The sequence below is a fragment of the Solanum dulcamara genome, chromosome 3 (genome assembly GCF_947179165.1).
Source record: "Solanum dulcamara chromosome 3, daSolDulc1.2, whole genome shotgun sequence".
Taxonomy (NCBI): domain Eukaryota; kingdom Viridiplantae; phylum Streptophyta; class Magnoliopsida; order Solanales; family Solanaceae; genus Solanum; species Solanum dulcamara.
The window spans coordinates 9,377,916-9,450,004 of NC_077239.1; the positions used below are offsets into that span (position 1 = coordinate 9,377,916).

General features: G+C 33.6%; 4 protein-coding genes across 8 annotated transcripts; 2 read left to right on the plus strand and 2 right to left on the minus strand.

The window, feature by feature from the left end:
- Window positions 1-7,725: 7,725 nt before the first annotated feature.
- LOC129882379 (protein yippee-like) lies at window positions 7,726-14,373 on the minus strand. Its single transcript, XM_055956646.1, has 7 exons — window positions 14,356-14,373; window positions 13,018-13,064; window positions 12,745-12,866; window positions 9,078-9,121; window positions 8,625-8,733; window positions 8,459-8,514; window positions 7,726-8,181 (listed from the first exon to the last, which is right to left on the minus strand). The coding sequence occupies exons 3-7, from the start codon at window positions 12,838-12,840 to the stop codon at window positions 8,097-8,099; spliced, it is 390 nt and encodes a 129-aa protein (XP_055812621.1). The 5' UTR covers window positions 12,841-12,866; window positions 13,018-13,064; window positions 14,356-14,373; the 3' UTR covers window positions 7,726-8,096.
- Window positions 14,374-14,443: 70 nt separating this feature from the next.
- LOC129882378 (uncharacterized) lies at window positions 14,444-20,049 on the minus strand. 5 transcript variants are annotated; one of them, XM_055956643.1, is made up of 6 exons: window positions 19,940-20,045; window positions 18,690-18,791; window positions 17,121-17,315; window positions 16,961-17,033; window positions 15,401-15,563; window positions 14,444-14,772 (listed from the first exon to the last, which is right to left on the minus strand). In XM_055956643.1, exons 3-6 carry the CDS (start codon window positions 17,284-17,286, stop codon window positions 14,668-14,670), a joined length of 507 nt encoding a protein of 168 aa, XP_055812618.1. In that variant the 5' UTR covers window positions 17,287-17,315; window positions 18,690-18,791; window positions 19,940-20,045; the 3' UTR covers window positions 14,444-14,667. The 5 variants fall into 5 exon arrangements, with proteins under 5 accessions (XP_055812618.1, XP_055812620.1, XP_055812615.1 ...); XM_055956645.1 differs by lacking the exon at window positions 18,690-18,791 and adding an exon at window positions 18,013-18,196 and having other exon boundaries at window positions 19,940-20,043; XM_055956640.1 differs by lacking the exon at window positions 19,940-20,045 and adding an exon at window positions 18,013-18,196 and having other exon boundaries at window positions 18,690-19,859.
- A 13,547-nt stretch (window positions 20,050-33,596) lies between these two features.
- Window positions 33,597-37,417, plus strand: LOC129882380 (40S ribosomal protein S9-2-like). Its single transcript, XM_055956647.1, has 3 exons — window positions 33,597-33,705; window positions 35,119-35,500; window positions 36,997-37,417. The coding sequence occupies exons 1-3, from the start codon at window positions 33,678-33,680 to the stop codon at window positions 37,178-37,180; spliced, it is 594 nt and encodes a 197-aa protein (XP_055812622.1). The 5' UTR covers window positions 33,597-33,677; the 3' UTR covers window positions 37,181-37,417.
- A 6,151-nt stretch (window positions 37,418-43,568) lies between these two features.
- Window positions 43,569-46,013, plus strand: LOC129882381 (chlorophyll a-b binding protein CP29.1, chloroplastic). The gene is made up of 2 exons (XM_055956648.1): window positions 43,569-44,144; window positions 45,514-46,013. The coding sequence occupies exons 1-2, from the start codon at window positions 43,653-43,655 to the stop codon at window positions 45,877-45,879; spliced, it is 858 nt and encodes a 285-aa protein (XP_055812623.1). The 5' UTR covers window positions 43,569-43,652; the 3' UTR covers window positions 45,880-46,013.
- The last annotated feature ends 26,076 nt before the right edge of the window (window positions 46,014-72,089 follow it).

Consider the following 72,089-nt stretch of genomic DNA (forward strand, 5'->3'; position numbering starts at 1 on the left):
AAGGGCCATTTCATTATATTACATTGCCAAGAGAGCCGTGCATCATTCAAATCATCCAAGAGGATGACATTGCATATTCATTGCCGAGAAGGCCATTTGATTTTCATTGCATTACCAAAAGGGCCATGCATCATTCAAATCATCCAAGAGGATGACATTTGCATATTTATTTGTCGAGAGGGTCATTTCATTATATTACATTACCAAGAGGGTCGTGCATCATTCAAATCATCCAAGAGGATGACATTTGCATATTTATTTGTCGATAGGGTTATTTCATTATATTGCATTGCCAAGAGGGTCGTGCATCATTCAAATCAACCAAGAGAATGACATTTGCATATTTATTTACCGAAAAGGCCATTTCATTACATTGCATTGTGAAGAGGGTCGTGCATCATTCAAATAATCCAAGAGGATAATATTTGCATATTTATTTGTCGAGAGGTCCATTGTATGTTGATCTAGTTGAAGCAAAACATTAACATTTTCTAGCGTTATAAACGTTGAAGGGCATATGTAAGACACATCAAATAACAGAGAAGTTTGAAATGCAACTTGCCAATGGATCATTATCCTATTGATTAAGCAATATATATCCTACCAATGGATCATCATCCTATCGATGGAGAAGTATATATCCTACCAATGGATCACCATCTTACCGATGGAGAAGTATTATCCTTCCGATAGAACATCATTTTTATTCGTCCTACCGATGAACATGCATTTATTTTGCTAAGTATCCTATCAATAGATCATCATCCTACCAATGGAGCAGCATATATCCTACCAATGAATCACCATCCTACCGATGGAGTAGTATTATCCTTCTGATAGAACATCATTTTAATTTGTCCTACCAATGGACATGCATTTATTTTGAAAAGTATCCTATTAATGGATCATCCTCCTACCGATGGAGCAACATTATCCTACAGATGGAGTATCTTTATTCGTCCTACCGATGGATATGCATTTATTATGTCAAGTATCCTATCAATGGATCATCATCCTACCGATAGAGAAGCATTATTCTATCAATGGATCAATGGAGATTTTCAATATGCAAAGAGGATGAAAGAAAGTGCGGACATCAAAGAGGATGCAGCACAACGTGGAACCTTTTCTTAGCAGCGAACTGGGACACAATCTGAAGAGGAATATCAAACTCATAGGACACGAGTTGAGAAACGACTTCCACCACAATAAACCACATTCCTATCAGAATGCGTGTGGGTATTTCGGAGTCCAGCCATAATTCAAAAATCCGTACCAACTCATTTTCAAAAAGATAAAGATGGAGTCTGTCAACATTGAATTTGTCAATTTTATTTTTCCAGAATCTCTTTTATCAATCCTATTCAAAGAGAGGGACATTTGTTGAGACCTAATTTTGACCCTTCACAACTCAAATTAACTATCGAGTTTCTTTAAATTTTGAATATTTTTTAAATAATTAAATTTTATAAAAATTAAATAGTTTCATTATATTCCTAACTATTTTTGTCTTTTTATATAATTTTAGGATAATATACATATTTTATATAACTATATCTTTAATTACTACTTATTGGATTATTCGAAAATCATCTCAAAAAAAATATTTTTAACTAAATGTTATGTTAATTAGGTTAGTTTAGTTATAGTTTGTATTTTCAAATTAATTGGTTTATGACTAAACAAAATAAAAAATGCACTTCTCCCACATCGAAAATCCATAAAAGATTTGGGGGTTTAGGAGTCTATATAAAGGCTCATATTCTCATTAAAAAGAGGGGTAGAGGTAGGGGTGGGCATAAAATACCGAAAACTGAATTACCGAACTGAACCGACTATTTTGGTATTTCGATATTTGGTATTTGATACTTCGGTTCGGTATTCGGTACTGAAATTTTAAATTTTGGTATTTCAGTTTTGGTATTCGATATTTATAAATATACCGTTCAGTATTCGGTAAATACCGAATACCGAAATTAATCTGTTAGGCCACCTAAAACTAAAAGACTCTTTTTAAACCTATAGGCCCATTGCTATAATAAAAGTCCAACCCAATTGTGTTTTAACTTATCTAACCCTAGTTAAGAGTTAAGACCTCATCACCTATTCACCTCAATACTTCAGTTCTGAGTAGTGAGTTCTGACTTCTGAGTTTATCGCTTCACGCCGCCTTCAGCCCTTCACCTTCACCGCTTCACGCCGCCATCACCTTCACCGCTTCACGCCGCCTTCACCTTCACCGCTTCACTTGAAGGTAAGTTCTCTTTGCTTCTTCTCTTCCTCTTCCTCTTCCAGTCTTCCTTCACTTGAGTGTTGTTGTTTGTTGTTTGTATTGTTTGTTGCAGGTGTCAATTGTTGCTGCTGTAGTGTAGCTGCTGCAGCTTATGTTGTTGACTGCTGTTAACTGTGAAAAAAATCTTCTAAGTTACCTATTTTTTTTCCTACCCACAACCCCTCTTTACTACTTTGTGTTTTTGTTGTTGAGGATTTGTTATGGAAACTTCTCCTAGGGAGGATTGTTGTGTTAAAGTGGCAGTTCATATAAGGCCACTCATTGGAGATGAGAAGCTTCAAGATTGTAAAGATTGTGTTTATGTGGTCCATGGAAAGCCACAGGTACTGTAATGTGATTATGGGATTCACCATTTTTGGACTCTTTAGTGTTCTGGGTCTTATTAGGCACCTTTGTTTTTTAGCTTATTATTTCGGAATTGGCTATTTTTTTTGTGGAGATCTGGATTATATCGTGTGATACTAAAGCTCTCAAAGCTTTAAATTAATGGCTGCTGCATGTGGGTGTGATCAGAGTTTTTACTCTGATTTTATTGATAGCCCAATGGTGAAGAATCCAATTGTTAATCAGCCTCATTGCTGAAAGCTAATCCATTTTCATTAGATTTATTTTATTGTGTTTGGTTTTGGGGAAGAAGAATTTTTGTTTGAGAATTAAAATTATTATTGGTGGTAGTGTTGTTGAGTGTTGTTGTTATGTGTTGCAGGTGTTTTTGCTGTTTCTTTTATTAGCAATTGGGCGGGTTATCATCGCTATGTTGAATTGAGTGGCCTGAACTGATAACGAAAATTATCTTCATTTAGCTCTGTGTTTAATTTCTTGTCTCTATGTTTATGTACTATCTTTTCTACTTCGGTAATGTACTATCTTTGTTATTAAAAATCTTTTCATCTTTTATTGTTGCTATTGTGAATATGATGTACTAACATATTCCGTGTGGACTTGAGTCTTGACTTCAATATGGTATTACCGAATACCGTACCGAAATGAATATTGATTTACCGATTACCAAATTACCAAATCGAAGTTTGAAAGTTCGATATTTGGTATATACTTTGAATTACCGATTATCGAATTACGAATCCAAATTTTGAAAATACCGAACCGAATATCGAACACCCAGCCCTAGGTAGAGGTGAGAGTTTTTTTAGCCACCCAAAGTTAGAAATTTTTCTTACTTGGCCAGGATTTTGGACTCTTGTCCCCAACCTAAAAGTTATGAAAATTTCTAGCCTTCAATCTATATAATTTTCTTCGAGGAAAATAGGAGATTGAAGTCCAAATTTAGGCTAAGAACAGAGTTCTTATAACGTTGAACCCACGAAGGTTCGAGTCTAATTTTTTTTAAAAAAAACTATGGATTGGAATTCTGTCAAGCTCTTGGGTGGTGTTGAAGTCGTCTTTCGCTCATCGTTTTCATTTTCGCTGCTCGGAAAGAGGTAAAATCTTTTCTCAGCTTTATTTTATTTAATTATTTTATGTTTTATATTTAGTTGATTCCTAATCTTTTTTTTTAGTTTAGCATGTATTAAGAATAATTAGATTAATGATAGAAATTTTTTATAGTTAGCATATGTTAGGATTAGGATTCCCCAGACCTCACGTTATGGGATTTCACTGGGTTATTGTTGTTGCTGTAGCATATGTTAGGATTAATTAGCTAGCATGTGTTAGGATTATTTCATGAAAGCTTTTAGTTTTGTTCCTTATTTTTTCAAATAGTTGTTTTTGACAATATAGATTTTCATGTTTTCAATTTCTTCTTTTAACACGATTTAGATAACAAAAATATGCTTAAGTTATTATTTAGTTACAACTTTCATGGCCTAATTGAGTTAATTCTTTCTTTAAAATTTGAGTTAGTATAGCGTATATATTAATTCTGTGTCCTTTAGTTACTTGAATATATTTCTTCTTTCCTTTTCATCTGTATACATATATACATGTTGTTAGTCACCTCTAGGATGCCCATCAATTTGATACCTTAAAATATCATGATATATTCCTTGGTTTAGCTTAAAATGAGTAGATGTTTATGTAATTTTATTTTGGCGCATGTGATATCAATTCGAATCCATCTTTGGACTTCATCCTTGCATATCGTTTAGTTATGAGTCTCCCATCATTTTGCTCAAATTGTTGAAAAGTCGATACATGGGAAAGAAGTTAATATTTATAGTTTGAATATCGATATTAGGCTGTATACATGGAATGTAGGTGGAAAACAGTGTTGTATACACTGATATACATTATATATACAAACCGATATGCAAGAAAATAATATTATATATACTGTATATCAGTGTATATACAATCTGATATACAGCAGATATAGGAAAAAAACAGGTGGTATACAGTGTGTATATAGTTTGATATACAGAAATAATGTTGTATATACTATATATAGTATATATACAGTCCAATATACAATGTATATATAGTTGTGATATACAGTGGAATTGGGCTTAAGGCCCAAAATGCAGATGGCCCAACAGCTTAGTCCAAGCGTACAGAAACTTAGTGTCGGGCTATATTTTCATGTGTTATTTATTGTTTATTTATATTGATTCAAGTTGTAATAATTTATTTACTTATGTTATTTATGCTTGCTTATATATTAATTTTAATTTATTTTAATTTAATTAGATTCTCCTAAAGATAAATCAATTCATGTTAATTTACTCTTCAAATGATTAGGACTGAGGTCTATTGCATGCCAACAAGTACTGCAAGAAGCTGAGTGATGGTCTCTAAAGTCCCAATGCATCTTCAGGCCTGGGTAGTGGCTGGGTTGGTCCCAGCACCATCGACTGGACAGGAATAGGTGCCTATTGTGGCTCAATAATTCGATTAGGTCACATATTTATCTCAATCTTGAGCTGGTACTGCAGCTCATGGTCGACCTCTAGTTGTACCCTTAGTTGGGGCCCTACCTACCGGCTCAAAAGCTTCTTCCCCGGTTGTGGCACCTCTCGTGTGCACCATTTGCGAAAGAGTGAAACAAATGAGAATTCTAGAATCCAATAGGACTAAGAACACACGATATGGAATCAAAAGAAGAAATCTTCCTAAAGATGTCTTATAGCCTCCTAAAGATAGGATACAGACGTCTCCTCACCGATCTGCAAGAATCTACTAGACATTAGCTTTGCACCAACCGCATCGCTGAACCTGTGGCTCTAATATCACTATGTCAAGATTCAAAAACTTGGGTCGTGATAGCACCTAAATCCCACCAGGGTAAGTCAACTCTCAGTCTGGTGTCATGATCTAAGTCGACACCCTAATTAAGACACGGTACTTGGAACCACGAATGATCTCAAGCTAACCCTTGGCATAGCATATCTAAGCATATCATGTGAAAACTAAAGTGGAAGATGAAACTCAATTAACTAAACATACTCAATATAAGTCTTGAGTAAAATAACCAAAAGATCCATGAGACTGAAAAACTAATGTCTGAATAAATCCTCTACTATCTGAATGAAAGAAATAAGTGTGTAGGGACATGGCCCCCAACTAACTTAAAATAAATAATAGAATTAAAGACAAGTCTAACTACTAATTAATCCATAAGGTCCCAAAAAGAGGAGGACTCAACAACTGCTGATTGAAATTGAAATTCTGCAACCTGACTAGCCATGAGACTGAGGATCGGCGCCTGAATCTACATCATAAAAGAATGCAGCGCAGAGAAAAGTATGCATTCAGAATGTGGAATGTACTGAGTATGTAAGATGATACTAAGCATAATCATAACTGGTGACAACATATAATGAGAATAAAAGAGGTTTCAATAATCATGCATGATCATAGTGAAATAACTAAAAAGACATCCTGAAATCATTATATTAATATCATTTGAGAATCTGCTTTAAAATACATAAAGATCAGTCTATTTGGTAGTCATGCATTAAACATATGTATACAATGTCATATCTGAAAAATTTAGAATGATAAGTTAAAAGTGTAACATAAAAGTACTTTTACAGGGGAGTTTCTTACAATGGACATACACCATGTGAGTTCATGATGTCCAACTTATAATTCCAGTTGGAAGGACTACTCTATATCTTGCGAGGATATAGAACCTATCTATATATGTGCATCCATTATCTGGGCCTCAAAGGGCTAAAGGAGTTGACCGACAAAGCGGTATACTCAAAACCTACAGTGGCACGTAGTTATGGAAATTGGATTTTCTAAACCCACGTCTTCTCGGTGCTAAATAATTCTCTCAAAATAATATACATATATCGATGCTCATAAATAGATAAACTATCTATCTATGCGAAATCAAATGTGAGACTAAGCTCAAAATCATGTTCAAATCAATGGGTACATAAGTTGAAGTTCATAACATGCTAAAATTCATACTTAAAACCATAAGAGTAAATGAAAAACCATAGAATTTATGTTAAGTCGATTTAATGGGATTCATAAACTGAAGGGAAACAGACTAGTGCATAATCTTATATGAAAAATCGTGAATTTTGTAAAAACCTTAACTTTGTTTCAAGACAAAACTTGTAGAATCTTGAAGGAAAACACAGTTTAGGCATGAGGGTGAAAGAATACCCTCATTGAAACCTTACATACCTGAGGAAATGATAGTTCAAAAGAGAACTTGATTTGGTAGCCTTGAAAACCTTAGTTCTTAGCCTTGCTTGCGGTTGTTTCTGAGTTTGGGGAGTTGAGAGCTTCGAAAAGAAAGAATATAATGTTGAATGTGATATAAGGGCTAGTGTTCCATCAACATTGGCTGATAAGACTATTGAACAACATTGCAACACAACCCCAGTAACCTATCTGCACTGATGAATCTGAATATGCTTATCAACTTCCTCAGCAGATCGTCACGTGTCCAATGGCTCAAGGAAGTAGTGTTATGGTCAATGAAGGAAATATTAATGCTGAATTATTTGTGCTATTGTGAAGAGCAAGTGAACCAAATGCATAATGTTGAAAAGGCAGCACCTATTAGTTTTACTGGTATGTTACAATCATCAAAAGATGGATTAGTTGATTTTATATCAGTAAACATGGGTTGGGCATCTGAGTTGTTGTATGACTAGGAAGCAGTAGCGGTCTGTTGTTAATACACTGTCGTCATCTTCTGGTCAAAATATATGGGTAGTTTGATTGTAAACAGATTGGATGAAGGGTGAAACTTTTTCATATAATCAAGTCAATAAATATGCTTTTATTTATTACTCTGATTGCTAGTACTGTTCAGTTGCGTGTTCTCCTTTTAAGTTTCATATTGTGAGACTTTTTACTTAGCATGGGGTTTTGCTTTACAATATTAGCTCTTTCATTAGTGGCATTGTTCCTCATTTCTTGTTTGCAATCTTATAATAACATAATATAGATACAGAAGATATAAAGAGAGAAATTATATACAAAACACAGAAGTCCTATACTACTGCCTCTAACCATGAATGTGATTGACCAAGTTGGACAAACTTCTTTTCTTTGGAAAAAAGATAAAAGGTTAACAGCTGAAAACTGAAAATCTTTATAGTCACTGAAGCCAATCCATTGCTGAATATCAGATTTCTATATCAATGGAAGTCAAAGCCTACTAGAGAAAGGAATATACAGACACTGATGGAAAACCCCCAGAGACTAAAAGTATAGTATTGACCATTCTAATAATAATCCTGCAAAACTTGTCTATATAAGCTAATTGCATCTGTACTAAAAGCAATTTGATTGCTTGTATCGACGAAGTTGAGAGGATGTACAATTGTAATAGATCTTTGATTAACAAATGATAATGAATGGTGAGGCAGAAGGTTACTCAAGGTTCATCTGTATCACCTCCTCCAAGCTGAGCATCTTGAATTATTGAATAACTGCTTCCATCTGGACCCAAGATCTTAAACCTACTTAGCAGGAAGAACATAACTTAGCAGGCGTTTGGGCAATATTTGGTTGAAGCTGAAAATAAAAGTACTAGAAATTGAAGTTGGAAGTTGTAAAGAAGTATTTGGATGATCAAATTGTTTTCAAAAAGTTGGAAGTTTTGTGAGTGAATAATTTATTTGCAAAATTGATGGTCAACCCATTATTTGGGTATAATGAAGTGAAATATTGTGTATGTCCAAATAGCTTGATACATGATTAGACACCAAATGAAAGGTGAAAGAAACACTACAATACCTCTCAAGGATGAACCTCCCTTCCTTGTACTTTTGGCTTTTCTCCTGCGCAGCTTCCTGAAATTATTCCATCGATATTGGTAAAACATAACATATGGTAACTCGAGCAGAGACATAAAAAGTCTAGAACTATTGCAGAGTCATGAAAAAGTGAATAAGCGACTCACATATTTCCACCCCACAATTGAGCCACATCCCACACAGAATATGTCAACAACAGTGTGCATTCCAGTCAGCATCATCCGCTCTTCTTTCTCTCCAAGAGTAACATTCACACTGCAATGCAAATAAAGGAGCAGAACATAACATACAGTTGCAAGCGGAAAGAAATGCTATAGGATACCATGACTAGGCACATTTTCTGTGATTCCGTAATATAGAATTCAAGGAATGAGTTTGGCTTTCTATTTGAGACAGGAAAAGACATTCTAGTATTTCAAACACTTGGAGCAAAATATCAGCAGAAAGAAGTAATAATTAAAGTAATGGGGGAAATATTTAAACTAATTTATAGGAATTCAGTTTCCCAAATTTAATCTCAACCTTCAAGGGGCCCCTGCATTAGCATTAATAGAGTTAAGAAAATCCATCAGAAATAGCAGGTTATATTGAACACTTACACTTGATCAAAGAGGTAAGCCTTCCCATGCCTGCATTGAAATGTCTGGAGAAAAGGGTGAAAGCCGAGTTAGGATACATGCCTGAGGTCGTATACAGCTAATCCACACCAGAAAATAATAGCAGTAAAATCCAGCCAGTTTCCAAATTGTAGCATGATGACAACATATACCAGAATCCAGCAATAGTACCACTCACAACATTAATAGAACGTAAACCAGAATCCAGTAACAGTACCACTCAAGAATAATTCACTAGGTAACCTAAATTGAAACAACAAGAAGCAATTAACCAACCTTGGCTCACAGCACATATAGCCAACTCCACTGAGGCTAAGTGGTAATGCTTTTACATGAAATAGCAGATTGTTCTACTATAATACAAAGAAAAAGAAAAAGATGTTGGTATGTCTAATGAAGGATATTCAGTCTCACTGGACACATATATTGAAAGCAAGGTCGAATTTCATTCATCATGTACAATGTATTATAGAATTAACTTTTAACAATAGATTTACAGATTGTTCCTTTATTTAGTTGTTACATCTTGTACACATCAGTCAGAAATTTGCATGGGTCTGTCTACTATGGTACATATGATGAAGTTAGAATAATAGAAAGAATACAACAACAACATACCCAGTGAAATCCCACAAGTGGGATCTGGGTAGAGTAGAGTGTATGCAGACCTTACCACTATCTCGTGGGGGTAGAGAGATTGTTTTTGAAAGATCCTCGACTCAAGTGCAACAAATCAAAGTAAAAAGAATAAAAAAAACAGTGAAAACCACATAGCAACTAACAAGGAAAGCAGTGCAGGGACAACAAGAAGGGAACAATAACAACAAAATAGTGTGATAACCAAAACACAATAAACCACAGATGATGATAAATATCAAAAGCAACTACAAGAATAAGGCTAGTACTACACCAACAAGCCTAAATCCTCGAAAAGCAAGACAACACTCCACTATCTCCTAACCTTCTACCCTAATGCTCGACCTCCACACCCTCCTATCTAAAGGTCATGTCCTTGGTAATCTGAAGTTGCATCATAATCTTAGATATGTTGGACATAATAGTTACAACAGTAAGCACCCAACATCCAATTCAGACTGAAATTTTCTTTTAAAGGATACAAAACAAGGAAAGAATCATATAGTGCTACTGTAAAAAAATATTCTCTAACAATCAGAACCCCCATGAAGCAAGCTATGGCATATTAGTGTGCAAACACTCATGATTCTGGACAAAAAACACAGCAAAACAATAACTGTCAATTTATAGTCTGACTGAAAAATTAGTCATTTATAAGAAGCAACAATCTGCAGCGAACTTACGCCAGACAACCTAGACTAGGAAATGACGAATTCTATGCAGGCCTGATTATGATCAAGTCCATTTCGGACATTATCAAGCCCGACATATCCCAACAGACTATCCAAACTCCAGAGAAATACATTAAACAAGATATCAGTCCAAATTTGACACCACAACACAGACTTCATATAGGCCGCCCAGCTTCCTCTTACATAGTTTTCATCTTCCATAATGCTAGTTCTACACAAAAGGAATCCAGCTGAATATCATTTATTTCCATCTATCCATTCAGAGTGAAAGAAAAGTATAAAAATAGTGTGCGTATTAGAAGTTTTGGAATTAAAAAGTAAATAATCCCTACAATCCATCTAATGTAGATGTACAGTACTTGACTGGGTATAGAATTTACTTTGTCAATTGGACTTCACATTGCATAAATAGTAGAGAAAGATATCAGCTTGGCAGAGAAAACATCACTCAACTTTAACATTAGTAGGTAAATGAATTGGAATTATGAAAATTGTGAAAGTTGTAACCTTATCAACAACAATTGCACAGTTCTGTAGAAAAATATTATTAGATGGTGTCAAACAATTTGGACATACCAAAAGAAGTGCCATGTAAATTTGGACAGGAGGGATAACCTACTGGGATAATTAAGACAATTAAGGTCCACACCAAGCTGAGATCTAGGTACACAAACGATAGTACCATAAAGGATTTGGTAAAAACACACAATAAAAGAAAAGGAGGCATGAAGTAGAGAATTTCAAACACCAAACAGATGATAAAGAAACCAGAAAGATGGATGATCATTTCTCCATGGAGCTGACACCCATGCCATACGAGAAAAGTCAGGACCCTTGTATATGTACTAGTAGAGTAACTTGACAAGTCATACAACAGATATTTGCCACGTGCGAGCAAATTGAAAGAACAGCTTTATGAACCACCTGTAAAGGTTTGATTACTCAGCAACCTGAATCACATATTTAGATGGAAGACATCCTTCCAAAACTAGACTGAAGGATATCTCAGTAGACATGGAATAAAAGAGTTAATGGAACTGCAGGCAAGAAACATAACTGCTTAATTAAGAACATAAGGCATTCCTTTGGCTAGAAAGCAATAAAACTTTACCAGATGGAACATAACCTTGAGAAGGGATTTAGTCCAATCTTGCACCATCCTCAACCAGCTAGTGATCTAATATTCTTAATCTATACTAAAAATGAAAGTAAAATAAAAGGAGTAGCTTAGAACGCCTCTAAAGCTCAAGGGACTAGGAAGCAAGTGAACTAAAGAAAGCACTCCAGAAAAACTGAATGCTACTAAGAGGACAGGGATGAGTGTAGCAATTATAACTGCTCCCCGCACTCTAGACACCTAAAGATCTCAGAAGCTCATGAACTGACTAAGTCCTTGATGACTGTTGTTTCACACCCTCTGCCTCCATCTAAGCAACAGCTTAAACGAATGAGCAAGTCCGTGAGCTCCTGCTACCCTTCAATCGTAACCATGTTTAGCCACCATTTTTCCCCAGTCCAACCCTGTGCCCTGTTTAGATACTGAGAGTCCCAAGGGAGGAAGTAAGTTAGAGAATTAACTTCTTTCTACATTTGCAACCATGTACCAAGTTTCATACAGCTACATTAGGCCTTGTACAACGTATAGTTAGTCCAAAACTCGGATAAAGAGGAAAATTCCTTCTAGCAAAAAAGTAACAATTCGACTGTTGCACATAAACCAACCAAATGTTGCGAAAATGAAAACTCTGCCTATGTACAAAGTATAGTAATATATTTAATTTCAAAACCAGATAAAAGAGGAAGACTACAGTAAGTTGATGGTTGGGTAAAATCAAATAACAATGAAGCTGATAATCAACTGAAAATTATATGATTGAAATAGTCTGATCCCAACTAATTTCATACTTAGACCTAACCAAAAAAAAAAGACAGGACACTAATGTTATGATCATTTTCCTTCTAGCAAATGTCAATGTATAAAACCATAAAAAGAAAAGTAACAATTTCAAAACACGATAAAAAAAAATCAAATGAACTCCTCACAAAAATACTACAGAATCACAAGCCCGTGTAAAGTACTACAACACATACACAAGCCTATCATGCCATATATAGATAAACAACATACCCTGTGAAATTACACATGTGGGGTTCTTGATAGAGTAGTGGCAGAGCGAAACCATGTATAAACAGTATAATTTTCTATGTAAGACGGTTTAGATGAAACTTAAGCCCTTACTAAACCCGGAGGCTGTTTCCTAATAAACCACCGCACGTTATATATATAAACAGAAGATGAATGAAAAAGATAAAAGGGAGACCTTAGAAATAATGTGTTCAGCAAGACCAAAATGAGTGTGACAGTGCTTGCATCTATAGATGTTTCCTTCAAGAGTGATTACAAAAAGCCTACCCATCGTCTTCTTCGATCAAACCAAAACCCCTTCAAAATACACATTAAAAAAAAATCAAAAAAGCTGTCAGCAAAATCCAGATTGAAGAAAAAAAAAACACACAAAATCGATAAACAATCATCAAAACAAGAGTGACCCAATGCAGAAAAACACAAAAGAGAGCAACCCAATTGATATTACCTTTTCCACCAGAGTAGTTGAGCCAAGTGTTATGCAGCTATTTATACCTGCGAAAAAAACTTTCAATAGGAATTAAACTCTTTTTTTCTTTGCAATTTGTTATTTGCATGATCATATTTACACTTCCGCCCCTCGTCGTTTCCTATTACAACTCTTCTTCTTTTTATATTCCTCCTATAACTTAAACACGAATTTTTAAAAATAAAATTGAAGATATGTGAACATATAACAAAAATTCAAAAAAATTAGGAGTAAACAAAATAAATAGATTTGTTTTATATTGATAAGAAGAGTATTTGATAAATTATATTAAGCCAAGTGATAAGCTAATAAAAATTAATATTAACAACATAATAATTTTAAATTGTGAACAATGTAACGAAGGAAAATATGAAATATAAATGTTATTTGATAACTATATAATTTGTTTTCTATATTTATATTCATATAAATTTGGTTATGGGGATTGGGAGGAGGGTGCAGGGTTGGGGTACATTTTATTGAGGAACAATATGATTGTGTGACTTTTTTCTAAGCTAATATCATTTAACATGCTCAAACAAGACGTTCCAATCTAAAATACTCAGAAATAATATTTTAATATTATCTACGCATCGCACGAATACGTATACTAATTATGAGTATAATTATGTCTCTTATTAATTATATTAATAATATCATGAATATAATGATTATATATCGATAATATCATGAGTATGATAATTATATCGATAATTATCATGAGTATAATAATTATACCGATAATATCATGAGTATAATAATATTTATTACTAATTATACCGATAATATTATGACTAATAATTATACCAATAATATTGTGAGTATAATTATATATATTAAAAAATACATACAGTAACAAGATATATATGAATTTAACTTTTGCCATTAACAAATAAAAACAAACTTGTGTGGAAGATAATAACTCTTACCTAAAAAATAGGAACAAAAACACACGAAATTTTAGGTTGCTTTGATACCATCCATGTTTAACTCACAAGCTGTATATAAAACTGCTATAACAGTAAATATTATGTATGTCGTAATAGTTATTAATTAATACTGCCATGTATATGTAATATTTTTTATAAAATTGCTTATTTATGTTTTTCCCCATTAGGCAGTTTTTGTTGGTTTCAATTTAAGTATCAAAAAAAAAACAAAAAAAACAGCAGCTTTTCATCACTTTTGCTCTGTTTACTTATTAGATTTTCTTTTCTTATTCAACAATATATCAATACAGAGTCAGTGAAATTTAATTGGGCATGGCAAATTATTATTCTATTTTCCACCATATTCAAAGAAAGAAAAAAGGATTACCTTCGGATGGTTCTGAAAACAATTCTCAGTAAAAATTAATTCCAATTCCTCTTCATCAATTGATAGCACTACAATTAGATAAATCAAATAGTTTCACTAAAAAGAAACTTTTTGATAGTTTTTATTCTCAAAAATCCAAAGAAAGATTTGATCAAAAGTGACTAGAAAAGTACTAGGCTGTTCCAGGTTTCTGGTAGTTATGAAATTGATAGCTCAAATTTCATAAATGCCTTATAATGATTCTGTGATATAAAGAACAATGATACAATGGAAATATAACAAATTGAAATTTATGATATACTCAAAATACAATTAGAAAGGTGTTAGGCTCTTTGGTATCATTCTTTCAACTTTACCAACCCGGTGAGGAGGCCACACAACATGGGTAACCCTTCCGCGAACCAAACCAAGAGGGATCTGAAGAACAAAAAAGTTTTTACAAGTCAATCAAACTAATCAACTGAGCTAGATGAAAGCTCATTGCAAACACGGATAAGACACACTAACATTCTCATTCTCAAAACTACACTCGTTCTCTCCTTTCTTTCGCACCACAAAAGATCTAGCAATGACAAGGTATAATCTATGTTTTCCTTGAGGATTTGTAATAAGCAAGTAACTTTTGGACAACGATCAACTTATTCATATGTAAAAATAGCCATTATAAGTTTTCATCCAAGAAGCAGTATTTTCGCTGAACACATAATCTAAAGACACGCTTACTAAGTGATTCATCAAAAGTAGAATGAATATAAGTATAAATCACCAACTCCTCACACGAACGGGAAAAGTTTAACCTTCATACTAGGGTGTTGGAAAAGTTAAACCCACCCCTTCACCACAAGTAAGAGGCAGGATATAAAAGAGTGCATGCATTTAGCAATTTATGCCAATATGATTGCCAATTCTACCGATCTTGTATGTCACCTACATTAGCTAAAGTTTTCTAATGTAACCTTGTACTAGCTTTACAAAGTGTATTGTATTCATACTATGTTAAATTCCTCTTCATTAGTAGAGAGATATGGAGTAACATGTAACGTACAGGGCCAAAGGATCTTGAGTCCAAGCTCCAAGCCCGATTGTCGCCTTCAACCCAACAATGTCCTTCAGGGATCACTACTGCATCATAATGAGGGGTACTGACCAAGTCACCTGGTAAGGCTGTTATTCTCTTTATATTTTTCTCTTTATGATTAGTTGGGGAGCTGAAATGAAGGCCAACCACAAATTAGACAATTGGTGCAAAACATTGTTGAAGAAGATTAGAATATATTTAATTTCCAACAAACAAAAAAACATTAACTTATTATACACTGGCATCTGCTCTAACCCGGAAACAAGATAAGGAGGTTCCACTTGGACCATAATATTGAATTTTGCTGGTAGAATATATCACTGACAACTTGAATTATAGCAGATAAAATCTTAGAAGTATAATATCTGATGACCTGATACTAAGAATTTACCACTGGTTGAAAAACAAATATCTCACATGTCACTGCTTAGAATGGATTTTGAGAAGGCTGTATAAGGATGGGAAGAGCCAAAATGCTGAACAAGAGCTTATCACTGACAAAAAGATTGTTCTCCAGATCAAACAAGGTCTGATATCCATCACAGGTTACCAGTGCTCATCAACTGAAGTGAAGCAGGACATCTTGACTGATATATTAATATAAAATTAACTGTTCTAAAGGCACCGAGAACATAACATTAAAAGAAGAGCAATGTGCATTAGAGGCCCTTAAAGTACTACAAAGTAGGGCTTCTAATGCACTTTACTCTTTCAAGAATGAAGAATGAGTATTCCACCAAAAACCGTATATAAAACAACAGAGATTCTGATCTTTCTTTGGATTTTCTCTTCAAGAGAAATTCTCCGTAAATCAATATATATGTATGTATTTTTTTCCACTAATAACTTTTTCGAACCATGGACTTGCATTAATTGCTCTTGCTATGGATGCAAGAGCATAAACTCAATTGCTAGGAGCTTTTTAATAGCAGGAGATGTCATTGGAAATATATGAGCGAGATGTCATTGAAAATAGATGAGCGAGTCACAGGAGCTATGTCAGGAGAGTCAAACATAAAATATAGAACTCTATTCTCTATCAAAATGGGACTTCTCATTAAAACTAAGATATCTAATTAGCAAATGCGATATCAAAAGTTGAGTACTTCAATGTTCAACATCCAACCAAGAATATTTATTCCATGGTCAGATACAGTATCAAACCTTCCAAATGAGAAGTATAGACTCAGTCCATTTCTCATTCCAAACAGTAAAACATACTTGTAAGGTCCGAAAGTCTAACAATCAAACTTGAATAACCCATAATGATAACATCCAGATAAGTAACTTGAGTCATACTCTCATTAGGTTAGTGAATGATATGTGCAGACTCTCCAAAACAGTTGCCGCACCCGTGTCGGATCCTCCAAAAAAATGCACTACTTTTGGAGATTCCGACACGCATTCATCAAATTTTTCAGAGATCCCAGCAACATAGAGTGAACAAACAAAATCTTTAAATACAATGTAGTCCGGTTACTTGAGTCAACAAAAAAAACAAGCTTGAGGCATCTTGTCAAGAGTTACCTGAAGACAACCACATCGCCAAGGGAGAACTTGTACTTTTCTAGGCAAAGCTTCTCCACTATAACAAAGTCACCTGCACCATAATGACTAGCTGATAGTTTCATCCATGTCCGCAGCAGGAAACTTTAAGAACTTAAAAGAGAGGAAAAAGAGTCATTACGAGTCAAGGATCTCATGGAACTGTCATCATGTGGATTAAATGTTGGAGACATTGAAATGCCACCAACAGGAACAATACTAGCATAACGATCAGAGACAGTAAGGCCTATGAGCCCAAAAGTGAAATAATTCTTAGTTAAATTCCAGATGAAGTTCACAGTTCCCATATTTACGCCACCTAAATCATCTGCACACACTGTTCAAACCCAAGAAGAAATTTTAAAAAAAATCAACAAATATGTCTTTCCAAAGTAAGCATGTTATCAATCCTATTTCAAAATATGCAGTTCTTTAACATAGTGAAAGACTTCAATCAACTCCTCATCAATCCCAAACTAGTCATGATGAACCCCCTTATATCCATTCCACTCTGTTTAGGCCCATGTCATCCCACCCCACATTGTCAGAGAATTATATCTTTAAAATAATTGCAACAGCAATGTAATTTTGGCCCAACAAAAAGGAGTGTGTAGTATCTGCAGTGTAATTTTGGTCCAACAAAAAGGAGCCTATATTATCAGGCACTATCTGCCATGTAGCTAAGCATGAATTCAGCAGTAGCAGATACAATTAATCACTAAGAATTGAGTAAACTCATCAATATTTTTTTCTAGAAAAAGATAAATTCGCAGCTATTAACACAAGCTAGATTTTTCTTGTATTTATTATTTCTTTCTGCAAGGTAACAACTTTAACAGCTAGTTCCTATCCAATCCTCTAACAGATGTTTGTTGAACAGAAAATTCAATCAAATTAATGGAGAACTAGGTAATAACTCATCTGTATGCACCCTGCTCTATTTAAGTTAGTCTTTCGAGAACTAATATTGCAAATATCTCATAATAACTTCACTGTTACATGAATCAACTAAATAGAGGAGAAGTGAGACTTACAGATGATATAGAGCCACTTGGGAAGAGAGAGAGAGAGGAAGAAAATCAAAGGGAATCTCTGGCAGCCGATGATGGTAGGAGGATAGAACGATCTGGGCTTGTTGTGGACTCTAAATGGGTACGCCAAAGCCAGCGGATTGGTTTGCTGGGCTTGTGGCAACAAGCATATCAACTAACACAATCTCTACATTAAAGTAAAAAGAGAAAAAATAAAGTTAAAAGACAAATAATTCTAGCAGTTACTATGTAGTATATTTATTTCTAGCCTAAGATACCATTCGGGAAAATAATTTTTCATAACGAATATTAGTCCAGGCATGTAACTCTTATATTTAATCAACCTTTTTATAGTAATATAGTTATACTAGATGCGACTGGGCCCAACAACTTGAAGTGGAGATGGATCAGCCAAATCAAATTCCATAATAGTCCTTACAATTTGGACAGTCTCACACCTTTGGCAAAGAACCAGCAGAAATCATGAAAAAATCTATACATATATTGGACAAAGAAAGCTCATTCAATCAGGATAAAAGCTTAATCTATAAGATATTAATGAAAGAATATACATCACATTTTAAGAACTTCCTGGAATAGCAAGAAATAAACATAAGATAAAGCTCTCCACCAGTAAGAAGGTAAAACATAAATGTCATATTGACAAATAAGCTCATCACCTTTTCCCCTCTATTCCATGAGTAATTAGTTCGACTTATGAACAACTGTCAGACCATTGTATGTAGTGTCTTGGCAAGCCATCTTTCAAAGAGATTGTGCACCTAGAAATAATAGCTACCAGTATCTTAAGCCAACAGGACATGAACCTTTCTATCTGTTAGAGCGTTCATAAGAAGAGGGAAGTTTGAAGAGACAAAATAATTTAAATATACTCAAAATGGAAGTCTAAACTAGCAAATTGCTTCAACCAAACCAACTAAATTTAATAAGCTTCTCAAATTCAAACTTTTGTTTTGCCCTGCAATTCCTTACTTCCGTCAAAATTTGAGTTACTAGTTCCACCAAGACAAAAACAGAAAACTGACATCATTTTTAAGGAAAGTGAAAATGCAGATATATGTGAAAGCAAATGCATAAATAACATCACATGTTCATTGTATAGTACTTCGTGGCTCGTGGGGCCATAATACCAAGCACAGTAATGTTATCCCACCACAACAATGAGTTGTGAGGAAGTATTCAAAGATTTCTCCCTGAATCATTTTCCCCAAAAAATATTTCTTTAAATACATTCTCCGATTTAAATAAGAAAGTTGTAATCGAAGATCATTACATCAGAAAAAATTGCTCAAAAAGCTATGAGTCAAGAAACTACTTTATTAATTACCACGCCTTTTCTATGTCTACCATCCCGTTGTACCTCTTGTTATGATGACTACTCTGCTACTCATGGCATTGGTACTACTACTACTCAGTCTCAGATCACACATTTCATATTATTTAAACTTTCTTTCACTTTATGTCCAGATATTGCAACCACCATCAGTACACAATACTACCCTATTTGAATGTTGCAATACCCTTCCTAGTCTTGTGAAGTTAGTAGGGAACTGAATCCAGGATTATTGATCTGCTTCATTTATTTTTACTGCAACTATTATCAACAAATAGTTTGCATTAGTTGAGAATGACTGAATGATAGTACATGGAGAACATGGATATTCCCTATGAATTTGAAGAATTTATATATGAAATAATTTTCATTAACTGAAAATGCTAATAGATTTTTATCATCTTAACAATTCACTCATCATACTACAAACAAAAATGACTAGCAAAGAAAAGGAAGCAGAAAAACTCCAAAAATCAATAACAATAGCTAGCAAAAGTCAATCACCACCGAAATTTGAAGACAAAAAGCAGAAAAAAAGAGAGTAAAGATTCATAGAAGAAACGTAGAAAAGCTTACCGCAGAGAGAAAATACGCGTGCAGAGATGGAAGAAAGGTTGAGATGACAAGAAGGGAAGGAACGAACGGAGGAGAAAGAACAGTCGTGTAGGGCTTTTTCTAATTGAGGTTAATGTTTGAAATTAGCCGTGTTAAAATCAAACCCAACTCATCTAATTACAATTCATCAATTCCATTAAGTTTGGGCACGTTTTTTATTAGCTTAACCCATTTTAATTTATTAAAAATTAGAGTGATATATAATCCAAATTGATTTTTTAAAAAAATTGTTAAAATATTTTAAAAAAATATATCTTTAAGTTGATATATTATATATAGTTATAATAAAGAAAAATAATTTTATTAGGTATTAAAATATTATAAAAGAAAAATTAAAATAAGTAAAAGAGTTAGTAAAAATCGAGTTAGGTTGGGTTTTGACCTGTTCAATAACTCATTACCAAATCCGTTTTGACTCAACCCATTTTGACTCAAACAAATTTGAGTTGGATTAGGTCTTAACCCATTATTATTGGTAAAAATGCGGACTAACACAAAAATATATATGGTCTAAATAATAAAATAAAATAGAAAAATAATGACACCAAGAATTTTACGTGGAAACCCTTTTAAATAAGAGAAAAACCACGGGCCAAGAGGAGCAACTGATATCACTATATTAAAAAACTTTACACTGGGTAGTACCAAGTACAATACTCAAAAATGACTACCACACACTCAAAAGGAATAACACTCTTTTGATCTCTCACCTTACTAAAAATATCACTCACACTCTATTTTTCTTCACAGACTATTTTCTTATAATCTATGAAATACCTTACTTTACTCTCTAATATTTTTTCTCTCTTATCTTGGTGTGTCCTAAATGAGGAGCTGAAGAGCTCTTTTTATAAGTGAAATTTGCATTTCACTGTTCACAATTTGTCAAACAAATTGTGTTAATTTTCCACCGAAAGGTTGCAGCTGCACTTTGTTGACAACAATTGCAGCAGCAATTGTTGACTAACAAAGTCATGGGATGGACCCCATAAATCTCCCCCTCTAGTCTCATGCACCAGAGGAGGTATCTTCATCTTCTCTGAGAAAGCTTATGCTAACAAGTTATTTGCACAATTTGAAGTTATCCCTTGTTACCACTTTAGTTAGCATATCTGCAGGATTCTCATTTGTAGAAATCTTTTCAACCTACATAAATTCGTCTTCTATCTTTTCTCGAATCCAGTGATATCTCACGTCTATGTGTTTCGTCCTTGCATGGTACATAGAGTTCTTGATCAAGTCTATTGCACTTTGACTGTCACAATAGACAACATACTCCTTCTGATGCAAGTCAAGCCCTTAAAGAAATTGTTTGAGTCATATCATCTCCTTGCTAGCTTCCGTAACTGCAGTATACTCAGCTTCAGTTGTAGACAGTGCAACACACTTCTGCAACTTCGACTTTCATGATATAGCTCTCCTTGAAAAATAAACAAATATTCAGTAGTGGATTTTCTGTTATCAAGGTCACCTTTCATATCAGTATCTGTATATCCCTTCAAGATTAGATTGATCCTCCAAAACACAAATATTTATCTGATCTTCCTCTCAGATACTTGAGTATCCACTTTATAGCTTTCCAATGTTGTTTTTCTGGATTATCGAGAAACCTATTGATAACACCAACTGTGTGAGCAATATCAGGTCTAGTGCATACCATTGCATACATTAAACTTTCGACGATGGAGGAATAAGAAACTTTAGCCATGCTCTATTTTTCCTCCCTAGCTGTAGGACACATTTTCTTGCTCAACTTCATATGACCAGTAAGAGGTGTGCTAACAGACTTAGCATTCTTCATGTTAAAACGCTTCAGTACACGTTCAATGTACTTCTCTTGTGACAGATAAATCTTCCTTTCATCCTTGAGACGAGTAATTTTCACGCCCTAAATTTGCTTGGCATGACCCAAGTCTTTCATAGCAAAAGACTTGCACAACTCTTTAACTCGTCAATTTTGGTAGTATTCTAGCCTACAATCAACATATCATCCACATATAAAAAGAGGATGATAAAATCATTGTAAGAAATTTTTTGTACAAATACACAGTGATCTAAGGAAGTCTTCTTGTAGCCTTGCTCTCCCATAACAGATTCAAACTTCTTGTACAACTGTCTAGGAGCTTGCTTTAGCCCGTAGAGATTCTTTTTGAGTTTGCACACAAAATTTTCTTTACCATTTACTTTGAAGTCCTCAGGTTGTTCCATATAAATCTCCTCTTCTAGGTCACCATGAAGAAAAGTCGTCTTCACATTCATCTGTTCAATCTCTAAATTAAGACTAGTAGCCAAATCAAGAACTGTATGAATAAAGGACATTTTCACGACAAGAGAAAATATTTCGTCAAAGTCAATACCCTTTCTTTGACCAAATCCTTTAACAACCAATCTAGCTTTGTATCTGGGCTTCAAGCTATGTTCTTCAACTTTAACTTTGAACACCCACTTGTTCTTCAAAGCTCTCATGCCCTTAGGCAATTTTACCTACTCATAAGTGTGGTTCTCATGCAAAGATTTCATGTCATCTTGCATGGCTTCAATCTATTGATCCTTATGCTCATCTTTCATCACTCTGTTCACCCTCGTCTGTGAGTATTATATACTCATTAGGTGAATAACGAGAGGAAGAAATATGTTGTCTTGTGGACCTCCTAAGAGGAATATTTGATTCGCCCACAACTTTATGAGCAGTAGCATCATCAATAACAACATCATTGTTATTATCAACGTGAACATGTTGATCTAAAACTTGATTCTGAACATCACCGTGATCATCAAACCCACCAACCTCATACACACTTGTATGAGGAACTTGATCAAGATGGACTACTCCATCTGAACTTGAAGATTCCAGCTTCTCCGCTTTGTCAATATTTTCAATGGTTTGATTTTTCAAGAAGATGATATCGCGACTTCTCGCAAGCTTCTTCTCATTTGAATCATATAGCCTATAACCAAATTCATCAAGGCCACATCCAACAAAAATGCACTGCCTTATCTTGACATCTAGACCTGTCATCAAGACCTGTCATCTTTCAACACACGTACCAAAGCTTTGCAACCAAATACCCTCAAATGGTCATAAGAAACATCTTTGACATACCAAACTTTATTTGGAACATCACTTTGCAAAGCAAAAATAGGACATAAGTTAATAACATGTGCAGCGGTCAATAAGGCTCTACCCTAAAAGGAGTTAGGCAACTTTGCTTCAGAAAGTAAACATCTAACTCTTTCCATCAAAGTCTTGTTCATCCTCTCAGCTAACCCATTAAGCTGAGGAGTCTTAGGAGGAGTCTTCTGGTATCTAATACCTTGATGCTTGCAATATTCATCAAATGGTCCACAATATTCACCACCATTATCAGTACGAATACATTTCAGTTTCTTTCTAGTTTCTCTTTCAACTGAAGCTTGAAACTGCTTAAAGACACCTAACACTTGATCTTTGGTATTCAAGACATAGACCCAAAGCTTTTTTGAGCAGTCATCAATGAAAATAACAAAGTAGAGTGCACCACTTAGAGTCTTTATCTTCATTGAACCACAGAAATCAAAGTGCACCAACTCAAGCAACTCTATCTTTCTTGAAGGAGGATTAGAGTTAAAGAAAATTCTATTTTGTTTTTTAGCCAAACGGTTCTCACACTTTTCTAATTTAGCACTTTGAAAATCTGACAATAATTTCTTCTTGGCTAGAACATTTAGTCCTTTCTCATTGATGTAGTTAAGCCTCTTATGCCATAATGTTGATGAGTTATCGCTCTCAATTTCATTCACCATATTGGCACAAATAGAAGTTATAGTCCAGTATATACCACGACGTTTGTTATCAAGAGCCACAATCAAGGAACCCTTAATGAGTTTTCACTTTCCACCGCCATTGGTACTAACATATCCTTCATCATCTAGAATACCAACAGAAATTAGGTGCAGATGAACATCAGGTTCATGTTTTACATTGTTCAAAACCAATTTAGTTCCAACACTAGTTTCCAAATAAATTGTACCAACACCAACCACCCTAGATACAATCTCATTATCCATACTCAAGGTTCCAAAGTCACCAGGAGTATAGAAAGAGAAAAAAATCTTCTTTGATGTCACATGAGAAGCGACATAAGATCCAACCTACTATGAGGATCCCGTATCCAGCAATCCGAATTCAATATTTCCATATCCCTCCGAGTAGGAAATTGAGCGGTCCACGGAACTGCATTCCTACTCACTTGATCTATTCAAATAACATTGAATTAAACCACTATATTTTCGAAGCTCATTTTCTGACAGAAAGAGAAAACTGCAGCCCCGGACCGAAAGGTGTCAAAACTTCATTTGGGTTCAAATCCTACTGAGAGGTCCACTTGAGACCCGCTGCATACGGCTTATGCGTGTTCTCCTCACCGGTTATTAATGTCTCTAGATCAGCTACAACAAAAATCGAGAAAATTTTCACAGGGATGGGTGCTTCGTTGAATAGAGTTCAACTCATTCGACTGAAGTCTCAACGCTTGCGTAGAACATCAGAGGATTCGCAAAAATTAGCTTTCTATAAGGAAGCTCATTCGTCTCTTCTTCGTCACCTAATCTATAATAGGTTCCATTCTTCTACTCTTTTCCGTGACTCATCACAAACAATATTTATCAGATCTGCATCAAGGACTATAACAAGATCTTCGGTGGAGATGGTGGCTAGACAATTTTCATTACCATCTTCTTTATTATCCTCTCTGTCTTTGTTTTCCCTTTTTAATTTTGGCAGAACTTCTTTGTGTGTCCTTTCATGCCACAATGATAACACTCAATATCCTTAAGTTTGCCTCTGGATTTGCTTTTACTATGTTCTCTATTCTGAGAACCACGATTTTTATTTCTCCCCCTAGAGCCAGTTACCAGGACATCCGATGAAGAAGAATAACCTTGAGATTTTCTTCTCATTTCTTCATTCAAGACACTACTCTTGACGGAATCCATAGAGATCACACCATTCAGAGCAGAATTTGACAATAAAGTTCTAAATATTTCTCAAGAGTCTGGTAGGGAACCAAGTATAAGCAAGCCCTGAATTTTTTCATCAAATTTAACGTCCATAGCAGATAAATCGTTCATGATTCTCTGAAAATTCTTCAGGTGATCTGTCATCGGAGAACCATTATGATATTTTAAACTTAACAACTATTTTATTAAGAATATTTTATTGTTTTTAGTCTTCCAAGCATACAAGCTTTCAAGATGCTTCCATAGGGTACGAGCATGTGTCTCTCCAGAAATATAGTTCAACATATTATCGTCAATTCATTACCTAATAAATCCACAAATCTGTATATGCAACATATTTCACTCTTCATTTATTTTATTATCAGGCTTTACAGTGGTAAAAACTGATTGATAAAAATTCTTAACATAAATCAGATCTTTCATATTTTGCTTCCAAATGACATAATTAACACCATTCAAAGTAACCATTCTACTAGTGTTGACTTCCATCGTTTTCTCCCCAAAATATATGATTATTGCAAATTTAAGTAAATCTTTTCTGATGTGAAAGTTAAAACTATGTTGCAACCATAAAGCATACTCAGATAAAACCTTGCTCTGATATCAATTTGTTGGAAAAAAATATAGACTAATAGAAAAATATATATGGTCCAAATAACGAAATAAAATGGGAAAATAATGACACTAAGAATTTTATGTAGAAATCCTTTTAAATAAGAGAAAAACCACGGACTAAGAGAAGCAACTGATATCACTATATTAAAGAACTTTACACTGGGTAGTACCAAATATAATACTCAAAAATGACTACCACACACTGAAAAGAAATAACATTCTTTTGATCTCACACCTTACTAAAAATATCACTCATTCTCTATTTTTCTTCACAGACTATTTTCTTATAGTCTATGGAATATCTTACTTTGCTCTCTAATATTTTTTCTCTCTTATCTTGGTGTGTCCTAAATGAAGAGCTGAATAGCTCCTTTTATAGGCGAAATTTGTATTTCACCGTTCACAATTTGTCAAATAAATTGTGCTACTTTTTCACCGAAAGGCTGCAGCTGTACTTTGTTGACAACAATTGCAGCAACAATTGTTGACTAACAAAGTGCAGCAATTGTTGACTAATGAAGTCATGGAATGGGCCCCACAAATATGACCCGTCCAAATTGGACCAAACCTGCCCAATTTTCACCCATAATTGAAATTATGAAATTTTTTAATGAATATAGGCGTAAAATCCAGAGATGTCAAAACTGGTTAGCCCAACTTAAGTCTCACATGCAAAAAAATTTAATGGGATACGACAGACCAATCCGTCATCTTAAAGGACCCTAAAATATCTTGTTCAGTCCACCTCTAAAAAGGTTGCTAGCTAGCCCTTCATTTTTTTTATTTTTTTAATTCAAAAAATCTTAGTAATTTATATTTGAACTTATACATATGATAATTTGTTAATATTTTTGAGATACGATTATATGAACTTACACAATTCTACGATAATTTATAACATATTCAGTACAAATATATTGTGAAGCGTGTTTGAATTCCTTCGTAAAGTTGTCTTAATTAATATCATTTTCGTCTATATTCATATGTAAATTTAATTAGATAAATATTAGGATTGTCAAATAACTACACATCAAAAATTAATAATATTAAAATTCACTAAAAATAGTATCGTTTTGAATTTGGGTAAAGTAATGCAATCGATTTTGAAGTAGCAACAAATATCTGTATATATTTTTATGATTAATGCAATTTTTGAACTTGGTGAATAAAAATTTAGTATCAATGATTTAGTAGTAAAAATTGTGCAAGATACTAAAACTTATTCGGTAATTACTATTTATTATTATTATTTACAAATTTTAAGTTTAAATTAAATAGCAATCAGGAATACAACTTTTATACTTAATGATTAGAATTTTACGCTAAATAAGTAAAGTTTTGTGTAAGATATTAAAACTTATTCAGTATTACTATTCTTAGTTTTTACATCTTGTTTCACAATTTTCTTTTAAAGTTTTAATTAAAGTAAATAGTATTTTGCCCATGAATCGATCCGACTCAGCCTCATTCAAGCTTCAAGTGCCAACCTGCTAACATGGATTGGGCTTATAAGTCTTAGTTCTCAACCTATTCTAATAGATGGTTGGGCTAGGGCCTTAAGGACCAAATCTATTTTAACAATTTTATCAAAATTATTACTTAACGCTAAATAAAGTTGGGGTTGCCTAGTCTAAGGCTTTTGGATTGTTTTAAGCACTTTTAAATTTATTTTAGGGTAAACAATACAAATTCCACAAGTGTAGGGCTAATTACCTGTTTTTTCGTGAGTTTTCGATATTATCATTTTCATCATATTTTTAATCCCAGATACATGTATCGGATACGTCCAAACACATGCATCTCGCATACATGCTAAGAAGATACATCTAATAATGTGTGCCTAAATATGAAATGTAACTGAAACACGTCAATTTAGGACCAAATCACAGGTTCTTTCCTTAATTTCTTCTCCAATTATTCCCTAGATTTCTTCTCCAACAAACATGTATCTGAAACTTATATAATGCATTTGAATGTTACTGAGTGTTTACTCATCATTAGAAAAATGTATATGGATTAGACTTTAAAAAATTCAAATTACTAGATCTGTGATTCACGATGACTTTTGCAGTAAAACCTCTCTAAATTGATTCCCGATAAATTAATAAATTCTCTAAGATAATATTTTCTCCGATCCCCACTTGCTTCAATGAAAAAAATAATTGATTTCGATATGATGATAAGATAATATATTTTCAGAAAACCCCTATATAAACATATGGTCCCTTGATATTATAATTTAATAATTCTTTAAAGTTACAATAATATCTAAGAAAATTTAGTTAAATATGATTCTAGTGTTTATTTTTATTTTTTGTTAAAATTTAAATCTAGTTGAAGCTTATTTCTAACTTTTCTTATTGTATTCAAAAGTTCTGGTGTTGTCTTTTGGAACTGCACCAAAAAATGTGAAGAATTCTAGACTCGATAAGTGTTTTCTTACATATAATTAGTTCCAAATGTATTGTATCGTTTGCAACTTTATCATCAACATTATTTTCTCCGATGGTATACATAATTTTTTCTAAGCTTTGTACCGCTTGATATGTATCATTTTCACTTGAATAATCCAGTAGACTATTGACATTTATTTTATTGCAGTAAGCGAGATCATTAATCATGACCTCAAGTTTATGAATGTCATTTTCATAAGTGAGTTGAATCTCAAAAACACTCTTTAAATTAATAAAAGTTAATTTATTAAATGATACTTCTATAAAATAATAATATTTCATGATCGTATAATATTAATTTAGAGATATTTTACTATATTGTGTTTGCACGATGTATTTATATTGCCCAAATTTTATGTATCTGTTTGAATATAGTGTAGCTATATCCGGTATTAATTTTATCTCTTGTATCTGGTATTAATTTCATCTCAGGTATCGAATATCAATTTTATTGGGTGTATCCAATATAAAATTGATGTATCCGGTATTAATATCATACCATATATTCGAATACATGTAACTAATATCATATATGCACTGATACATTCATCAAATAAGTCAGTATCATATGTGTTTGTGAATTGTGCATATATACATTTTTATTATTAGAATAATAAGAAGAAAAGATTAATTTTTTTAAATAAATACGCATATACCTAAAATCGTCTTTAGCCATTCATGAATTCAAAAATATTGCAAAATACATTTAAAATAATAATAATAAAAGATACCATAAATCAAATCAATTCATAGTGAGAAAGTGGAAACAAGCAAGCGATCATCACCAATTTCCTCTTCTTACTTTGGTGTCGTGTGTGATTCAACACTAAACAAGACAAAAATCCATTGAATCTACGACTTCAACTTCGGGAGATAAGCCATTTGATAAAAACAAATCATCACGAAATTGGAATTTTTATTTTATTCCGCCCAATAGTGATTGTGTGTTGTACCTCTATTAACAATACTCTTGGTTTTGAAAGAGACAGAGACAGAGAGGTGATTTGTAGTGAAGGAGTAAATTAAAGAGTTAATTAAATGGTTAAGATTCTATTTTAGGCTCACCACAACTTCGAAGAAGACGCAATTTCAAATGATCGGGGTCAATGGGGTCTACTAGCATCAATATTTGCATAAAAAATACAACAAGAGTAGTATGAGTACAAAAAATACAGAGTTTGCTAGTACCATGACTCTCCTTCATCCGCACCACCCGACTTGGGACCTTATTCCTGACTAGGGGTGACAATTGGGAGGGTTGGATCAAGTTTGGGCTGATCATAATAGGTTAAGACAACAATTGGGTCAAGACTCAACCTAATCCAAATTTATTTGAGTCAAAATGAGTTAGGTAATGTGTTATATAACGGGTCAAGACCTAACCCCTCCCAATTTTTACTAAGCTTAATTATTTTATTTATTCTTTTAAACTATTTTAGTACCTAATAAAATTATTATTTTTCTTTATTATGACTATACATAACATATCAAATTGAAAAATAAAAGTTTTTAAAAATATTTTAACAAGGTTTCTCATTAACCAATTCGAATTACATATCAATTTAATTTTTAATAGGTTGAAATGTGTTGGGTTGAAATTGATTGAGCTAATGAATGGTCGAGTCAATAACCAATCCAAAATTAAATGGGTTGGGTTTAATTTTTCCACCCCTACTCCTAATCCCAAATGGAAACCAATTTCATTCCCAATTCAAAACTCGATTTCCAATCGCGATCGCGACTTGGAACCCAACCCTAAGCTTGATCCCTAGTTGAGATCAGATTCCTATTCCTAATAAGAGACTCGACTCTTAATCTTGACTTTGACTCATGATTTGTCACGATCCAACCCACAGGGCCGTGCGGGTACCCATTCTACAACCTAAGTAGGAGAATTCTTAACCCTTATATGGAAGAACATTGCGGAATTTATAGCAACTTAAGTAATTTAAGCCTGAATTGTTCATTTAAGTTTGTATCAAACTAGTTCATACACATAATACATAATCCCAAGGATACTAGTCTAAAACAGGTACAAGAGCTTTTAAGAGTACAAGGTATAGATAAAATAAATGACACAACTCCCACTAGTAAGGAAGAAGTAGCATAAGCTGTTGGATAGTTGTCTTCACCTACACCTAAAAGACATCACTGATGCTACAATCAGACTATGCCAAGTGGAATCATCGATCAATCTGATACCACTGCATAGTATATGAATAGAAAAATAAGAAAGATCATAACAATTAAATTTTATAATCATGTCCACCCAAACCTATTAGGAAACTCCTTCACTCACTCTTATAGTCTTCACCACTCTATTGACCAGGGTTTCACTACCCATTCTGGTTACAAACTTGAGACTTGTGGGTTATGGGCCACCATACTACTGCTCACTCCACTCTAATAGTTACCACCCAACAACTTTAGCCACTCAATGGTTCCACTCAACTATTATTGGTCTTAATCCAATTTTCTTACAACATAGGGATCTCTAGCCATTCCATAACCATACCTCATAACTAACTACACGTTCTAAGTAACCACTACTATCCCACTATCTTAAATTTACAAATCAAATAGAACAACTCCTTGCCAACAAGCAACCCCCACTCCTAAACCTATGAATATAGAATATCCCATATATCACATTGAGGCCTAATCTGATCCATCATCTTACTCACAATTCTTTATAACTAACATACCATATTTCAATGGGTTCCTTTATAAGTTCTCTTTCCCTAACTCATTTGCAACTAACCTCATTATTACACAAAATACAAACATCATCGGGTCCTCTCATGGAAACCCTCCCCCCACAGAGTTAGCCCTCTCAAGGGACCCAATTCAGTCATATATATGTCAAAACGTGACATCCGATTCAATAACGTATCAGAACGTGACACCCGATCCAAATATGTGTCAGAACGTGATAATCGATCCAGTTATGTAGATCAACTATAATTTACCAATAATAATCCACATTATATCACCAAGAACCGAATCATCACCACACAGGCCAATAAATGGTCATTTCACCTATTAAATAATGTTCTTCCCTAGTCATGTCCACACATGCATACCATGAAATAATTTAACAAGTACATGAAACATATACGGAAAACAAAACATCACTACGTTATTAACCCCTAAGGTTTATCACCAATATCCACATAATTTATATCAATGTACATACAACTATGACCTTTACAACTTCACCTGTATGAATACCATGACATCACAACCAACTTCTCCCAAAATCATTACATAACTTTCTTACCCAGGTTACTTCAAGTTAGACCACTAATGTCACCCAAATTTATGCCCATGATCCATGATTCATAGTTTAGTTATATGATTTCTCATTAAATTCCCTTCTATACTACACAATGTGTATAGATTTAACTACTCAGATAAAAGAAACCTAGCCTACCTGGATGCCAAGCAACTATGAAGAGATAATATGGTTGAAATCCTTAGTTCCAAATATCCTATGGGCAAGACATGACTGAATTCCACCCATTGAAAACCTTCCAATGCTAAGATTCTTTCCCCTCTTCTTCCCCAGTCAGGAGCAGCCTTTGGAGGGTTTTTGCAGTAACCCTCGCCTCTAACCTACCCTTGGAATAAGTAGGGAAAATAAAAAAATCGTGATTTAAGTTCTATCCCACGTTCTCCCGCTCTAGCGACCACATTCCCGCTCTGGCGGCCTCGCTATGGCGGAACCATCCCGCTTTGGCGGGATGATGGGACTCAATTGAGTAAATTTTCTTGCAATTTCTTCTAATCTTAATTAACGACGATTCGCATTGTTACATGACCGGACCCGACTTGAGAATATCATTATTTAGAATAAATTATGATTCTCCTATATCCTTGATTGAAACAATTAAAGAATTTTATTTAATTTGAAAATCTCATAAGATATAATTTACCTTTTTAATGAGTCCTCATTTTGCTTGGTAACAACATTCATGAAGAAGTTAGTAGTTAACAAATTTTGGCTCTAGTTTGTCAAGGAATCAACAAGATCAAATAATTATTATGCAGTTTTTGTTTAGAAAAGTTGCATATTAGGCTTACAATAAAAAATAATTTAATTCACTATCTAAATATATAAAATACATATTTATCAACTATTACTTTTGATGGGCGGCTACATAATGTAAAAATCACACTTTATTTTGCTATAAAGTTTGTGGTAAATTTTGAGGGCATGAGTTAAAGTTTAAATTGAAAGAGTAGTTGGAAGTAGGGGTGTTCATGGTCCAGTTTGGGTCGGTTATTGATTAAAACCATAATCAAATTAATTTAATCGATTTTTAAATGTCTAAAATCATAACCAAACCAAGTAAAATAATAACCACCGGTTTGGTTATTGTCGGTTTGGTTCGATTTTTCAGTTTATGACTAGCCGGGATAATTCAAATATTCTCTCTCTACATTCTTCAAATTTCTTATGATGCTCTTTTTTCCTCACGGCCCATAAGGGAGAACTTTGCTGCATATTGAGGAAAAGACATGCTGATGGCAAATCAGGTGGACCAAACTTGCAACACAGTTTAAATTTAAAAGAATAAGTCAAATAGATGTTTCAAAATACAAACAACTTTGTCCATTAAAATGAAAAAATTACATATTTAAACTAAACTAACCAGAGAATCCATAATATAATTAAAAGTACTTCGACCATCTTAAATTAATAATTAAAAGGTATAAAATATCTTTAATTATTTATGAAAAGCTAATATTATACATATAAATAATTATAAATTTTATGTATATAATTATCGATTTGGTTTGGTTATTTATTTGATTATTTTTTATTATAACCATAACCAAACCAAATATTATCGGTTTTTCAAATTTAAAACCAAATCAAATCAAACCATACCAAATGTCGTTTTTTATTCGATTTGATTAAATTTTCGGTTTGGTTTTGATTTTAACCAAAACTGTGAACAACCCTAGTTGGAAGGGAGACATACAGTAGAAATAACACCCATCGACCATTTTTGACCCTATTTTTGAAATATAGTCGCTGTTTTGGTGTTTTAAATTTTGCTTGTGAAATTATAAGGTAATCTCCAAATTATTATTCTGGAGTTTTTCTTATTGGTTTTGAAACTCCACGATAGTGAATGACTGAAAAATGGCTATTCATGTTTTTTTTCTAGAAATATAAGATGAGTGGTCGGGTGATTTACAAGAATGACCTGAAAAATGAATGATCTTAAATTTTTAGTTCTATTTGTCCTATGAGTTCAATATTTTTTGTCCCATGTGCAATATTTTTTATTTTTGACCTTGAACATTTTTTCATTGACAAGCGGGAGTCAAAAGTTCAAAATCGTTGATTTGTTTCAAGTTCATTGGGTGTAATTTCAACGTCAAAGTTCTACTCACTTGGGTCATTGTACACCCAAATTATTGGGCTTCGCTGTAATCAGAACTCAGTTGGGCTTAATGTTTAACCCGTTTCAGTTTTGAGACACAATCGTGGCCCGTTAGGGTTTTGTCAAGAGGAAACAATATAAGAAAATTTGTACACTTCAAAACCCTCGTTTTTTTCACCTTCTACATTCCTGTTCTCTTCAGCAGATCGTCGACGGCAGTGTCGGTGACCGGAAAATATGGTGCATGTCTCCTTTTACCGCAACTGTAAGTATTCAGCTTTGTTCAAATTCCTTCTCTTTCTTGTTCCTACGCAATGTGTATGCTAAATATCATTTTTCTAAGAATTTGTCCGACTAAATACACATTGAATGAGTTTTGGTTTTGTATAATAGAGAACCTGATCCTTGATTTTAGTTCGGTAATGTTTGAATTTAGAATAAACATATAATTTTTTTTAAAAAATTGACAGCTTAATGCATATAGGTCAGCTGAATTGTAGATACAGTTGATCCCCCAATATAATGGGCGTTATAGCTATTTCACAACCTATTTTGCATCCCTGAAAATTGACAATCTGTTGTACAGAATTTCATTAAGCAATTTGATTCGACAAGTTTAAGTCATAACTGTAACTCTGTGCTCTGGGAGTATCACATTGTTCCATGGCAAAACTGACTTTTGATAACCCAGCCCCGTGCAAGTTTCTAAGTCGGTTGCTTTTATCCTGTTGCTTTAGAAACTACCTTTTTGACTTTGTCACATGAGGTGAATGGTTTGGTTAGGTAAGATAATGGAAATGTATATGACAGAAAATCTGGAATGATAATTCGACCTCATGATCGGCCTTGAGGAGTGGTGAGCAAATTATTTGGAATAATGTACAGCGTCTTTGATATGTGAATGGTTTGGTTAGGTAACATAATGGAAATGTATATGACAGAAAATCTGGAATGATAATTCGACCTCATGATCGGCCTTGAGGAGTGGTGAGCAAATTATTTGGAATAATGTACAGCGTCTTTGATATGTTTTGATCAATTCCACTCATTTAAAATAATTGGATGCTTGGTCATTGTCCAATTCATCTATGTTCTGTTGGCGGTCAGATGCACTGTATTTGTATACATATTTGAAGGTTGTGATGTATTATCGTTTGTCAAGATATAAAATTGAAAAGGTTGAACTTTTATTATGATTCAATTACTCAGTGATATTGTATTGGACTACCATCTCTAAATGATTAGCTGATAACTTGTCTTAGATCACTTCTTGATAATCTGCTAGCCTTCGGAGATTAATTTAATAGAAACAGTATTTGGGATTAATGTTCAATTCTGTTGGTGCACTTACTGTTACAGTAATTATTTAGGAGTTCCTTTGGATTGTTTAGTGTTTTGTACGTTGACGTTGTTACAATTATGAGGTCTGAAGATCCTCTAGTGGTGGAGAACCTGTAACTAGCCTTGAGGGAAGCAAAATTTAGTGTTGGAATAGAACAGTACAAAAGAGAGTGAATGGATAAGCAATTTAACCCAAATAGTCCGGGATTGAGATGTTGTAGCAGCAGCATTTGTTGTACTAGTCTCTGGAGATATGAATCATTGTCTCTATCTTCTATTTTGCTAATATATCAAGATGTTGCTTTATTCATGTTCTTAACGTTTGATGTGTAACTAGATGGGAAGACCTTTAAGAAGCCTCGACGCCCATATGAGAAGGAGCGATTGGATGCAGAGTTAAAGCTTGTCGGAGAATATGGATTGAGGTGCAAGAGGGAGCTTTGGAGAGTTCAGTATGCTTTGAGCCGTATCAGAAATGCTGCAAGAATGCTTCTGACCTTGGATGAGAAAGACCCACGTCGTATTTTTGAAGGTGAAGCACTCTTGAGAAGGATGAACAGATATGGGTTATTGGATGAGAGCCAGAACAAGCTTGATTATGTCTTAGCCCTCACTGTCGAGAACTTTCTTGAGCGTCGTCTCCAAACCCTCGTCTTCAAGACTGGCATGGCCAAATCAATCCACCATGCTAGAGTGCTCATTCGACAAAGGCATATCAGGTAATAACATATTATAGTTTTAGTGACACAGTTCAAATAAATTAATCAGTCTATTTTTTTCTTTTTGGTAGTAAATGTTTGGCAGCAGGACTTCTGAAGTGAAACAAAGAAATTGCTATAATGATAAGACATCATGTGACATATTTAAATGTTATTAGGCAAACGATAAACTACTATATAGGAATGCTATAGGATTCTTTTATATTAATGAGCTTTAAGATAAATATTATGTTTGAGTTAACATAATAATTTTTTTGGAGTTTGAAAAATTACTAAAATGAACTTATGATATAAAGGAGGATGGTTGCCATATGGCGAGGGCTAGCAAAATGTAGTCAAATAATCAAATCATCATGAATCCTCATGTTCGTTGATGATTAATGTGCTTTTCCATGGAAAAAGTTATCATATTTGGGTTCTCCATCTTTTTGAAAGGCCTTCCTGAGTTCTTTGCTTTCCTTTTGAAAACCTCTTCTCAACACATCTATTTATCCAAGATGTGCTTCTATACCAAAAAGTTTCATGACATATCTGAAGGCCCAACAAGATGCCTCACCTTGAAACAATAATTCATAGTCTGATGTTGTGAAGATTGTTTGTTGGTCTCTATTAGCTGAGAGGTTAAACTTGTCTTGATTTTGGAAGGTATTAACCAATTCAATAATCTGTGATTTCCTTTTGTGCAAATTGTTATGGAATCAAGCTGTATATTATAGTGTAGTTGTGATATCTTGCATTACTGAAGAAATACATAGCAGCATGTAAAACTGTTTTACTTAAACTTCCACATGCAATTTTATTTTAATAAAGGAAATGAAGAAAGGAATGTGTGTCAATTATTTGTTCTTTATTTAGTACTTTTGTTACTTCCTCCGTCACTTTACTTGTCCAATATTCCAAAAATAGATTTTCAATTTTATTTGTCACTTTTAACATATTAAGATAGACAATTATTTTTTCTATGTTTTACCCTTCGCATTAATTACTTATTCTCCAAATCATTTATCAAAACCTAATACTCTCTTCTTTCAAAAAGAATGACCTAGTTTGACTTGACACAGAGTTTAAGAAAATAAAAAAGATTTTTCAATCTTGTGGTTTTAAATTAAAGTTATGTCAAATGTATCAAACTGTCTTTTAATTTTGTGGCCTTAAACATCGTGGAAAGCCAAAATTAAAGTGTTGTCAAAAAAGGAAAGATGTCATTCTTTTTGAAACAGACTAAACATGAATGTAAGTCATTCTTTTTGAAACGGAAGGAGTACTAAACTTCAATTAATAAGGGTATTTGTAGTAAAATGTTCATATCAATCATTATTTGTTAAAGAGCATGCAAAGTCAAAGTGGACTAACTAAAAAGTGAACAGTGGTAGTAACATAAACACTTTTGCTTGCCCTGCCCATTTCGGGTCTTCTGGGATCTTTCACATTGGGCTATTATCAGTTTATCAGTAATGTAGAGTATGTTTTAACGATTTAATGATGTTGTCATACAGAGTTGGTAGGCAGGTGGTGAACGTTGCTTCTTTTATGGTGAGAGTGGACTCCCAGAAGCACATTGACTTCTCTCTCACCAGTCCATTCGGTGGTGGGCGCCCTGGAAGAGTGAAGAGAAAGAACCAAAAGGCTGCTGCAAAGAAGGCAGCTGGTGGTGATGGAGACGAGGAAGATGACGAATGAGCTCTTATCTTATTTTACCTTTGGATTTTGTACTTTTGCCTATGTTGTACTTCCTTTCTTGTTTTATGTTTCTGCATTTTTATGCACCTTTCATATGTTAGCAATGTTTTTAACAAAGGTCGTGGAAAATTTAAGAGTTGGATTTCGTACTTGTCAAGTACTCGTTAGGCTTTGGTCTAAATTTATTATTGGACCAATATACCTGGTAGTATTTAACTGCCAGTTTAATTGGATTAAGTTCTTGATATGGATTAGGTTTTCTCAATATTAAGTTTTTCTTTACTGTTTTCCCTTCTCGCTAGTGTTAAAATGGATGCATAAATTTATTCTTCAATCCCTCTCTTTGGTCCCTGTCCTCCCCTCTGCGTTTATGATCAAAATAGTCATGAGTATGTATGTTTACAGCATGATGGCTTATGATTGAATTTTAACTTCCTCCTTGTGTGCGTAGTGTTAGTCAAGAATTGAAATGCTGATTTTCCAGATTAAGTATTTATTAATCTGATGTCCAAAGTTTGCCAATGATGTTGTTGTTGGGTAATGCAAACACTCTGTTTATGGCAAGGCCCTCAAGGGGCTAGGGTAGTGCGGGTTGTAGTCATGATTGAATGTGTTGATTTTAACAGATGTCCAATTTATTTGTTTTTGACCTTAACAATTCTCTGTTTATTTACCAGCAATCCGTGGTAGGTTAACTCCTTTGTTCTCCTTAAAAATAATGTCACATATTTAATTTTTTTGTTATGTCACATTAAAATCTGTCAAAAGGAGGGACAATTTTGAACTTAAGTTTAATTTTAAGGGCATTTTTCATTCAAATAAGTGGATTGAAGGGAATTTCTTAGTCATTTCTAACATGTTGAATGCATTTTTTATCATTTTCTGTAGCAATTATCATCAAAACTTGTGAAAAGTAAAAAATGGCTCAATATTTTTGCATGACAATTTTACTAACTAAAGTTGCACATCGTATAAACAAAAAATTTCACATATCTTTTTTCTTTCTTTTTTAATCTAGTGTCTATTATTTTATGGGAAATCTTTTTTTCTTAGATATCAAAATTACGAATATAGCTTGTTGCCAGCACAATTGTAATTATAATGTAGTAAATTTTGTGTAACTTATGTTTTCATGTTTTTCTAATGTTTCTTTTTTTCATTGTATGATTATTAAAAGTTTCATTCGTAATTATTACAAATAAAATAAAATGACAAATGTAAAATAGCTTATCTGTAACTAGTTATATTGTCAAAAAAACTAACAGTGGTAAGGATTTTCAATATAATAATTGTATTGACAATTAATAACAACAACATCAAAGTGGCGCAGTGGAAGCGTGGTGCGTTATTAAGTTATTAGTAATAATTTATATGATTATGCAATTGCCCCTAAAGTGAAAGTATTAAGTGTGAAATTGAATTTTATTCGTTTTGTTGGATGTTAGTAATGTGCGTCAAATTCCTGATCATCAGGATTGTTGATTTATTTCTTTTTTACTTTTGGTCGAATTAGAGACACCCCATTTGCAATTTCCTCCGTAAAACTTTAATCTTGGAGTGAATTTTCTATTTTTAAATTTATTTTCTATTAGTGTTGCTTCCTTTGTTCTTTCTAAATGTTTTGTTAAAATTAGTTTTGTTTAAATTACAATCCTTTCTTTTCTTCAAAATAAGTGTTGATTTTTTTCTTTTCGAGAGTTAATTAGATAAATTTTTGAAGCTAAATTAGATAGTTTTTTTTTTTAATATTCTGTTCAAATTAGTTTTACTTTAATTTTTGTTTATCAATAAGGATTGTGATGAAATGGTAAATAAAGAAACGAGAGCAGAAGAGGAAAATAATGATTGTTGTTATTGATTGTATTGGTTGTATTTAGGGGCAGCTTAACAAGACTAAAAAAACGATAATAGCCTTAGACCTCCTTATTTGAGGGGCCTCATTTTTATCTAGAGAAATAATAGTTTATAGATACTTATAAAAATAGATATTAGGTATTATTTGTAAAAAATATAAATTTTTTAATTATATAAGAGGAAAGAATTATTAAGGGTCTGTTTGGAAAGCCATTTAGTAATTGGAATTGGTGTAATTATTAGCTTAGTAATTACACAGTCTAGTAATTACAATGACCTGTTTGTTTGCCACAATGTAATTCCAATGTAATTACAATTGTTCTGTTTGGTTGCACAAGTGTAATTATAAGGTTATATTAAATTTTAAAAATAAAAGTTAATTTTCTAAATTTAAAATTTATATTAGACAAATAAGGATCTTTATAAATGATATTAAATTAAATATTAATTAATAAACATATGTTCTTAACTAATATTATAAAAAATAATTTATTTATATTTTTTAAATTAGTATATTTAAATAATTTAATCAAATAAACTAAAAATATAAGATTTTTATGAACATCATGAAATGTGTGTTTGACAAAAATGTTAATATTATAAATATAATGTCATAAAATTATTAAAACATTTGACAAAAAAATAATCTATCAAGTTTAACTAAAATATAAATGTTTTGCAATGTGATATATCAAGTCAATAGTACTAAAACAAATGATATTGAAAATATGGCATAAATCCTAAATTCAAAACAAAAAATTTAACATAATGCTCTTATATCAAATTTTAACACAACATACATAAAGACGATTTTAAAAATTAGAATACTAACAAAATTATTTTAAAAAAGAAATAGAATAATAAATAAATAATATGAAAAATTACATGGAATGAAAAAGTAAAGACTGAGAATGAGAATGAAATAAAATATAAATAAAAAAATAAAAAATATATATTTAGAAAATATTACAACAACAACAACAACAACCCAGTAAAATTCCACAATGTGGTGTCTGGGGAGGGTGGAGTGTACGCAGACCTTACTCCTACTAAGGTAGGACGGCTGTTTCCAAAAGACCCCCGGCTCAATGAAAGCATAAAAATAGGTCAGATACGGCTAAAAAGTGCAAAGCGATATGAAAAAGCATATAGCGAAAGCCACACAAATAAAATAGAGTAATCAAAGCGCAGAAAGTAATAGATAATAACAAAAATCAGAGCACAAAAATAAAATAAAATTATAGTGCTCTAATGCACCTACTAATAAGGAAGAATAACGAGACTATGTACTAGCCTTCTACCCTAATTTGGGCCCTCTACCCCCTTCTATCTAAGGTCATGTCCTCGGTAAGCTGTAACTGCGCCATATCCTGTCTAATCACCTTTCCCTAATATTTCTTCGGCCTACCCCTACCTCTTCTGAAACCATCCATGGCCAACCTCTCACACCTCTGCACTGGGGTATCTGTGTCTCTCCTCTTCACATGCCCAAACTATCTCAGCCGCATGTCAAAGAGTGTAATTACATCAAATCTCAATTACATTGTAGCTTTTCAAACATGTTCTAAAAATTTGACAAATCTAAAATACCATGTATTAAGAAAGATTAAATGAATTGACAAAGAAAACTTCATTAAAGAAAAAAAATAAAACTTAAGGCCTTCATTTAGATTTGACTATAGGCCGTTGATATGTTTGAGCTAGTAGATCGAACGGGTGTTTGCCTACTCCTCTGCTACACTCTCGCGACGGATGAACCATGTGAGAGTGCCACCATGATAAAAGCTCCTACCAGCTCCTTCATGAGCATACTTCATCTTCTCCAGCATGGTAGCTCCACATATAATCCTGATCCATATAAATCAATTATCCAACGATTTTTGTGACTTTATGAGCTATCTTTCAAGTGTGCGCCTATTATCATTTAATGATATGTAGTCAAAAGTTAGAAAATTCATTTCTAATCAATAATTCAATTAACGCAATCAATTGGATTAGATAGATATCCCTTTAATATAGGTCAAAGATCTCGGAGACCCACCAAAGTATGAAGTCAGAATTTTTCAGAAAACGAATTCTTATTCAAAGACTCGATAACTGCATGGATAAGCTCACACTAATCTATCAACTTGGGATTCAAATTAAATATTTTTCTTGGAAGATATCGGAAAGGATTTGGAATGAATATCGATTCATACAGAAAAAAATGATTCCTAACAATGGATTCATCTCTTTCACTCTGCATTAGATATGGTTATTTGCTTTATTAATAAAAAAAGGGAAAAAAACTTAAATATGCCATCAAACTTTGAGAAAAGGCTTATTTATGCCATCTGTTAAAAGTTTTGGCTCATCTATGCCATTGCTGTTTGAGAAAGTCTCATTTATGCCATTATTTTTTAACTACGATTTTGCAAAACCACCTAAACAACTTTTAACACTTTTTTATTAGAATTTTTGAATCAGATGTACTTTTTTTGCTCCTTCTTCTTCAAGAACACCAAGAACACACGAAGAACACCAAAAATTCAAATTTCCAACTTCTGTAATTTTTCACAAAATCACCTCAAATTTCAATAGTAGCATCCCTCCGAGCTAAATATCAAAACTCAATATCTTTTAAGCTCGAATTCAACGTAATCCAACAAGACACTTAAAATTTCTTCAACGTTTTAAAACTTTAACCTCTTTTAATGGTAATTTTTTTTCTGCAACTCCAAATCACTTGAAATTTTGAACATAGACATAGTGAACTTTAAAATAGTATTTATGGATCTATGTTCAAAATTTCAAGTGATTTGGAGTTGCAGAGAAAATTTATCATTAAAAGAGGTTAAAGTTTGAAACTTTGAAGAAATTTTAAGTGTGTATTGTTGGATTAGGTTGAATTCGAGTTTAAAAGATATTGAGTTTTGATATCTAACTCGGAGGGATGCTACTATTGAAATTTGAGGTGATTTTGTGAAAAATTGAAGAAGTTGGAAATTTAAATTTTTGGTGTTCTTGAAGAAGAATAGCAAAAAAGTACATCTGATTCAAAAACTCCAATAGAAAATTGTTAAAAGTTGTTTAGGTGGTTTTGCAAAATCGGAGTTAAAAAATAATGGCATAGATGAGCCAAACTTTTATCGAATGACATTAATGAGTCTTTTCTAAAAGTTCGATGACATATTTGAATATTTTCCTTAAAAAAATAATGAATAAAGAAGGATAATGGTTTGGATTGTGTATCTCCGTCCAATCTACGATAATAGAGAAGTTGAACAACTATTTATTTCAATTCAAGGCTCCTCATTTTTTTTAAAGAAAAGAATATCCTCCTTGGAACTGGTTAATACTAATAAACTTACCTTATTTATAAATGAAAATTTGCGCAAAGCTAAATGCTGTCTATAAAGGTATTAGGGAAGTAAATAAACAACAATCCAATAATTTGAACAGCCAAAATGATTATATTATGCTATAGTTAACGATCATAGTACTTAGTAGGTTACTAACTATATGACAAGATTTTTTTTTTCTTTTCCATATATGTGACAATTCATCAATTCAGAGACGGAATCAAAAAAATAAAATTTATGAATTTTGCATTTGTCATCAAATTCATTGTCATGAATTACTCGATCCACAAATAAAAGATTTATACATATTTAATTTTTATTATAATATAAATATAAAATCTAAATAAAAATTAGAGAAACTATTTAATTACACAAACATTTCAATCATATTTATTAATTCTCCCTATTGTTTGAAATAATTATATTTTATATCACTAATTAATAATTTCATATCAAATTTCAAGTCAGATACATCTAGATACATGTTTTTTGCTACCATGAAATAGGGAGAGAGGTGAGCGAGAATAGGAGGAGGGAGAGCGAGATTGATTTATGTATTCTATACACATGCGACTCACACTAGATACACATTAGATACATATATCTGGTGTGATTCGAAAATATCCGATATCAGAAACCAGAAACACGAGTGAGATGAGAGGGAGGAGAGAGAGATTTCTCTATATATGCCAGATACATGCGAATCCACTTGAATATAATGTATTTACAACAAATTATACCTAATTTTGATCCATGCATCCGAAAATACATGTATCTAAACGTATTTGGATACACCAAAATTTGATAAAATTTATAATTTTTTACAAATTAATATGTATCTAAATAATTAGCTCTTAAACTAATGAAGTTTTGAGTTAGTCTTGAATCCATAACTAATACTCTACCATCAATCTTACTAGGATGAAAATCAAAAGCCCACCAATCCTATCACTCTTCTTTCATTACATGGTCCCAAGAAATAGAAGATATTCACTCAACTCTAATCTCCAATGTTACATGTCAACCACAAGACTTCAAATCCGACGTGTCCTTCAACCACATCCCTGAAAATCAGCCACGATAAGAATTAGATAAGGCCTTATTCATTTTCAACCGTCCGATCAATCCATTCTCTCATCCAACGGTCAAAATCTCCGCCTCCATATATCAAAACTCAGTACCTTATGTGAATATAATCACAAGTATAGAGCTCCACATTTCCACCACATCCCCAATTTCCCGATCGAGTTTCCATAACCCTAAGCTCTAGCTCCTCCATGGCCACCGCTGCAGCTACATCCTCATTTATCGGAACACGGCTGCCGGAAATTCACTCCGGCGCCGGTAGAGTCCAAGCTCGATTCGGATTCGGAAAGAAAAAAGCCGCACCGAAAAAGGCTGCGAAAAAGCAAATCCCGGATAGACCGTTGTGGTACCCAGGAGCTAAGGCACCGGAGTATCTAGACGGGAGCCTTGTCGGTGACTACGGATTCGATCCGTTCGGTTTGGGGAAGCCAGCTGAGTATTTGCAATACGATTTGGATTCGTTGGATCAGAATTTGGCGAAGAATTTGGCGGGTGACATTATTGGAACGAGGACTGAAGTTGCTGATGTGAAATCGACTCCGTTTCAGCCTTACAGTGAGGTGTTTGGGCTACAGAGGTTCAGAGAATGTGAATTGATCCATGGTAGATGGGCTATGTTGGCTACTCTTGGTGCAGTCACTGTTGAGTGGCTCACTGGTATTACATGGCAAGACGCTGGAAAGGTACTCCCCTCCCTTCAATTTACTTAAGCTTATTCCTTGTTAATGCATACTTCATATCTTATTGAGCAGGTTCAAAAAATAAAAATGTAGTTCAAAATTTTTGAATCCCTAAAATACTAAGCTAACTTTGTGATTTGATTCGAGTGAACACCCTAGTGCTCCTCTAGATCCGCCTCGGGGCCAGTGGTACTGCATTCGTCTGAATTATACTATATCCTTTATAATGTAATGGAAATGTTTTACGTACTAATTAAGTATATTTTATATGAAATTTGTGTAGATCGTCACTGAACGAATAATAGATGTAGTGGTAAATGCATTTGAACTTTAATTTCCACAAGTTTTCAGTGCATTTATGAATTATGCATGCTTCATATTTTGTCGTTTCCTCACGTCAATTTTGTTGTTTTTATTCTCTCGATTTCTTTTTTTTATTTGTTTTGTATACTAAAAAATATAAAATTATTATCCTCAATTTTAACAAATTAAATTAGATTTGTTATTTTCTTTATCATTAAGTAAATACATAACGTAGTAATAGCAGTCAAACTTCGAGTTTCAAATTATAATTAGTAAGATTAATTTAATAAATTAGATCCCTAATAAATAATTTTAGGAGAGCTTTAAGTCAATAGAATCCAAGTAAAAAGTGACGGAGGTTGAATGATTTAGCCAATAAGCTCTTCTTCATCGGAGTCAGATTGACAATTATTGTAACTCGTTTTGGTTGCTTTTTACTCCATCTATTTCAAAAAATAAGACCTAATTTCCTTTTTAATCTTTTAAAAAAAAATGACTATTTTTTCTTACAATACTTTAATTTTATCTTTCTATGTTTAAGACCATAAGATTAAAACGTATTTTTGAACATTTGACATAAGTTTAATTTAGGATTACAAGATTCAAAAATTTTATTTATTTTCTTAAATTCTGTGCCAAATCAAATTAGGCCATTCTCTGAAAGAGTAATATTTATTGCTTCCTTTCAACGAATATTTTAAAGGAAAAAGGGTACTATAATTCGGATATAACGTAATTTAGATCATATTTGATGCCTGAAGAGGTAAGGTAATTGCTGCGCATATATATTGGTTGTGATTAGTCTTTCCTCATTGTCCATGATTGCCTAGCTAGTTTTCAGGATTGTAACTTTATTACTATGTTGCTATTTGGAAAACATAATATAAACATTGTTAATTTAGTACAAGCTTTTGTGAATGAAAAGAAAGAAAAGCTATTTAAGTGATAGAAATTTATGTGCAAGCATATATATTGCTAATCAAAATTGATTTGATATAAACATTGAGTACAAAAAGTTTCTCCCGAGAGAAACATCTAATTTGTGAAACTCTTTATTGGATTTGCATAGGTTGAGTTGATTGAGGGATCATCCTACTTAGGGCAACCACTCCCATTCTCCATTACAACATTGATCTGGATTGAGGTTCTTGTCATTGGATACATCGAATTCCAAAGGAACGCCGAGCTTGACCCAGAAAAAAGGCTTTACCCTGGTGGATCATTCTTCGACCCATTGGGCCTTGCTGCTGACCCGGAGAAAAAGGCCACCCTTCAACTCGCTGAGATCAAGCATGCTCGCCTCGCTATGGTTGCCTTCTTGGGCTTTGCTGTCCAAGCTGCTGCTACTGGAAAAGGCCCACTTAACAACTGGGCTACCCACTTGAGTGACCCGCTTCACACTACCATTTTCGACACCTTCGGCTTCTTCTCTTAAAGTTGAGGACGGTTTTTACGTATATTAATTATTATATTCGTCTTCATCTTGTAAAAATTGTAACTTTTGACACTTCAAGGAGAAGCCTATATCAGACTTATGGTTTAATCTAAGTTTGATTTTATCATTCAGTATCTTTAGCTCGAATATTTCATTATTTATTGTTTTTCTTTAGGCTGCATTAAAATTGATACTGAGATATGGGGAATTGGCAGAAACACTTTGAAGGTGCACAGTTAGAGATTCAACGATATGAAACGAAATATGTTTTATGCAAAGCATATACTAGAGAGTTATGATATGATAACAAGTTGATCAATTGAATCTGCATAAAAAAGAATGAAATGTAATTTTTTATATGACTAGTTTCCTTGATAACTTAGAATTTGTGGTGGAAGTGATCAAGTTGATATGGTACTTTGTTGTAAATCGATCAAAATTTAAAACTGACTTATTGAATGTTCGCGATGAGCATATAGTTATGTTTAACATTGAGTCAATAATAATGACCTTATAATTGGAATTAGACAACAATAGCTTCAAAAAGGCTTGATTAGCAAAATCAAAATAAAAGATGATGAAATATAAAGGCAAAATAGATCGGAAACCCCTAAATTTTATATTGGTCTAATTAGCCTCTTGAACTTGATAATTTGATAGTTTCGACCTGTCTAGATGTTGACATGGCAAGGAGCGTGAATGCATTCCCTTTTAGACGTGAGTGAGGGAAAAAAATCGAAAACATTACATTCTAAGTGAGTATTTTCAACTATTAATGATCACATAATCGATATAATGATTTATTTGTTATAAAGTAATTAAGTTAAAAGAGTAAGGAAAAGGCTAGAAGCAAATTAATAATAAGAAGAGAGGAGGAAGACGAATTTAGAACTGTATTTGCATTGATATTTTCTGCACACTCTTTCATTCTCTGCATTGCCTTATTTATAAGCAAATTGAGGGATGATAAGAGGGGACAATTAATAGTGGTAGAATTTGGTAATGAACAATTACAAGTGGTGGACATCCACCATTATTTATTTCATAATATTCCCCCTTGGATGTCAACGTATAATGTGCCTCATTAAAATTTTTACAAGAAACAATATACATAGTTATCCAGAACACCCATAGATGTTGTGCCTCGTTAAAACCTTACTAGAAAAACCTAGTAGGAAAAAACCTAGTGAAAAAAAAAGAGTACACACATCTGGTAATACGCTTTGAGTGTTGCCTCATTAAAAATCTTACCAAAAAAATCCAGTGGGACAAAATCTTGGTTAAGGGAAAAAGAGTACAATGCGTATTTTACTCCCCCTGATGAAAACTTCATTTGATATTTTGGAGACGACGCATTCCAATCTTATATCTTAACTTTTCAAAAGTTGATGTTGGTAATGCCTTTGTGAATAAATCTGCAAGATTATCATTTGAACGAACTTATTGTACATCAATATCACCATTCTTCTGGAGATTATATGAGAAGAATAATTTTGGTGAAATATGTTTTGTTCTGTCTTCTTTTATAAAGCCACCTATCAATTGAGCTATGCACGCAATATTGTCTTCTAATATAACTGGGGGTACTTTGACATCATTTTCCAGGCTGCATCTTTCTTTGATGAAGTATATCATTGATCTCAACCACACACATTCTCTACTTACTTCATGAATTGCTATTATTTCAGCATGATTGAATAAGTAGCAACAATAGACTGCTTTGTAGATCACCATGATATAGCAGTTCCTCCGTATGTAAATAGATAGCCTGTTTAAGATCGAACTTTATGTGGGTCCGATAAATAATATGCCTCTGCATAACCAATAAGGTTTGCACAACCTTTGTTAGTATAAAATAAATCTATATCAATGATATCCTTTAGGTATCGCAAAATATGCTTGATATCATTCCAGTGTCTTCGTGTTGGGGATGAACTATACCTTGCTAGTAAATTAACATAAAATGCTATATCAGGCCTAGTTGCGTTAGCAAGATACATAAGTGCACCACTAGCACTGAGATATGGTACTTCAGGATCAAGAAGTTTTTCATTCTCTTCTAGAGGTCGAAATGGATCTTTATCCACTTCAAGTGATCGAACAACCATTGGAGTACTTAATGAATGTGCTTTGTCATGTAAAATCATTTTAAGATTTTCTCAGTGTAGGCAGATTGGTGGACAAAGACCCCGTCTGCTAAATGTTCAATTTGAAAACACACACAAAGTTTTGTCTTTTCGAGATCTTTCATCTCAAATTTTTTCTTTAGCTATTCAACCGCCTTTTGGACCTCTTCAGGGGTTCCAATGAGATTTATGTCATCAACATAAATGGTGAGTATAATAAACTCTGATTTCATTTCTTAATAAATACACATGGATAAATGACATCGTTTATATAACCTTTATTTATCAAGTACTCACTAAAGCGATTATACCATATACGCCCTGATTGTTTCAGACCATATAACGATCTTTGCAATTTGATTGAGTATATCTCCCGATACTTAGTACATGCTTCAAGCAATTTTAATCCTTTTGAAATTTTTATGTAAATTTCATTATCAAGTAAATATAAAGGTAAGTTGTAACTACATCCATTAGATGTATTTCAAGATTTTTATGTACAACTAAACTAATGAGATATCAAAAAATTATTCCATCCATAACAGGTGATTATGTTTCTTCATAATTAACCCCGAGTCTTTGAGAGAATCTTTGTGCAGCAAAGCGTGCCTTGCATCTTACAATTTTATTTCTCTCATTTCGTTTCCGTATAAAAACCCATTTATAGCCAATTGGTTTTACACCTTCAGGGGTTTGGACTACAGGTCCAAAAACCTCACTTTTAGGAAGTGAGTCTAATTCTGATTGAGTTGCCGTTTGCCATTCTGACCAATCACATCTATGTTGACATTCTTCGTCAGATTTAAGCTTAAGACTTTCACTATATTGCATGAGGTTAAGTGCAACATTATACGTAAAAATATTATCCATCGTAATTTTTGATCGATCTAAATTTATCTCATCACCGGTAGACTTATTAAAATTTCTTTATTCACTTGAGTCTCGGGTTCACTGATTTTTTTTAGGAATATCAGGATTACTCAAATCTTGACCTTCTTTCGGAGGTTCTTTTGTAGTATCATCTTTATTATTTCTCACTCTTCTCTTTCTATGATTTTTATTCTTTGAACCCGATGGTTTACCATGCTTCAGGCGTGTTTGAGATTCAGAAGCTATGATACTAGTAGATGATCCTTTTGGAACATCAATCTGGATAAACACATTCACTGCAGGGATATGTGACTTAATTATCCGTTTCAAATTAGTAAATGCATCTGGCATTTGATTTGCTATTTTCTGTAAGTGGATGATCTTCTAGACCTCTTGCTCACATGTGCGGGTACGTGTATCAAAATGAGATAGTGATGAAACTCTTCATGAAATTTCATCAAAATGAGATAGTGATGAAACTCTCCACGCAATTTCTCTTCCCCTAATTGCGAAAAAATTATTTCATCAAGCCGATAATCTGCAAATCCACCAGTAAATAAGACTCCTATCAACGGTTCAAGATAGTGAATTATGGAGGGTGAGTCAAACCCAACATATATGCCAACCTTCATTGAGAGTCCATCTTTGTATGTTGTTGTGGTACTACAGACACATATACTGCACAATCAAAATTCGTAGATGGACTATATTTGGTTCATGACCAAATAATAATTGTGACGAAGAGTATTTATTATAATTTATCGGTCTGAGACGTACAAGTGTTGCTGCATGTAAGATAGCATGACCCAAATAGTAACCGATAATTTTATTTTCATAAGTAGAGGTCTTGCTATCAATTGTAGATGCTAAATAAATGACACTTCAAGGACATTTTGAGTATGAACATGAACAACATAATGTTCAATTTTTATCCCAATTAATAATAAATAATCATCAAAAGCTTGGAATGTAAATTTTTCAGCATTATCAAGGCGAATAGCTTTAATTGAATAATTTGGAAATTGTGCCCTTAATCTTATTATTTGTGCTAAAAACTTCTCAAATGCTAGGTTGCGAGATAATAAGAGACACTCATGAGACCATCTTGATGATGTATCTATTAGGACTATAAAATATCTAAACAATCTACTAGGTGGATGAATAGGTCCATATATATCCCCATGTATATGCTCTTAAAATCTAGGAGATTCGATACCAACCTTCAGGGTTGATGGTCTGGCAATTAATTTGCTTTGATAACAAGCAGCATATGAAAATTCATCATTCGTAAGAATCATCAGGTTCTTTAATAGATGTCCACTTGAATTTTTAAGAATTTGTCTCATCATTATTGATCCAGGATGATCTATTCGATCATGCCATAGCACAAATGCATTTAGATCAGTAAACTTCTGGTTTATGATCAAATGTGATTCAATTGCACTAATTTCTGCATAATATAGGCCAAACGACAAAGTTGATAGTTTTTCTAAAATATATTTCTGACCTTAGACACTTTTAGTTATATCAAGATATTCAATATTCATTTCATTTAGTGTCTCTACATGGTATCTATTTCTGCGATAAGTGTGATAAAGATGAGACCGTATAAAATGAATATTCATCAAATTTACTATTTTCCGATTTGTTCTTTCGTCGATGGGGCCTTAAAACAAAATAAAAAATAGGAAAAATGATTCAGATATCTTTAAAACTTACCAAGTTTCTTGGGGATTTAGAAGAGAACAGTGCATCTTCTATAACAATCTTTGTTCCCTTAGGCAGAAATATAGTATATCTTCCGGAGCCTTCAATCCTTTTCAAATTAGCAGAAATTTTAGTAACATTTTTTTCTTCTAAGCAAGTAGGAAAAATATTTCTCGTCTTTAAAAATGACATGAGTCATTCCATTATCAATTACATAAATATCCTCATGATTGATTATTGATCCTAACAAAATTTGAGGCATATTCATAATTTTTCTTCAAAAAAAAATAAAGTAAACATTATATTTAAAACACGGCTCATTATACAAATTTTATTTATTTACATGGATTAAAAAATTATAAACATATTATTTAGTACAGAAAAATGAAAAAAAAATTATTTAAATATTATCAAACTTATCAATATTCATATTTCCTTCTGAGAAATTGAAGAAATCAGTTGCATCCAGATGCATAGGTTCAATATTGTATTCAAAGATAGAGTTTGTCTTTGGATTTTTTTTTGTTCTTTTCAAGGATGCCTGATATAGCTGAACCAGACGTTTTGTTGATCGAAAGTTCCGTGACCAGTGCCCCATACCTCCATATCTATGATATATACTTTCTGAATTTTTTTTGGTATAGCTTCTTGCTTTTCAATCTTCTTTTTGTATTGTTGATCATTTTTCGATGCCAGACGAGTATCATGATTATAATTTTTCTTTGACTTTGACAACGACCACAACTGGGGCCATGACCTTTTTTTCGTTGGTTATAATTTGCCTAATTCATTTCAGGAAGTGGTAAAGAAACAATAGAAAAATTATCATAATTTTTTATTAACAGTTTATTATGTTGTTCAGCAATGAGAAGGTGAGAAAGTAATATAGAATATTTTTTAAGACCCTTTTTATGATATTATTGCTGTAGGAGCATATTCGCAGGTGGAAATATAGAGTATGTTTTTTTTTAAGTTTGTCTTGCTCAGTGATTTCTTCTCCGCATAAATTTAACTGTGCTATAATTCTAAACAAGGTAAAATTATATTCAGTTATATTTTTAAAATCCATTAATCTCAAATTAAGCCAATTATAATGTGCATGTGGAAGGATGACTAACTTCAGGTGATCATATGTTTCTTTTAGATTCTTTCACAGTTTAAGATGGTCTTTTAATGTGAGGTACTATAATTTTAATCCATCATCAAGATGGTGGTGGAGAAATATCATGGCTTTGCCCCGATCTTGACTAGATGCCTTATTGTCGTCTTTGATGGTGTTTGCCAGACCCATCAATTCTAGGTGTATTTCGGCATCTAGTGCCCATAATAAGTAATCTTTTCTGGATATATCAAGAACAACAAATTTAAGTTTAGAGATATTACATTTTAAGAAAATAAAATTCTTACCATTTTGTTATCTGTTTAAAATAGCTCAAAATGATGGAGTCTCGTGCTGATAATGTGTTATGAAGTAATTAAATTAAAAGAGTTAGCAAAAGGCAGAAAGCAAATTAATAATAAGAAGAGAGGATGAAGACGAATTTAGAACTGTATTTGCATTGATATTTTCTGTACACTCTTTCATTCTCTGCATTGCCTTATTTATAGACAATTTGAGGGATGATATGAGGGGACAATTAATGGTGGTAGAATTTGGTAATGAGCAATTACAAGTGATGGACATCCACCATTATTTATTGCATAACATTATTTGTTTTAATTGTATTTTTTAATTTTTTTTAATATACGTTGCATATTTTATTCTGAATATGTTTTTTAATTTTTTTTAAATGCAATGATTATTTGTTTCAACTGTATATTTCTTTCCTTTTTCTAGATCCAAATTAAACATAGTTGGAACTTTATTTATTAGTCAAATTAAGAAAAATCTTAGCCAAAATAATGAAGTTCAAACATGTATTTTCTACGAAAAGAAAAAAAATTGTGTATTTTTCATGCAAAGACTATTTATTTTAATTGTGCATTACTCTTTTTTTCGGGTCAAATAAGTAGAATATTTAATTGAAATTTATTTCTTAGATGCAATGATTATTTATTCTAACTTACATATTTCTTATTTTCTTGACCTTAATTAGAATATCATTATCTTTAGCCAACTAAAAAAATTATAGTCAAAATATCGTTATTAAACTGTGGAGTATTATAATTGACAAACAAGTTAATACACCTAAAGACCACTTAGGACTATAGACACCTTGTAAGAGTGTTGTGCTCATCTAGGCCTAGAGTAGACAAAATAACAACTAGTTGTATATTATGAAAAACAAAACATGAAATCTATGAGCTCTCTTTGTTCCAAAGTGGCTACATAATACTAAAATTTTGGTGATTTTGCAAGTCATGTGGAGAAGAGAGAAGATGGAGTATATCATCCCGCCCGAGACAAAACTTTAAATAGTTTTACTAGGTCCATTAATTCAATAATAAATTTAGACCAAAGCCTAAGGTGTACTGCAAGATAGTCAAAACGCGTTTTGAACGCGTAGTCAACAAAACGCATTTTGAACGCGTAGTCAAAAAAGGAACAAAATGCATTTTGAACGCGTAGTCAAAAAGGGAGGTTCAATACGCGGATTTTACGCGTTTCTAGTTTCCTATAAATAGAAGACTTCTTGCCCTCATTTATCTCATCCCAAAAAAGAGAGAGTAAGAATACAAAGAGAGTTATACACCAAGATAAATATTTTAGTCTTGAGTGTCCTCTTTAGTAGTTGTTTCTTTTACAAGAGAGAAGTGTTAATTGTTGTTTTCTCTTTGTATTTGAGAATAATGTACTCCATATTTTATAGTGAGATCCTTCTACCCCGTGGTTTTTTCCCTTCTATCAGTTAGAAGAGTTTTCACGTAAAATTCTCGTGTCCAATTTATTTTCATTATTTTCATCATATCAAACTTTAGTTGTGGTGCTTCCTCCCCCCAACAGTGGTATCAGAGCCCTCGGTTATTCTGTCTGTTTTATGTGAATGTACTATTTGTGAATAGTAAATTTGGTGAATAATACTATTCACGTGAATAGTAAATTTCGGTGACGGTACAGTTTGTCACGATTGTTCGCAAAAATATTCAGAAATGATCTAAAAGAGTGTGAAGCAAATAACAATGTCGAGTACAACAAAGTTTGACGTTGAAAAATTCAATGGGACTAATTTCTCATTGTAGAAAATGAAAATAAAAGCGATTTTGAAAAAAGACAATTGCTTAGCTACAATTGAAGGCAGGCCCACAGACTTTGTTGATGACAGCAAGTGGAACGACATAGACAGCAACGCAGTTGATGATCTACACTTGGCACTAGCTGATCAAGTGTTATCTAGTGTGGCGGAAAAGCGGACGACGAAGGAAATATGAGATACTCTTACGGGATTGTATGAGGCCAAGTCTTTACATAATAAAATCTTCTTAAAAAGAAGATTGTATACTCTTCGAATGACAGAGTCCATGTCAGTTACTGAACACATCAATACTTTGAATACTCTATTTTCGCAACTTACAACAATGGGTTGCAAAATAGAGGGTACTGAACGTGCGGAGCTTCTACTTCAAAGTCTGCCTGACTCATATGATCAACTCATCATCAACCTGACGAACAATACAGACAGTCTAGTTTTCGATGAAATTGCAGCCGCTGTCTTGGAAGAAGAAAATAGGCACAAAAATAAGAAAGATAGACAAGCAAGTTCGCAGCAAGCTGAAGCTTTGATGATGGTGAGAGGAAGACCAACGGAACGTGGCCCCAGTGGGAGTCACAATCACGACAGATGTCAATCAAGAAGTAAGAAGAATATCAAGTGCTACAACTGTGGCAATACAGGGCACTTCAAAAAAGATTGTCGGTTCAAGAAAAATAGTGAAAACCCTGAGCCACCAAATGCTCAAGGGAATGTTGCATGTACCTCGGATGATGGCGATATTTTATGTAGTGAGACAATATCAAATAATGAAGGCAGAAAACGTTTCGCTGATGTATGGATCATGGACACAGGAGCAACATGGCACATGACTTCTAGGAGAGAATGGTTCCATCAATATAATCCTATCTCAGGAGGGTCTGTGTTCATAGGAAACGATCATGCTTTGGATGTTATTGGTATTGGGTCCATCAAAATAAAGATGTATGATGGCACGGTTCGCACCATCCAGGAGGTACGACATGTAAAAGACTTAAAGAAGAATTTATTGTCTTTAGGACAACTAGATGATAATGGATGTTCATATAAGACTCATGGTGGAGTCATGAGAATATCCAAAGGAGCGCTTGTAGTGATGAAAGCAGAAAAACGTGCTGCAAATCTATATGTGCTTAAAGGTGAAACACACCAAGAAGGAGAAGCATCAACCACGTCAGCAAGTTCATTTGAAGAATCAACGATGATGTGGCATCGTAAACTTGGCCATATGTTGGAACGAGGTTTGAAGATTCTTGTTGAGCAAAAACTTCTTCCAGGGCTCAAAAAGGTTTCACTACCCTTTTGTGAGCATTATGTTACCAGTAAGCAAAATAGACTGAAGTTTAGCAGTTTCTCTGCTAAAAGCAAGGAAATACTAGATCTAGTTCACTCTGATATCTGGCAAGCACCGATGGAGTCTCTAGAAGGAGCAAAATATTTCGTGTCATTCATCGATAATTACTCTCGGAGAAGTTGGGTGTATCCAATCAAGAGAAAGACAGATATTTTTTCAGTTTTCAAAGAATTCAAAGCGCGGGTGAAACTTGAATCTGAGAAAAAGATCAAGTGTTTGAGGATAAATAATGGAGGAGAATACACTAGTGATGAATTTAATAACTTCTGTAAACAAGAAGGTAATAAACGACAGTTCACGGTGGCATATACTCCATAAAAAAATGGAGTAGCAGAGCGGATGGACAGAACTTTGTTGGAACGGACAAGAGCTATGTTGGCAACTACAGGGTTGGAAAAACCATTCTGGGCAGAAGCAGTCAAAACCACCTATTATGTGATCAATCAGTCACCATCAACCGCAATTGATCTGAAAACGCCAATGGAGATGTGGACAGGAAAACCAGCTGATTATTCTCGCTTACATATATTCGGAAGTCCTGCTTATGTTATGTACAACACCCAAGAAAAATCAAAATTGGATCCAAAATCCAGGGAATGCATTTTCTTAGGGTATGCTGATGGAATCAAGGGGTATCGCTTGTGGGATACCACAGCCCACAAGGTGGTAATCAGCAGGGATGTTGTATTTATTGAAAACAAGATACAAGCAAAAGAAGGTAGCACTTCAAAAGAAAAATCAGAGACTACTACAGTTCAAGTTGAAGAAATAGAAGAAGTTCCAGTTTCTTCTGAAGCAGCACCAGAGCACGAAGAACAAGAGCAAGGTGAGATCGAAACTTAGGCTAAGAACAGTGTTCTTATAACGTCGAACCCACGTGTAACACCCCTTAAAATTTTTCCCTAAGATTTGGACCCTTTTTGTGTTCGGGGAGGGTCAGACTCAAGTATTGTGGAGCCTTCGCATGAGTAAGATGAGTTGTTGAGAAATGTTGCAGCATTAGAGTTGATGTGGGGTCATGAAGGACCCCTAGGACCAAATTTAACCCAAGGATTTGTCGTGACTAAGTTCGAGGAGGAGTTCGCTTGAGGGGTTGACTTCTAACGACCCTATCTTTTGATAAATGACGATATGGGTGGCCCACGATCTATTAAATCAAAGGTCGTCGAGTCTTCTTTCTAACGCCACCAAGAATGTGAATTTTGGAGTTTGGAGTCGAAAGATATGACGCTCCTAAGACGAACTAGCGCGGCAGGAATTTCATTTTTGGCCTGGGTTGTAACTGCTGGGGAAATGGCCTTAGCGCTGTAAGGGCGCGATGCGCCACTATCGCGCCAGAAACATGCCTCAGTAGTTTGGTCCTTGGCGCGACGCGCCACTAAAAGTTGTGCAGGGTTTTTCAGGCCAATTTTCCAGAATCCAGAAACTTTGGCCTTAGCGCTGTAAGGGCGCGACGCGCCACTATCGCGCCAGTAACATGTCTTAGTAGTTTGGTCTTTGGCGCGGCGCGCCACTGCGAGGTGTACAGGTTTTTAAGCGTAATTGGCCTGGCGCTGCAATGGCGCGACGCGCCACTATCGCGCCAGGTGCATTTTTGCCTATTTTTCAGAACTTTGAGAAGGGGAAATTTGGGAATTGCCCCAAATTATATATGTATCACCTAGACTATTTTGGGATCATTTCTTCAGCCCTCACTCTCTCTCTAAAAAAAAAGCCCTAGGAGCTTCTCTCTCTCTCTCTCTTCTTCTTCTTCTTCTCCATTCCAACAAAAAGAGTCCAAGAGCTTCAAGATTTGAGTCCTCTATTGAAGGCCCAACCACAAGGTTTTCTTCAAGTCTTCACTAAGGTATGTAAGGCTATACAAAACATGGGTTGAGTCCACCCATATGCCCTACTCTTGCCTTGAGGTTAGATGTTCATGAAAATAGAGTTTCTTGGTATGGTTTATGTTTGTATGAACTTTGTCTCTTATTTATTTGATGCTATATGTGTTGATGTTGTTGAGCTAAGAAGTTCCTAAAATCCTTCATGTTAGCATGAGTTGATGGTGATGACTTGTTGTTACGTCTTGTTGATCTCTTTAGCCATGTGATTATGTTGCTTAAGCCAATTTCCTTAAATGTGCTATTCTACTTGAATGGTTGAGTTGAAGTCATAGAGTTGTGCCGAATCTTGAGAAGATGTCATAAATGTTTATGTGAATGAGGCTTGATTGAGTTGATTTGAGAATGGAATTGACGAGTGGACAAGGTCCTAAATGAGACTTGCCATTATGACTTAATTGAGTTGAAATGAGAACCGAGTTGATGAGGTGGCAATATACCACATAAAACTAGCCGTGAGGGCTTGTTTGAGACGATTAGAGGAGTTTTATGAGCATGAAGTCATGGGAGGAGTATCGAGCACTGAGGCGGGTGAGAGTACAGTCCATACTCGAACCTCAGGAACTATGCCACCAACGTAGGTTGGGATGGAACCGTTAAAGTCGGATGCTTTCCTTGGGATCGAACTGTTAAAGTCGGATGTTTCCTATTTTTATTGTCCTGAAATGATAGGACTTGACTAATCGATGATATCCATGATTAGGGAGGCGTTCATGCCTTGGCAAGGTATGGACGGATGTGGCAACAACGTCTGATTGTTGTACTACCACCAGCTCATAGGTGATGGTTGTCGGTTAAGAGAAACTCCCATTTAGGCCTTGATAGTGCTCCGAGTCAGTTGAGTTAAGTGGCTTATGAGTTAGTCCTGTCTAAAATATTCTTGTTGGACTTAGGATACTTGAGTGAGTTGTCATGTATATATGAGTTGAGACCCTGAGTTGAGGTTGATGTTTCCTTGATGTTTGTTTCATCCAGCCATTTTACATACTCGTACATTCCATGTACTGACGCCATTTGCCTGCATCATTTTATGATGCAGCGACAGGTACCAGAGATCATCAACCGGCGCACCGTTGAAGATCCACTTACACTCCTAGCTAATTGGTGAGTCCTCCTAGTTTTCGGAGGATGTTGAGTTCCTTGTATAGTTTTGTTGTTGTTGCTTCCTTTATCTTGATTGTTGGTAGCAATGGGCTTGTCATTGACACCTTCTAGACTTTGATAGAGGCTTCATAGACTAGAGTGTGGGGAGGTTGGACTGTTATTTTGAGGGGTCCTATTATACTTATTTTGTTGAGTTAAACATGTTTGGCCTTCGACCCTTATATTATGAATAGTATGTCATGATTGAGCCTTTCTTTGAGCGTTTATGACTGATTGATAATGTGATTGAATCAGGTGGTTCGCTTGAGGGTCAAAAATGGCTTTCAAGTGCCGGTCACGTCTAGGGTGCCCTCTCGGAGCGTGACACCACGAAGGTTCGAGTCTAAATTTTTAATCTTTTTTTTTGTAGATTGGAGTTTCATCAAGCTCTTGGATGGTGGTGAAGTTGTCTTCCACTCATCGTCTTCAGTCTTGTTGCCCGGAAAGAGGTAAAATATTTCTCAGTTTTATTTTATTTAATTATTTCATGTTTTATATTTAGTTGATTCGTAGTCTTATTTTTTTTAGTTAGTATGTATATAATAATAATTAGATTAATGATATAAATTTGTTATAGTTAGCATGTGTTAGGATTAATTAGCTAGCATGTGTTATGATTAATTAGCTAGAATATGTTAGGATTATTTAATGAAAGCACTTAGTTTTATTCATTATTTTTCCAAGTAGTTTGACACTATTATTATTATTATTATTATTATTATTATTATTATTATTATTGTTGTTGTTGTTGTTGTTGTTCTTCTTCTTCTTCTTCTTCTTCTTCTTATTGTTGTTGTTGATTACTATTATTATTATTATTATTATTATTATTATTATTGTTGTTGTTGTTGTTGTTGATTACTATTATTATTATTATTATTATTATTATTATTATTATTATTATTATTATTATTATTATTATTATTATTATCATTGTTGTTGTTGTTGTTCTTCTTCTTCTTCTTATTGTTGTTGTTATTATTATTATTATTATTATTATTATTATTATTGTTGTTGTTGTTGTTGTTGTTGTTGTTGTTATTATTATCGTTGTTCTCATTATTGTTGCTCTTATTATTGTTGTTGTTGTTCTTGTTATTATTATTGTTATTCTTATCATTGTTGTTGTTCTTCTTATTGTTGTTGTTGTTGTTGTTATGATTATTGTTGTTCTTTTTATTTCTTGTTGTTCATGTATTATTTATTGTATTTATATTGATTCGGATTGTAATAATTTAGTTACTTATGTCAGTTATGCTTTCTTAGATATTAATTTTAATTTGTTTTAACCTAATTAGATTCCCCAAAAGATAAACCAATTCATGTTAATTTTACTCTTTAAATGATTTTCTACCTTTACTTAGTTATTTGATAAATTTTTACTTTTTTTATATACATCTATATTATTTTCAATGTTTAAGTTTAATCATTTTTTCTAAAAAATAATTCCAAAGTCTTCATTTCCTTTTAAATTAATATTTTCCAAAGTTAGTCAAATAATTTTCAAATCGTTGGATAACCACATGTTAGCGTCTATTTTAAGTGCTAAAACCTTCTTAAAATAGTAATATGAACCTCGTACCCTTTTTCTCTAAATTTTTAAGACTTAAATCTGTTAGTCTTTTAAATTAAGTTTTTTTAATTTTTTTTAAAAATTAAGTGGCGACCCCTCTTTTACTAAAATTGATTTTTTCTTATAAAGATGAAATTAATTTTACACTTTGTTCATTTTTCGACATAACAGAAATAACGACTCCGCTGGAAACTTAATTAGGTTCTAACAATTAGATTTGACTAACCTATTTGACTAACTATTCGGGAATGTAATAATTAGTAATTTACCTTCTTTATTTGCTTCTTAAATGTTTAAATCATAATTTGCTTTCTTTATTTGCACCTTATATGTTTATAATTATGAATATTGAACTGTCATCACATACATAGCATAATTCTACCACTTGACATTTTTATTTTTTACTTAAATGATGGTTATGCGGGTCGCAACCATTGAATCCAAATGTTCTTAGGGGGTACCTTGGCGAAATGAGTTGGCCACTGGATGGTCAACGGTCGCTAACTTCCCCCAGCCCGAGTTGTCCGCTTGGGTCACCAGTATACTAAAATAAAGCCCATTCTTAGTCAACCTAGCGTAGAGCATTGCCAAATCCCTTTAATTAGCACATTGGACTATGTTTGACCCAACACCTAAGGCGTGTTGGGCCCATTAGAAAGACCACCTTGAGTTCAAAATGGCCCTCGGCCTAAACGGACAATCATACCTATATGTGTAAGTTTGAAGGTTGTATACGCGGTTTGGCAAACCATTGTCCCTCGGGGCTGAGAGTTTATTTTGTAGCTTAATCTAGTCAAAGAAAGATCTTCACAAAATGACACTTCATCCAAAATGCATTGGCGTTCGGAGATGTGAAGAAGTCAAGAAGGATTTTCCACGAAGGCTTAGTTAAGATTATACCCCTGCGTGAGACTGATCATTTGTATCCCTTTTTAACATTTATGTATCCCCATTCAATTTATTCATAATATTTGTATAAATATAAGTTTTGAGGCAATGGAATGTTTCAAATGACGTAATACATCCTTCAAATCGTTAGGCCTACCTTTGGCACAAAAAGGTCACATATCTGTTTAGGATGAGAAATAATTATTTATGCGATATATACTATAACTGTTTTGTGAATATGCTGCTTTATTTGGAGACATGCTAGTCCACTCTTTTAGATTTTTTTTAGAGCCTCATAGACATAAATATCGAATCACTATTGATAGTGTGTCCAAATATTCCATGAGTTTTTAATTTCCCAACAAAATTCGAACTTTACTCTGAAATCATAAACTTTGCTTTCTTATCTCCACAAAATAAAAAAAAAATCAAGGGTCGAACTACGTAGGACCTGAATTCTCTTTTGTGATATGCGTAGACAGCCTTTCAAGGCTAGACCCTGTCTTTGAAGTTTTCAGTTTTTCCTCATTCTTTCAAAAAAATTGAAAACTTCTTCTGCATCTAAGAAGAATGAGGGTACAAAGTTGAAGAGCAAGAAATCCGTGATTCAACATAAATCAACATTTCTCACACATCAATCGTAAAATGGGTCAATTTCTACCCATTTAGTCTTTCTTCACCCATGGATTAGTTTGTCTTCAAACAAAGCAACATTTATATGTTTAGTTCTTTGTGTGATATTTTGCCTTAATTACTACAAACACGGACTAATACTTTGGCTTTTGAGTTATTCTTCTTTTTCAGAAAGAGACTGATTTATGTTGAAAATCAAACTTGCTTACTTCTCAAAGATCAAGGGTTCAACAAAGTTGATTCTTTTTTCCTTTGTAGAGGCTGTTATCAAATGACATCAAGCGATAAATGATTGGATCTCAATTTTGAGGTCAACACCCTCTCCCTAACTAAGAAGTTTTCTTTGTACGCAGGAGAAACGACATTATTTCAAGAGAGAGAATCACGACAATCTCAAATCGGCGGCAACATTCAACCATAAATTGTAACCCTAATCTCTTTCAATTATTTAATCTAAGAAAAATTATTACCCTTTCTCTTATGGATCTTGCAGGGACAAAGAGTTCATGAAAAATAATGATGCCCCTAAATTTTACAAGACACCAATACACAGCCTGAAAGATAAATCGGGGAGTCTTTGACTATGAAGTCTTACTCTTATATCTTGTTTCTTATTTTATTTTTTTATTTTCTTATAATGGCCCCGCTTTCACACTTTTCTCGTATATTTGCAGGAAAACTGTCCTCGACAATAGTCGGGGATGGTCATAACAATGTATGGTTCAATATAAAATAGAAATAGATACTTAGTATGACAACATAAAATACTGGAAGCAGAGAGCTAAATATTTGGACAAATTTGTTGGAAACAAGTGTTTCACAAGATGCAAATATTAATTGAGAAATTGCAGGGAAACATAGAAAACCTTGAAAGGCAGTCCTCTCAAGTGGAAGAATTATCTAGACTCTGAAAAGAGCAGATAATTTCTTAAACTTTGCCTTTCAAAATGCACCCGTTATTATCGGCCACCAGACAATGAGTTATGCTATCAACAATCGTTTGCCAAGTCTGCATGAAGAAGACATCATCGGTAAAACAAATGTAGAGATTTTACTGGTTCTGGTGTAAAATAATCCCAAGACTTCAAAAGAGAGGTTTTGGAATTGGGAATATCGGCAAAGAAGGAAATTACATATGACACGGAATTATTTGGGTCAAAGAATTCTGTAATATATGTTGAACCTGTGTTCAATAAGGCAAGAGAGACAATTGGTGTAAATTACATAGGATTGAAGATAACTGATCAGATAAGGAAAAGATAAAAAATAGCAAAGCTGCAAGAAGAGATAGTTGTACAAAAGGCCAAGGAGACTGAACTTAACAAAACTATTCACATAACAGAGGAAATTATGAGAGAGAAACAAATGCTTGCAACCATGTCTCATGAGATTAGATCCCTTTTGTCAGGAGTGGTCAATATGATCGAGATTGTTTCTACCACAAAATTGGATAAGGAATAACATCAGCTTTTGAATGTAATATTGCCTTCAGGAGATTTGATTCTTCAACTAATAAATGACATTATTGACCTTTCCAAAGTCGAATCAGGAGTAATGAAGTTGGAAGCCACAACATTCCGACCAAGAGAGGTTATAAAGCATGCTGCAGCATCTCCACAGAAAATATTAACATTGGAAGACCACACCAATGCACAGTCTCTGAAGATGTCACTCTCAGTTTGTCTAATGCTTTAAATTATTTTATATATTATATCTGCAAGAACTACGTACACCTGATTCTCATCTCGATGAGATACGTAGGCAGCCCTTCTTGGGTTCGGTATTTTTTTTTAAAAAAAATTATTAAAAAAAATAATAGAAAATAAATAAAATAATAAATTGTGTGCATATTTTAAAAGTCATATCTTCTTGATTGAGACGAATACAGTTAGGACCATGCGAAATATTTGGTATGATAAAAATGATTAGCTTTGTGGTAAACCATAGCTTCTGTTGGTATCTTTCATTTATACTTTTGTGATGTTTGAAAATTCTCTTGCACGCATTCAAGGTAAGAATAAAACCAACCTCATGGTTTCATGTGCATTGTGTGGTGAGCTTTAGATTAAAATTCAATTGCATCGCACTGTTGATCTAGAACTTGGCCTGAATATTTGTTAAGGCGAAATCCCGGGTAATGTTTGGTTTGAGAAAGGACTGTAGGCCTTTTTTGATCCGATTTTGCCTTTCAAAGCCTACCAAATAACATTAATTCCTAGTTTTCCCACTTTGAGCCTAAAGCATTTTCTTTGGACAACCACATCTTAACCATTTCCCTTCTGAGTGCTTACATGCACTATCCCTCTCTTGGCCTAACCTCCTTGAGCGCACCAAAGATGTGCAAATTATAGAAAAATATCCAACTTTGAAATTTCCAAAGGCAAAAGACGTAAAGTCTCCAAATTCAAGAAAGCAAAGACGACTTTCAAAAAAAAATAAAAATCCTACAAAGTCGATGTAAGACGAAAAGAAAACTACTCCAACAAAAGAGGAGAAACCTCAAAAGAAGGGTGAAAAAAGAGAAAACCTCTATCAAATAAGGACTCAAAGAAGTCAAGACAAAATAAAGCGATGAAAAGAGGAAAAACTCTATCAAATAAAGACTCGAAGAAGTTGAGACAAAAGAAAGAGGATTAGACGTCAAAGGCGTATCAATCATCAAAAGCACAAATTCAGTGTGATGCTCAAGGAGAGATTAAGTCACTTTTATCCCAAATTAATATCCCACCCGTTCCCTAAGCCTATATTACAAGCCAATAAACAAGACCTATATGATCTCATTCCAAATATTGTCACATTAGTGGAGACTTACATGCAGGCCAAGCATATGGTATCACAGTTCTATGTGTTGAACTATCTTGAGAGTGTGAGTGCACTTTGTAAAATGTTCTCAAATCAAACACTTCATATATGTGCGAAATAGAACTTTCTTTATTGTGAGGGCACTTGAAACATGATGATTGGTATAATTCTAAATCTTTGTTGGAAGCAGGATGAAAAAATCTTATCGATACTTAAGTATGTTTGAGGTACTACTTAAAGCTATAGGAATTACCTTAAAGTCAATCTCAGTTATAAGAAAGGAAATGAGAAATATTTCTATGCATTCCTAACTATTGATACCAATTGTAGTCAAAATTTGACTATCTCTTTACATTCACTTAAAAAAAAAGAAAAAACTCTTGCATTTGTCCTTTGAAAGTGGATAGTTTGCTCTAAAAAATGTAACATTAGGCTAATCCCATTGATATGAGATGCCTATTTTACTTTATTAGATCGTCCATATCAAACGGGTGAATATCTCGTGTTTTTAAGCTGGAAATGTTGTAAGTAATACAGTTTTCAATGTCATTATGCTCATATTACACATGTGTCTACTGATTATCTTGTCTCAGATTTTGCAGCATTCATCAACCAGAGAATTGGAACTACATTTGACCTGATTCCTGCACCAACAGGATATGTAGGCGCCACAATGACTCGGTCATGTTCCCGGTAAGATTTTCATTTCTCCCTTACAATGAAAATTGGGATAGAATTTTTGAGAAGATCTCAAAAATTCACAAGAAGATCTCAAAAATTCACAAGAAGATACTATCTCCAGCAAGTCAAGATTGGAGATCATGTTAATATATGCAAATGGGACAAAATTTTTGAGAGGATCTCAAAAATTCCACAAAAATGTTAAATCCTTTTTCAGCAGCTCGACATTTGTCAAGAGATCTAACTGGGATAGAATTTTTGAGGAAGATCTCAAAAATTCCATCAAGAATTGTCAGAAATTCGAAGTCAACTCCAAATGATCTCCAACATTGCTAGAATGGAGCGAACACAAATTCAAGATGCGAGCGACCGAGGCCTCGTATAAACTTCTATCAAGACATGAGTCCCAACGAAAAAACATTATTCAAAAAAAAATTAAAAAATAAAATAAAATAAAATAAAATAAAATAAAAATGATAACATTGCATTGCATTTTCATTTGCCAAAAGGGCCATTCATATTTTATTTTATTCATATTATATTACCAGAGGTGGTAATATCATTGCCAAGAGAGCCATTGCATTTTCATTTGCCAAGAGGGCTATTGCATAATCATTTGCCAAGAGGGCTATTGCATAATCATTTGCCAAGAGGGCCATGTAACAACCCCTAAAATGTTGTATGTCGGTATTTCAATTCTCGATAAAAATAATACAGCCTTTGTATTTTGGGCATAACTTTTCATAGGTTGGTCCAAATTAGGTGATTCAAATTTCTGGATAATCACAACATCCTTACCTACAACTTTCATGAAGAACATAACTTCAAAATTCAGAGTATAAGTAGGTCAAATAAATTAATCTTTGCAAGATATAGTGCTGTGACGGAATTGAGTATTGATAGAAGAAAATTCATATCTCACTGTAGGTTGCTCCAAATTGGTTGATTCTTGAACGATATGAAACTAGACTTCCATATCTACAATTCTTATGAAGAAACCAAATCCTAATAAGGAATTTATCTTATTCAAACGTAGCTTCGAAAATGAGTATTCTGTTAAAAAGAACTCATCTTACCTACCATGGAAACATCTAGATGCATTTGACATCATGCATGACATAAATTGTCCTCCATTTAACATCATCCATGACATCAATATATTCCATTAAATTTTCAGATTTTTCTTTATAATTATTTTATTTATTGTTAGGTCCCTCTTTCCCACCTATAAATACCCACCTTATTTCCTCATTTTATTCATCAAGCTTTCCTAAGCATTTCTTCTCTCTATATACTTCTTCTCAAATATAATTTTAGTATTAGTAGTATAAAAATACTACTCCGGTTATTCTTATACTCCGGGTAGTACACAAAACGCTCCGGCGAGAAGAAAAGGCTAGGGATCCAAGAGTATTCCAATTCGGAGTAAACCTTCGGATTTAAGGTATGTAAGGCTTTCATAGTATTGGATTGAGTTCGTCCATGCGCCCAATATTTAAATTTATTATAATTGAGTTATAGTTGAGTTTTATTCAAATCTTGAATTCTAGATGAATTAATTCTTCTTCTATTGAGTTTGATATATTTATGCATTAATATTATTATTATTGTTATCTCTCATATTATTGGAATTATTATTCATGGCTACTTTCCCATGAATCCTAATTGATTTGATGTTCATGAATATTTTTACATATGTTTTGAGTAAAGATGTTGGCTTTTTATTATTTTTATTGATAAAAAGAGAGTTATATAAATTAATACTATATATGTATTTTATTGAGTTTTGAAAGAGTAAAAGAGTTGAATTTGAATGAATTTGAGAAAATGATATTTTGAGCAAGATGTTTTGATGAGATGTAAATGATGTTTTTTGGAAGTATAATGATTGATGAACATGAAATGAGATGAGTTTGATGATTTAAATTAAAGTCCAATGAGACTAGATGATGAGTTTAATATGAGCACATATTTTGGGAGTAGTATTGAGCACCGAGTTGGGTAAGAGTTTAATTGACTCAAACCCCAGAACTACGTAGCCAGCGTAGGATGGAGGCTATGCCTCTTAAGTCCCAAAAAGAGGACTTTGATGAATGGATCCAAGATGGTGATGTCCTTTACCCTGGCAAGGTATTGGATGGATGTGGCAACGACATCGCTTCGTTGTATCATCGCTAGCTCATAAGTGATGGTTGTCGGTTAGAGAAACTCCCACTGAGTAAGCATTGCTTATTACTATTATTTTTATTATTATATTTTAAACTTGCATTACATATTCATGTTGAGATGATGTTGAGTTCTGAGCTGAGTTTTCTTGAGAGGAGTTTTTTTGATATCTAACCTTACCTTCCTGCCATTTTACATACTCGTACATTCCACGTACTGACGTCATTCGACCTGCATCATTTTATGATGCAGATACAGGTGTTAGAGATCCTCAACAGGCGCATCGTTGAAGATCATTTCTTTTCAGCTATTTGGTGAGTCCTTCTTGTATTCGAAGGAACTCCTTATCCTTTTATTATTGTTGAGTGTGATGTTTCTTTTGAGGTAGCCATGGATATGTCATTGGCACCATCTAAGAGTATTAGAGGCTTCATAGACAGAGTCTGATGATGTAATCGGAGTAGTTCTCCTTAGAAACTACTTCTTATAATAATTATCTATTTTTCCTTTGATTATGACAAGCCCACATTAGTATTCTTAAGTCTTCCGCTGATAAATAAATAAGAAATGAGACCAAGTGGTTCTCTCGGAAGCCAGAAATGGTTTCTGAGTGCCGGCCACGCCTAGGGTACCCTCTCGGGGCGTGACAGGCCATTTATATTTTATTATTCGTATTATATTACCGGAGGTGGTAATATCATTTGCCAAGAGGGCCATTGCATTTTCATTTGCCAAGAGGGCCATTCATATTTTATTATTCATATTATATTACCGGAGGTGGTAATATCATTTGCCAAGAGGGCCATTGCATTTTTATTTGCCAGGAGGACCATTCATATTTTATTATTCGTATTATATTACCGGAGGTGGTAATATCATTTGCCAAGAGGGCCATTGCATTTTTATTTGCCAAGAGGACCATTCATATTTTATTATTCGTATTATATTATCGGAGGTAGTAGTATCATTCGCCAAGAGGGCCATTTCATTTCCATTGCATAATCATTTGCCAAGAGGGCCATTTTCATTTCCATTGCATAATTATTTGCCAAGAGGGCCATTGAATTTTCATTCGCCAAGAGGGCCATTGCATATTCATTTGCCAATAGGGTCATTTCATTACATTGCATTGCCAAGAGGGTCATGCATCATCTAAATCATCTAAGAGGATGAAATTTGCATATTTATTTGCCGAGAGGGCCAGTGTATATCGATCTCATCAAAGAAAAAACATCATCATTTTCCAGCGTTGTAAACGCCTGAAGGGCATACGTAAGACGCATCAAATATTAGAGAAGATTTAAAGTGCAACTTGCCATTTTCATTCGTCCTACCAATGTGCATGCATCATATCCTACCGATGGATCAATTTTCATTCGTCCTACCAATGTGCATACATCATATCCTACCGATGGATCAATTTTCATTCGTCCTACCAATGGACATACATCATATCCTATCGATGGACCTATTTTCATTCGTCCTATCAATGGACATCCAACATATCCTACCGACGGATCATCATCATTCATTCTATCGATGGACACACATTTATATCCTATCTATGGATCTTCATTCGTTCTATCGATGGACATACAGTTATTTTGCCAAGTATCCTATCAATGGATCACCATCCTACCGATAGTGCAACATTATCCTACCAATGAATCAATGAGGATTTTTCAACATGCAAAGAGGATGAAAGAAAGTGCGAACGACATCAAAGGGGATGCAGCAAAACGTGAAATTCTTTTAGCAGCGAACTGAGACACAATCCTAAGAATAATGTCAAGCTAATAGGATACGAGCTAAGGAAACGATTTCCACCACAGTAAATTACATTCCTATTGAAAGGCGTGTGGTTATTTTGGGATCGAGTCATAATTCAAAACTCATACCAACCCTTTTCTAGAAAGATGAAGATGGAGTCGGCCAAAATTGGATTTGTCAATTTTCTTTGACCAGGATCTCTTTTATCGATCATATCCAAAGAAAGGAACAGCTGTTGACACCCAATTTTGACCATCCACAATGCAAATTAGCTATCGAGTTTCTTTGAATTCGAACATTTTAAAATAATTAGCTTTTATAAAAAATAAAAATATTTTCATGTTATTCTTAACTATTTTTTTATCTTTTTTAATTTTTTTTTTAGTATAATATACATATTTCTATATTACTATATCTTTGATTAATATTTATTTGATTATTCGAAAATCACCTCAAAAGATTTTATTTTTTACTAAATATAATTTAGTTAGGTTAGTTTAATTATGTTTTGTATTTTTAAAATTTTTAGTTTTTTCTAAAAAAAAAAAACAAACTAAAAATGCACTTCTCCAACATAAAAAATACATGGAAAATTTAGGGTTTTTGGAGCCTATATAAAGGCTCATATTCTCATTAGGGAGGGAGAATGAGAGCTTTTTTTTAACCACCCCAAAGTTAGAAATTTTCTTAACTTGGCTAGGATTTTGGACTCTTGTCCCCAGTCTAAAAGTTGTGAAATTTTTTAGCTTTCAATCTATATTTTTCTTCACGAAAAATAGGAGATTGAAGTCAAAATTTAGGCTAAGAACAGTGTTCTTTTAACGTCGAACCCACGAAAGTTCGAGTCTAAATTTTTAATCTTTTTTTTTTGTAGATTGAAGTTTCATCAAGCTCTTGGGTGGTGGTGAAGTTGTCTTCCACTCATCATCTTCAGTCTTGTTGCCCGAAAAGAGGTAAAATATTTCTCAGTTTTATTTTATTTAATTATTTCATGTTTTATATTTAGTTGATTCGTAGTCTTGTTTTTTTTAGTTAATATTTATGTAATAATAATTAGATTAATGATATAAATTTATTATAGTTAGCATGTGTTAGGATTAATTAGCTAGCATGTGTTAGGATTAATTAGCTAGTTTGACACTCTTTAAATGATTTTCTACCTTTACTTAGTTATTTGATAAATTTTTACTTTTTTTATATACATCTATATTATTTTCAATGTTTAAGTTTAATCATTTTTTCTAAAAAATAATTCTAAAGTCTTCATTTCCTTTTAAATTAATATTTCCCAAAGTTAGTCAAATAATTTTTAAATCGTTGGATAACCGCATGTTAGCAGTTATTTTAAATGCTAAAACCTTCTTAAAATAGTAATATGAACCTCGTACCATTTTTCTCTAAATTTTTAAGAATTAAATCTGTTAGAGTCGTTTAAATTAATTTTTCTTAATTTCTTCAAAAAATGACTCCTCTTTTACTAAAATTAATTTTTTCTTATAAAGATGAAATTAATTTTACACTTTGTCCATTTTTCGACATAACAGCCACGATAGATTGCAGTTTTGAAACCCAGATTACAGCTCCTCCAGCAAGAGTAAACACATAACCTGTGGTGGACTTGCTTTTATCAAGATCAACTGCATAATCTGAATCAACATAACCTTTAACATTAAAGTCTGATCCTCCATAACACATTGCAACATCTGAGGTACCCTTGATGTATCTCAGAATCCTCTTAACAGTATTCCATTTCTCTCTACCAGGATTAGCCATGTATCGACTAACCACTCCCACTGCTTGTGCAATGTCAGGTCTTGTACATACCATGGCGAACATTAAACTTCCCACTGCTGATGCATACGGTACTCCAGACATTTCCATCCTCTCTGCTTCATTGCTAGGACACATACTTGAGGATAACTTGAAATTAATAGGAAGTGGGGTAGAAATTGACTTACAGTCTTGCATCTTAAAGCATCTCAAGATTTTTTTCAAGTAGTTCTTTTGAGAAAGCCAAATTTCCTATTATTTCTGTCTCAGCAAATTTGCATCCCTAGAATCTTGTTTGCTGGTCCCAAGTCCTTCGTTTCAAACTCCCTAGCCAATTGTGCCTTTAAATTTGTAAGACGATCTTTGTTGGGGCCTGCTACCAATATGTCGTCAACATACAACAGCAAAATAACAAAATCTTCATCACCAAATCTCTTGTAATAAACACAAGGATCTGAACTATGTCTGTTGTATCCAAGGCTTATAATGAAGGAATCAAATCTCTTATACCAACACCTCGGTGCATGTTTGAGGCCATATAGAGATTTGTTCAACCTGCAAACCAAGTTCTCATTTTCCTGTTCTTCAAAACCTTCTGGTTGGAGCATGTATATTTCTTCTTCAAGCTCTCCATGAAGAAATACAGTTTTGACATCTAACTGCTCCAAGTACAAGTCAAATGTAGCACACATCGCCAGGACCACTCGAATTGTTGTGAGTCGAACCACCGGAGAAAATATCTCATTGAAGTCTATACCTTCTTTCTGAGCGAATCCTTTCACTACCAATCTTGCACGATACTTCTCCACTTGATCATTACCATTGCGTTTGATCTTGGAGACCCAGTTGTTTCCAATGGCCTTTCTTCCTTGTGGTAATTGAACAAGATCCCATGTTTTATTTTTATGAAGAGCTTCAATTTCTTCTTGCATTGCTGCCACCCACAAAGATGATTCTTGGCCTTTCATAGCCTCGTGAAAAGTTGAAGGCTCTCCATCTTCTGTTAGTAGATAGTATGCAATATTACTCTCCATAGAATAATCTGAGTGCCAAGCTAGTTCTCTTCTCTCCCTAGTTGACCGTCGAACTTCTAGAGTTTCGATCTCAGCTTGCTCTTGTTCTTCGTGCTCTGGTGCTGCTTCAGAAGAAACTGGAACTTCTTCTATTTCTTCAACTTCAACTGTAGTAGTCTCTGATTTTTCTTTTGAAGTACTACCTTCTTTTGCTTGTATCTTGTTTTCAACAAATACAACATCCCTGCTGATTATCACCTTGCGGGCTGTGGGATCCACTAGTGATACCCCTTGACTCCATCAGCATAACCTAAGAAAATGCATTCCCTAGATTTTGGATCCAACTTTGATTTTTCTTGGGTGTTGTACATAACATAAGCAGGACTTCCAAATATATGTAAGCGAGAATAATCAACTGGTTTTCCTGTCCACATCTCTATTGGCGTTTTTAGATCAATTGCGGTTGATGGTGACCGATTGATCACATAACAGGCAATTTTGACTGCTTCTGCCCAAAATGGTTTTCCAACCCTGCAGTTGCCAACATAGCTCTTGTCCATTCCAATAAGGTTCTGTTCATCCGCTCTGCTACTCCATTTTGTTGTGGAGTATATACTACCGTGAACTGCCGTTTAATACCTTC

Excerpts from the sequence above, each read along its gene's own strand:
- LOC129882379 (XM_055956646.1), bottom strand. The coding sequence starts at position 12,840 with ATGGGTAGGCTTTTTGTAATCACTCTTGAAGGAAACATCTATAGATGC. Across the intron at positions 9,122-12,744 it reads CTGAACACATTATTTCTAAG|ACATTTCAATGCAGGCATGG; the intron begins GTCTCCCTTTTA and ends CCTTTTCTCCAG. Across the intron at positions 8,515-8,624 it reads CAATTGTGGGGTGGAAATAT|GAAGCTGCGCAGGAGAAAAG; the intron begins GTGAGTCGCTTA and ends GAATAATTTCAG.
- LOC129882378 (XM_055956641.1), bottom strand. The coding sequence starts at position 17,286 with ATGGGAACTGTGAACTTCATCTGGAATTTAACTAAGAATTATTTCACT. Across the intron at positions 15,564-16,960 it reads GGCGATGTGGTTGTCTTCAG|CTCCCCAACTAATCATAAAG; the intron begins GTAACTCTTGAC and ends CCTTCATTTCAG. Across the intron at positions 14,773-15,400 it reads ACTCAAGATCCTTTGGCCCT|ATCCCTCTTGGTTTGGTTCG; the intron begins GTACGTTACATG and ends TTTGTTCTTCAG.
- LOC129882380 (XM_055956647.1), top strand. The coding sequence starts at position 33,678 with ATGGTGCATGTCTCCTTTTACCGCAACT. Across the intron at positions 33,706-35,118 it reads TGTCTCCTTTTACCGCAACT|ATGGGAAGACCTTTAAGAAG; the intron begins GTAAGTATTCAG and ends ATGTGTAACTAG. Across the intron at positions 35,501-36,996 it reads ATTCGACAAAGGCATATCAG|AGTTGGTAGGCAGGTGGTGA; the intron begins GTAATAACATAT and ends GTTGTCATACAG.
- LOC129882381 (XM_055956648.1), top strand. The coding sequence starts at position 43,653 with ATGGCCACCGCTGCAGCTACATCCTCATTTATCGGAACACGGCTGCCG. Across the intron at positions 44,145-45,513 it reads CATGGCAAGACGCTGGAAAG|GTTGAGTTGATTGAGGGATC; the intron begins GTACTCCCCTCC and ends GGATTTGCATAG.